Source organism: Oreochromis aureus, linkage group 5 (genome assembly GCF_013358895.1).
Source record: "Oreochromis aureus strain Israel breed Guangdong linkage group 5, ZZ_aureus, whole genome shotgun sequence".
Lineage (NCBI taxonomy): Eukaryota > Metazoa > Chordata > Actinopteri > Cichliformes > Cichlidae > Oreochromis > Oreochromis aureus.
Window position 1 is genome coordinate 41,192,387 of NC_052946.1, and position 72,089 is coordinate 41,264,475.

General features: G+C 44.3%; 1 protein-coding gene and 1 pseudogene across 1 annotated transcript; both read left to right on the forward strand.

Annotated features, from left to right (window-relative positions):
- The first annotated feature begins 9,552 nt into the window (after positions 1 to 9,552).
- Positions 9,553 to 11,934, forward strand: LOC120440354 (annotated as a pseudogene).
- Positions 11,935 to 25,933: 13,999 nt separating this feature from the next.
- Positions 25,934 to 54,130, forward strand: LOC120440318 (uncharacterized protein PB18E9.04c-like). The gene is made up of 15 exons (XM_039612636.1): positions 25,934 to 26,042; positions 26,162 to 26,227; positions 26,374 to 26,442; positions 29,882 to 29,989; positions 31,780 to 31,887; positions 33,679 to 33,786; positions 36,017 to 36,124; positions 38,357 to 38,464; positions 40,692 to 40,799; positions 43,033 to 43,140; positions 45,377 to 45,484; positions 47,719 to 47,826; positions 50,059 to 50,166; positions 52,403 to 52,510; positions 53,436 to 54,130. Exons 1-15 carry the CDS (start codon positions 25,994 to 25,996, stop codon positions 53,777 to 53,779), a joined length of 1,716 nt encoding a protein of 571 aa, XP_039468570.1. The 5' UTR covers positions 25,934 to 25,993; the 3' UTR covers positions 53,780 to 54,130.
- Positions 54,131 to 72,089: the final 17,959 nt, after the last annotated feature.

A 72,089-nucleotide genomic window follows, 5' to 3' on the forward strand; every position in this document is an offset into this window, starting at 1 on the left:
CATTGCTCAGCGCCTCCCTGAGTCAGCCCGCTGCAGGCGGCAAGCGGCGGTTTATCTTTCCTCTTCCTGAAACAGAGCACCCTGCAGACACTCATTAGCACACCCAGACAAAATGTTCCTCTAAAGTTACTTTTTGGGGTAAAAGTCAGTCTTGTTTCTGTTCGCTGAGTGCCACCAGACCTCACTGACTGATTTAGCTTCTCCCAGAGTGGAGCCTCTGTGTCCTCTTTATCTTCAGTGGTCAGCAGGGATTTGCTTTGCTGACTGGGAAACATTAGCGAGATAAGTGCGTCCCTCCGCCATCGCCTCAGGTTTCCTTTAGGGAGGCGATCATTCACTTGATTGACTCTGTGTTTTCCTTTCTTCCCGTCGGGATTGGCAGCAAATAGAGTTCATAATTGACTAGCTTGTTCTTGGAAAATGAGCTCAGTTACTGTCTAAGTGGCTGTGGTGTCTGAGTGGTGCCGGCGGGGCGGATGCAGCGGTTAGCTGGGGCTGTGAGTCCCGGAGGTGTCCCTGCCCTTTGACAGAGACGTGGTCGGAGTCACGATTCTACACTCGCTGCACAGATGCTGGAGGAGGTGTTCGTTCTTTTTGTGACGGTCTTTCTTGATTTTCTTCGTGGCATCGTGGCAGAAACTCGGACGCTGCATCTAAAGGTTCGGAGAAATGTTGTGGAGTGTTTGGATGTATATCCGGCTATAAGAAGCAAAAAAAGATGAAGATGAGCAGACACAGCGGGAATTACTGTTTATAAACTGGAGTGTTTGTGTGGAAGAGAGAGTCTGAAATTATTAGCTTTAACAACAGAAGAACTGCTTTCTGTCACTTAAAAATATATCAAAGGTTAGAAAAAGCTTCTCTCAAACTGACTCTGAGAAATTGGTCCATGCTTTCATATCAAGATTATTGAAACGCTCTTCAGCTAAGTTTGACCACGTTCTCCCAGGAGTGAAGGCTCTACGTTGGCCCCCAGTGCAATTTAGAATTACCTTTAAAATACAATAAGAATAAAAATCTAATAAGAATACAAGGTTCTCAATGGTGTGGCCCCCAGCACACTTGCTCACTGCTTCCAGTCCAGTCAGACCTCTCAGGTCATCAGCTGCAGGTCTTTGAACGGTTCCCAGAATCAGATGTCAGTCTGCTGAAGTTACTGTGGTCCTGGCTGCTGACCTGAGATCAGTTACATCTGTACCTACGTTCAAAAACAGACTCAAACTCTTCAGACTCAAACTATAGCCCCTTTTCCATTAGTGCCTACTCTGATCGACTTGCCACGACTCGACTTGGTTCGACCGGTTTTCCATGACAATCGAGTACCACCTAATATGTGTGGCGTTGTCATAGCAATGCTGTCAAGCATCCCATGACATAATTAGTATTCGACACCAACGCTACAACAAAGGTGGATCTGTTGTTTTTCGTAGCCATTTTCCTCGTTGCTGGGTTTTAAAAAATGGTGGTTTTAATTTTCGTGAATAAGACACTTTGATGACTCATCGAATGACGCCACTGAACATTTTACTACCTGCTTGGATCGCTTTGAACCTGAAAATCAAAACCACCGTTTCTGAAAGCCGGAAACAAAGGAAATAGCTTCAAAAACACGCTGTGTTCCCCGAGTCTGACGAAAAGCCACAGACGGAGTAGCAGTTGGCTATAACAAAGGTGGACATCCACTTTTGTTATAGTGCTTGTGTCGCATACTAATTACGTCACAGGATGCTTGGCAGCATTGCCGTGACGACAGCCATGCACATTAGATGGTACTCGATTGTAATGGAAAACCAGTCGATCCAAGACGAGGCGGGTGGCTACTGATGGAAGAGGGGCTTATAAAACAATTCACTCAGGCCTGCAGTTAATGTGTGTTTTTATTTGTTTGTTTGTTTTGGTTGTTTGTGTTTGGGGTTCATAAGCCTACCCAGGTTTTCATGTCTGTATCTTCTGTGTTAAACGCTTTGAGCACACTGAGTAGACTAAATGGGGGCTGAACTCTGAGATTCTCGTGGTTTGTTTCTTAAACCTGCTCGTAGCTGCGACTCAGCTGCTGTTCTGTCTGATTAGCATCGTTTCAGTGGAATCACAGGCGCCTCTTCTTTAGCCACACTGTTCTAACATGTGTGAGCCGAGACTCACTCATGCTGTGTCGCTTCATGACATTTTTTCCCAAAACTGACACAAGACAAAAAGCAGAATCCTCTCCACCAGTGTCCTGCAGTTACTGATACAGAGGCAGAAACAAGAGTAAGGATAATAAAGATGATAAAGACGAGTGCTGACTCTGCTGTTCCACTAAATGTAGAGAGTCTGCGTTTCCCTTCGGCCTCGTGCTCAGGTTAGTGCCACTCCTCATTAAGTTACCTGAGTTTATTTGTATTTGCTGCTCAGCAGAGTTGGAGTTACTTTGACTCAGATGTAATCCAGCTGAACTCTGTGCACTCACTCAGCAGCATCAGAGCTGAGCTGTGACTCACAGCAGCTTACGTCCTTGTTAAAAGCACATAAATGGATCAGTAAAGTCACGGAAGGCATCATAAGGCGATAACTCTCCCATACATGAGAGCGCTGCAGAGGCTGCTTTTGTCCTGAATCGTGAATCAGAGCTGAACGATTAAAGTAAATTGCAGCGTCCTTTACTAACGGCGAACAAAGCGACTGAAATCATAGCGATTTTCCACCTGTAATGTGAACACGAGACTCTCACTTCAAAAACACACTCATCACGCTCGGTGTGGGGGGGCTCCTGATTACATCTGTGGGCCTCCACTTTATCTCGGTCCTGTATATAACAATGAATCAAAGCTGCCCTCCGACGAGTTTCAAGCACAGTCCATTGATTTAAGCCTGTCGACCTTATTGAGGCGCCGCAGGACACGCCCGAGGAATACAGAGGCGATTCATCTTTCAGCGAGCTGTGGCGAGACAGCGTGGACTCAGCAAAGCAGCGCGGTGATGCAGGAAAGATGTTGGGGAAAGGCAACAAAGAGGCAGAGAGCGCACAGCATGCTGCAGTCACAGAGCGAGCATCAGAAACAGACGTTTCAGAGGTTTCAGCTCTGAAACATGAAGCCAATGAAATGAAAGCTAAGGAGGATCTGAGCTCAGTAAACACCGTCCTGATGAGTTTCTGCTCTCAGTCACTGGTTTGACTGAATAAGACATGATGTCATGTTAGAGACACAGAGGAGCAGGAAGCAGCGCAGCGTGAAAGCAAAGCTGTTGATTTACCAGCTGTCATATTTGTAATAGATTTAAAAATATTATTAAATATTTTTTAGATACTTTATAAACATATATTTGGAATTTTAACACAAATATTATAACCTGTTTTTCTGGTTTTATATTCTTTTTTTGGTATATTTCATTAAAATTGTTGCAGCATTTCTAAGTTTGAATATTTTTACATGATTATTCTGTGTTTCTGACATTTCCCCAAATCTGCAGTGATTATCAGTGAGTGCCAAACATTTCTAAGTGCAGTGGACACAGCTGTTTCTTTAAACCTCCTGCCTTCTGTGACACTCTGTGTAGTGATTAATAAAATGAAGTCCCTTTGTGCGCTCTCCACATCCTGCCTGTGACATTTCTAACAGTATAACTAACTGTCAGTCCAAATATCCTCTCTGTAATTAAGATGTCACCCGTTTCTGTCTCTGCTTATTTTAAGAATGCGATTACTGAACTGCTTCTGAGAAAACCTCCTCAGACGCTGGATCATTTCACACCAACTTCCTTGCTGACAATTCTTCCTGAGGTTGCTGAGCATTTGATTGCTTATTTAAAAGTGGAAACAAGCTTTTTCAGACTGAATCTGTGGTTTGGTTTTAAAATATTCATTTATATTGTATTTTTTAATATATTTATGTATTTGTTTCTGTTCAGCGCAGCCAATGAAAACTCCCTCTGAACCCTGTGTTTGTTAGTATGCAGACGACACTCTGTTGTACTTCTCCTTCAATCCTGGTGATTTTTATCCAGTGAAGGTGGTTAGCAACAGCATCCTTGTCCCAAATGCTAAATGTTGGTGGACGACCTCCTGCAGTTAAATATTGATGAGACAGAGGAATCAACAATCAGTCATTTGTATCTCAGAGTGTCACCAAAATGCGCTCTATTATTTCATGTTGAAACATGTGAGTTTATAATAGTATCAATAAATAGTTTATTATTTACTAACAGCTGTGTCTGCCTGTATCCTGCTATCGAGTTTTTGTGTAAAATATCAATAAAAATGAGCTTTGTGACGAGGATTATTTTCCTGCTGGAAGCAAGAAGATGATACACTGTAGTCATAAAGGAATGGGCGGGGTCAACAGCAGCTGTAGGCTGTGGGGGTTACGTGATGCTCAGAGCTCGCCAAGAGAATCTCCCCCACATCATCACACCAGCAGCAGCCTGAACGCTGAGACTCGATAGATCCATGCTTTCATGATCCTGACTGATCAGACCAGAGCTCCAGTTTCCAGTGTGTGTGTGTGTTTTTAAACAGGTACAACATGTGTTAACGGGGAACCGTCCATCACAAGTATAAGATGTAAACATGCCAGGTTATAGTAAAGCTGCTAAATGACGTTTGCAGGCCCAGGACGGGTCACATAAAACTGTACAGTAAACAGAGACAGACAGGTGAACAACAAAAACACACCTGGTTCCACTGACAGCCTCCACCTGATGATCTGAGTTTCTGTTGCCTTCCTATCATCTCAAAGCAGTTGGTTTGAGCCTTCTCTGACATCAGCAAGGCATTGTACCTAATAAAGTGGCCACTAAATACTGAATGGGAATGAGAAGCTTAAGAATGTTAACAATTCTTAGTGTTATCTTGTGTTTTTATTTAAATCATTCAGTCTTGGCAGGAGCTACATTAATAAAGTTTTTATGATTTTTATTTGCCTGAGCCGCAGATCTCTGAATGCTCACGACCACAGACTATTTCCTGGAACCATTCAGTGAAACCTTTCCTCAGCTCATCTGCAGGACCTCTCCGTGCTCGGGCAGAATTACTCTGTCTCAGAGGCGACGAATGGATAATAAAAGACCTGATTTGAGGAAGCAGAATGGACGGCGGGATTTCTTCCTGTGGAAACTCCTTCCTCGCCGTCTTCCTCGGCAGCCACTTGTAGAGATGGCGGCCAATTTAAATGCATATCACTGCCGGTTAGACAGTCACAAGTGATGTGGTGCAGTTCAGCATGTGGCAAAACTGGTTCAGCAGCTTTCTTGGGAGGACTGGAGAGGCGATGCATAATCAATCGCCCCGGCGCTTTGTAATTCTGATGCACGAGCTGGGCGCCTCAAATCTCCGCCCTATTAAAATGTAGCAACATAAGAAGGAGCAGCATGGGGCGCTGCTGTGAGGGGCTGCAAACTGATCGAAGCCTTCTGCAGACCAGATCTAATCAGACACCCCTGCAGTGAGTGTGTGTGTGTGTGTGTGTGTGTGTGTGTGTGTGTGTGTGTGTGTGTGTGTGTGTAAAATAGCTGGAGATTCATATGTGCTGCTGCTCCTCAGAATCAGCACAATCAGCTCTCCTCTGCCGTCACAGGCCTGCTGTCAGATCACACAGATCTTAATGAGGGAGCGTCTCTGCTGTGAATGTTAAACCCCACACTTACAGCGAGCCGAGGAGTTCGACCCGGCACCCTGCTGGGAGGTACACAGTCATTTTCCCCACTCGGCTGAGGAAGGGAACAGAAAGACACAGAGTGTGCTCATGTGTGTGAAACGGGTGAAATTATGTTGTCCAGTCTCCGTGCAGCCCACCATTACTGCTGTTTGCGTGTTTCTTTTAGTCCGTGTCATGAACACAGAAGTCACTGCAGGAATTCTGGGAATAGTCACCAGAGTTGAGCGTGGGAATGAAGGACTGACCCACTCACAGCGAGCACAGAAGATAACGGTCCAATCACGGTAGAGTTAAAAAACAAGCCCCTCTGGTTCTCGATAACTTCCAGGACAGTAAATGGAGAGCGCCTACAGGTTTGTACTGGAAGGTAAAGACCTAACAATCACACGGGTAAGATTAGCTCGTCTTTGGGGACCTGACCCTTAGTCTTCGTTCGTCTAACAATCAGACATAAAAGAGGGAGGTGCCATACGCATCACACGAAGGACAGAGTGGGACGCTGTTTGGATACTTAAACATTTACACACATGATTACAGATGTGAGAGCTGAAGCACATCAGTGGAGTGTGTGTGAAACAGAAACGTAGGTTGGAGTTACAGAGAGTAGTTCAGCTCTCTGATGTGAACCTCGTTAAGCATCAGACCTGCTCGTTTACCAGCACCGAGTGGAAAAGGACACAGACTAACAGCTGGGCAATGCTGGATCAAATCCGGATTTTGGATCACGTCACAAGTGGAAACTGACAAAAACACACAACACACACTTTTAAAAACCGCACTGGGAATCAAAACTAAACATCTGAAAAATGCAAAACAAACAGAAGCAGTGAATAAAACTAAAATTAAAAAACTTGAACATAAACAACAAAACATAAATATGCTTCAAACAACTAAATGCAAAACACAATTAAAGATTCAGAAACTGAAAAAACAAAAAAGATATTTGGAAAAACAACAGAAAGAGGGAAAGAGGTGTGGAACAAAAACTAACCACACTGAAAAGAAACTGACACATAAAAAAATCAAATCCTGAAGGGGCGTCTGAACTTATCTGAACTTATCTTTAATTCATTTAATTTTGTGCAGAAACAAACACACTGACCTAAGGCCGCCTCAGAGCTCCGCCCTGCACTCTGAAACAAGCTCGACTTATCCAGGACATCTTTGCCTGGTCTGGCTCATCTTATCCTAACATCAGCAGTCACATGAAGCTGGTTATCCCAGAGTTTACCCACCTGGCTGCTAGCTAGTTCACACGAAAGGGGCGGTGCTGGCAGCATTTGACCAATCAGAAAGAAGGACAGGACTGGTGTTAGCAGTGCAGCTTTTACAAAGGAAACTATGATTTTAGGAAAAGATGAACACAAATATAAATGAATCTAAGATTGGCACATTTAATATAATTATTGAAACGTATCACATTTCATTTCTTTAAAATAGGATGTAGATGTGACGTTATCGAATTCCTGTCCACAATTTCCATTTCATACCTTATTCAAGTGTTGATTATTATAGAGGTTCAAGGTTCAAGGTTCTTTATTTGTCACATGCATAGTTATACAAGTATAACACACAGTGAAATGTATCCTGACACGATCCTCCACATGTGCAAAAACATGGAGGGGGGTAGAGGGATAACATTATAAATATATATATAGTATATACATTGGGTGAATGTGCAGTAGAAGCAGCAGCAGGTGAATTCTGTACATTAATATGAATAGACATCTGACTATTTTACAGAATGGACAATATAAACATATTTAAAGTTAAAGGAAGTTAAAGGAATTGAGTGTCTGGAGGAGAGTCTCAGTCAATTATAGATGATGTGAGATGGCGTGTGTGTGTGTGTGTGTGGGGGGGGTGGTTTAGGCCCGGATGGCTTGAGGATAAAAGCTCTTCTTGAGTCTCTGTCCTTGCCGGATGATGCGGAACCTTCTACCAGATTGTAGAAGTTGGAACAGTTTGTTGCCAGGATGGGACGGGTCCTTCAGTATCTGCGTTGCTCTAGTCCAGCATCTCCTGGTGTAGGTGTCCTGAAGTGGGGGGAGAGCAATCCTGCAGCAGCGTTCTGCTAGATTTATCCTAATTGTTCCCACATGGTGGTTCAGTGTCCTTTCAAAGTGTCCTTGGGCTTAGACGCAGCCAGAATCAAACCCTAAACGCTGCAGTTAGTGGAGAACCTGCTTGTTGTAGTTTCATACAAACCCTGTGTCATGGTCCTGGCTCAGTGACAGTGTTTTTGGTTGTTGTACTTTTACTTTTGATAGTTTCATGTATTATGACTGTGTTTTGGTTTACCAGGGTTTAGTTGTGTTCCCTCTGTTTAGTGTCACCCCTGCTTGTGTATCCCCTTTAGTGTACTAGGGTCTCTGTGTTAGTCCGCGTCTCTGAGTCTGTGTCATTACGTGTGTTATGTATGGACCAAGAGTTATTGTGTGCTATGCAAGCCATCGCCAGTAGGGGGCGCCACGCCAGTCATGTGCGTGTGTTACGTCTGTGTTAAGCAATAAAGAAGAAGTCAACTTGTAAACAAACTATGGTGTGTGTAGTCTGACTCGGCATAAGCTCTAATAGTGTACTGACACTACAGTGGAAATATAATATAAATTGGCGACGAGTTGTGACGTCTAGAAGACTTGGCCGTCTACTGAGCATGTACTGACTGCGTGGCCGAGTTTGGACGGAAAACGGACGATCGCGTGGCGAATTAGCATCGGAGCTAGCTGCTAGCTGCTTTTTCTCCGACGAGTCAGAAACGACAGTGTTGGCTGTGGACAGCGGATACATCATTGCTGGAATGATTGGGCAGATGGACCCCTTTGATGATGCTGGTGAGCAATGGGCAACGTATATTGAACGTTTTGAGCATTACATCCTTGCTAATGACATTCAGCCTGAGAAACGAGTTCCGGTACTGCTGAGTGTGATGGGTCCCAAGACGTACGGTCTTCTGCGTAATCTGGTGGCTCCAAGCAAGCCTGGGACAATGCAGTATGACAATATTGTGGGTGTTTTGCAAGCTCATTTTGCTCCCAAACCGCTGGTAATAGCTGAGAGGTTCCGGTTCCACAAGAGGAATCAGGGGGAAGAAGAAACGGTGGCACAGTATGTGGCGGTGCTGAAAAGACAGAACATTGCGAGTTTGGTGTGTATCTGGAAGATGCTCTACGCGACAGATTTGTGTGTGGATTAAAGTGTGAAACTGTGCAGAAGCGTCTTTTGACTGAAAAGGATCTCACGTTTCGCAAAGCAGTTGATTATGCCGTGTCGGCAGAGACAGCAACACGTGAAGTGCAGCAGTTAAGTGGTTCCCTTAAAGTGAATGCGGTGCTGTCACAAAAAGGTGATAAGTGCCGCCGCTGTGGGAAAATGAATCATACTGATGATGACTGCTGGTACAAGGACCTTGACTGTCACCAGTGTGGGAGGAAGGGCCACACGAAACGCATGTGTAAAGGTAGAACCAGAAGCAGCCAAGATTGGAACAGGAAAGCGAAAGAGGGAAAACCTGACCTGAAAGGCAAAGCAGTTACAAACAGAGCAAAGGACAAAAAGAGGAGAATTCATCATGTTGCTGCAGAGGAAAGTGGAAGTGAAGGAACCAGACCTGACACTGATAGTGAGTTGGAGCTGTATTCTTTGTCTCGAAAAGAGAAATATTCACGTATCTCCCTGATGCCTGTAGTTAATGGGAAGAAAATGGAGATGGAGCTGGATACAGGGGCAGCTGTGTCTTTGATCCCATGGGAACAGTACAAAAGTATGCTGAGTCAGTTGCCGCTGCAACCCACTGACATTATGCTGAAAACATACACTGGGGAGCCGCTGGCACCAGAAGGGGTCATAAAGGTGCAAGTTGAGCTGAATAAGCAGCGTGCTACACTACCCTTGTACGTGGTAAAGGTGGAGGCTCCACCACTGTTTGGTAGGGAGTGGCTGAGAGTTATCAAGCTGAACTGGAAAGACTTAAAGATGATTCATGCCAGAGAGCAGAGCGGGAATGACAACCTGGAGGCTGTGTTAAAGAAACACTCAGCCGTTTTCTCTAAGGAGCTGGGCACAATGAAGGGAATTAAAGCCAGATTGACTCTTAGGCCTGATTGTGTCCCCAAATTCTGTCCACCACGTAACGTGCCTTATGCTCTCCGCCCTCGGGTGGAGGCGGAACTGAAACGCCTGACTGATCACACCAGTGGAGCATAGTGATTGGGCTACGCCCGTGGTCCCGGTCAACAAGAAGGATGGCTCAGTGAGACTGTGTGGCAATTTCAAGGCCACTCTCAATTCGCTCTGTGTGGATAAGTACCCACTTCCACGCATTGAGGACCTGTTTGCTTCTCTAGCAGGAGGACAGCATTTCAGTAAGCTAGACTTAGCAAATGCCTACCTACAGATGGAGGTAGAAGAGGAGTCTAAGAAGCTGCTGACTATTTCAACTCAAAAAGGGTTGTTCCGTTTCAATCGCTTACCTTTTGGAGTGGCGTCGTCACCTGCATTGTTTCAGAAGGCTATGGATCAAGTGCTTCTCGGCCTGCCATACACCCATTGTTATCTGGATGACATCCTCGTCAGTGGTCCTGACAAACAGACACACCTGAGAACCCTTGAGGCAGTGTTGAGCAGGCTGGAGGACTATGGCCTGCATCTCAAACAGGAGAAGTGCCTGTTTTTCCAGGAATCAGTGGAATACCTGGGCCACATAATTGATGCGGCATGGTTACACAAATCACCAGAAAAGGTGCGTGCCGTTATGGAAGCTCCAGCACCAGCTGATGTCAGCCAATTGCGTTCCTTTCTGGGAATGCTTAACTATTATGGACGTTTCATACCTGATTTAGCTACGGTCCTGAAGCCGCTGAATGAGCTACTCAGTAAAGAGAAGAAATGGCAGTGGACACCAACCTGTGAGTCAGCTTTCCAGAAAGCTAAAGAACGTCTGGCCTCACCAGAAATACTCACCCACTACAATCCTGAACTGCCTCTCCGTTTGGCATGTGATGCTTCACCATATGGAGTTGGAGCCGTGCTCTCACATGTCATGCCTGATGGCCAAGAACGGCCAATTGCTTATGCTTCACGAACTCTCAGTAAAGCAGAACGAAACTATGCTCAGATTGCGAGGGAGGTGTTGGCAATTGTTTTTGGGGTGCGCAAGTTTCACCAGTATCTCCATGGTAACAAGTTCACCTTGCTCACTGATCATCGGCCACTGACCTCCATTCTGAGTCCAGTGAAAGGTACACCATCAATGGCAGCTGCACGAATGCAGCGTTGGGCGCTCCTTCTGTCAGCACATAATTACACCTTGCAGTATCGGAAGGGGGCACATCACGCCAATGCGGACGGACTGTCACGTTTACCGCTGCCCCTTGCACAGAAAGAGAAACAGGGAGCGGTGGAGGTATTCTACGCATCTCAACTGGACACATTACCAGTCAGTGTTGCTGAGATCAGACGTGACACCTTGTCTGATGTCACATTGTCTCGTGTCCTGGAAATGGTAACAACTGGACGCTTTCCAGCAGCAAAGGACACAGATCGAGAGCTGTCACCCTATCTGATGCGCAGACATGAACTCACAATACAGCAGGGATGCCTCATGTGGGGCGTGAGGGTGGTTGTGCCACCTAAACTGCGCTCTCATGTCCTGAAAGAGCTCCACACTGCACATCCAGGGATGGTGAGGATGAAGAGCTTAGCTCGCAGCTATGTTTGGTGGCCTGGGATTGATTCTCAAATTGAGCTTCAAGCTAAAGCCTGCCACTCTTGTTAGCGTGTGCAAAAAGAGCCTGGGTTAGCACCTTTGCACCCTTGGCTGTGGCCTTCCTGTCCGTGGGAACGGATCCATGTGGATTTTGCAGGTCCATTTGAAGGTCACATGTACCTGGTGGTGGTAGATGCACATTCCAAGTGGCCTGAAGTGCATATTATGGATAGCACCACAGCTGGTAAAACCATACAAGTGCTGCGGGGTCTTTTTGGTCGCCATGGCATTCCTCACGTCCTGGTGAGTGATAACGGACCGCAGTTCTGTTCTGAGGAATTCAGGGTGTTCCTGAAAGCTAATGGAGTTAAACACATCCGCTCCGCGCCGTACCATCCTGCCACTAATGGTTTGGCTGAGCGTTTTGTGCAGACATTCAAGCATGCACTGAAAGCTTCCAGGGGTACAGCACCTGTGCAACAACGCCTTGACACGTTCCTTGTGACATATCGCAACACTCCCCATGCAACAACTAGAGAAACGCCAGCCATATTGTTCATTGGACGCAAGCTGCGCCTCGACTGGATTTTCTGAAGCCCAGTGTGGCCGGAGCAGTGCGTCGGGCACAAGATGCTCAACAACAATGCCGACAGCAACACTCCAGGGACAGACGGTTCACTCTGGGCGAACCTGTCCTGGTGCGTGATTATAGGAAGGGAGAGGACAAGTGGACGACGGTGTCGTACTGAGAAGACTGGGCCAGTGTCATACAAGGTGAATGTGGGAGCCCAGGAGTGTGGAAACGTCATGTAGATCAGATGCTGACGCGACCCGAGTCAGTATCTCAGCAGGTCACAGTGGATCCTCCGACAAGCTCTCAGATGTCACCAGCCCAGAGTGGTAGTGACACCATGCTTCACCCTTGTACATCTCTGCAGGAAGAGACTGTTGAACAGGTTCTGGGGACCACCTCACCTCCAGAAACACTCCAGTCTCTTAAACCATCATCGACTGACTGTACGCAGGTTACAGAGTCTGTAAGACGTTACCCAGTGAGAGTCACTAAGCCACCCGTTCGTTATCGTGATGGGTGAGCGTATTAAGTAGTTCAGTGAGAATGTTGGTGTTCAGAGATATTGTTCTCAAATACAAAGAAATTCATACAGAAAGAAACATTAGTTCCAGTTTTCATGAATGTTGTAATAAAAAAAAAGGTACTACTTTGGTTATGGGAAATGTTTCTGTGGGTGGTGCCACGGTCGCATAGCTTAGTGGGGAGGAGATGTTATGTATGGACCAAGAGTTATTGTGTGCTATGCAAGCCATCGCCAGTCGGGGGCGCCACGCCCAGTCATGTGTGTGTGTTACGTCTGTGTTAAGCAATAAAGAAGAAGTCAACTTGTAAACAAACTATCGTGTGTGTAGTCTGACTCGACATAAGCTCTAATAGTGTACTGACACTACAGTGGAAATATAATAACGTGCATGTGTAAGTTCCTGTTTTATTGTGAAGGTCTGCGTCTTATGTGAGTGCTTTCAGTTTGCCTCCCTTGTCTCGTCACGTTAATCACTCCCACCTGTGTGTAATCTCCCTGTGTTTCTCCGAGTGTATTTAAGTCATGTCTTCTGTCTTAGTAGTTGCTGGTTCGTCTGCGTCTCTCCGTCCGTCATCCCGTGTATTTCCCTGTGCCTCCCTGCATTGCTGTTTACGGTTAGTTTGGTTAGTTTTGCCCAGTTTAGGTTTTCTGAGTTTCATGTTCACCCTCGTCATTTCTGTTTGTATCTACTTTTGTTTATTAAACTCACTTGCACCAGAGCTGCCGCTGCCGCTTCCTAAATCATTCTCACACGGCTTGCCCTGGCAACCCATGACACCCTGGTAACACTTTATAACACGACATGCAAATAAGCTGCAAGTATCCTGTATAATTCCCCATCTTACATCTTATGTACCCTTTGCCTTCCTGCAAATTGCATGTAAGTACAGGGTCTTTGAACCTTATTCAGTATATAACACATACAGGGTACGTTGTTCATTGTTTTCTGTAAAAACCCGACGTGTTGCTCACGAATTGCAAATGAGTACAGGATACTTATACCTTAGTTCAGGGGTCGGCAACCCGCGGCTCCGGAGCCGCATGCGGCTCTTTAGTCCTTATTTTGCGGCTCTGGGTGGTTTGGGAAAATAGAAGTATTTAGCTGAAGTGTATTTTATTTGTGTTTAGTTCTTTCTTCTTTTTTTTTAACTTGTGGTTCTAAATTGGAAGATTATTGTGATTTTGAAATATAAAAATAAAATTATATCTTATTATTTTTTTCATCGCTCAAAATAAGAGTCACACTCGCAGAAGCCGGTGTACCCGCCGAAACACCGTGCATTTATCGAGACTTTCAACCCCAAGTAGGCCAATTATGGATCTTCGGATCCACATTATGTCAGCAGCTGTTCTCCACCGTGAACTATGTTAAAAACAAACACCGCTCCCGCCTCACAGATGACAGCTTACAGTCCTGCGTAAAGATGAAAGCCCCGATTTGCAGACGCTGTGCGCAGAGGTTCGGGACCAGAAGTCTCATTGTAAACATATCACGGCAGACCCGACGATGTTTGCATGAACACGCTTTTCAGCATCTCTTTATTGACCACTTTTCACACACGGTTGCTGTACGCATACAGCCGGCTGTAGCATCTCAGCTCACAGCCCGACAACACAACAGCAGAGAGAGCACAGGCTTTAAGGCGGCGAGGCGCGATTGCGGGTGCCGCTCAGGTGCGTCCGACTCCCCTGCAGCGACACTGCAGACCACGCCCCGCCACACACATTAACAGGGTAAAATAGATATTTAGGCAGAATTTTGCAAATATCTATTTTTTTTTTAACGGCATAGTGCTTTTTTTCCAGTTACTTTTTAAAAGTCAGGTCAAGGCTCCAACAGCCCAAAGGTGATATAAGGGTCGCGGCTCATAACAGTCTTTGTTTGCTACATGGATCATTTTAGTTCAGCTGGGTGTCTTTCCTTTTGTTATATTTCTTTAAGAGTTCAAAATGTGTTAATTACATAAATAAAATGTAATTTTCTCTGTAGCACTTCATGGATTTCATAAGCAACTCACCTTAGTTTCTCTGTGGATTCTTTTAAAAAGCAGTTAAAAACCTTTCTGTTCAAACAAGCCTTTTGTTGATCTACGCATTTTATATTCTTTACATTATTTACATTTGATCTTTTACATTGTGTATAATGTCTATTGATTGTATTGTTTATTTTAATATTTGTGTACAGCACTTTGTGACTGCCTGTCTGTGAAAAGCGCTTAATAAATAAACTTTACTTACTTTAGTTGTTCACACAAAGCACAAAAAACAATATATACAGTGTTATCTTCATTTTAGATTTCAAAAAGTATTTGCGGCTCCCAGTGTTTTCTTTTGTGTGGAAACTGGGTCCAAGTGGCTCTTTGGGTGTTAAAGGTTGCAGACCCCTGGCCTAGAGTTTATGAACTAACCTCAGCTAACGCCAGCTAACATTGTTAGCTGGCGTTAGCAAAGTTATTACTATTACTGAAGGCGAGCAACCTTAAGTAATAGTAATAAATCACACAGCAATAGTACATTCATGTAGTTATAAAAAGCATGATAATATATTATGTAATCCAAAGTATTCAGAATACATAGGAATAAATTACAAAATACATTTTGGGGCATGTAATCTGTAATCTGTAGTGGAATACATTTTAAAAGTAACCTTCCCAACACTGACTACAGGGTACTTCTTTCATTGTTTACTGCAAAAACCTGACTTGATACACAAAATTACAGGTACAGGCTACTTGTGCCTTATTCACGGGTCGTATAAAGTGTTACCCAAACACTGATCTTTTTCCTCGTCAGGTAGCAGCTTCAAAAGAGAAAACAATAAAAAGAACTGCCGAAGTGTAAGATCAAATAACAAAATTTCAGCCATGAGAATTCAGCTAACAAAATCTTAGGTTTCCTCATTTCTGCTTTTACTGTAATCCACTGTAAACCCCTTTTCCATGTAGACGAGCTTTGCTGCAAACTTACCTGAGAGCAGCAGCCGGCTCACAGTTTCTGAGCAGTGGCTCAAAACCTTCTCATATAAATGAGCCACAAAGCATCCCAGGAGAAATAAATCCTGAACACGACTTAATCTGTTAGAATTGATGTTACATCTGAGTCTCCGAGCTGTGCATCCACGTCTGAGAGAGAGCGAAAACCTAGAAGGCCATTTTCAAACACACCGTGCTGTTCTTCAAAAATAATCTGAATTATAAAACAGTTCTCTGCAGGATAAAATATTTCTGTACTTTGCTTTCAGAGTTGCAGCTGTGATTCAAACGAGGACAGGAGATGGTGGGAATCCAGGGAAGAGTAGATTTTAGTTTAATTGTTTATGTTTTTCACTTCAGATGATTAGAAATGAGCCCTCATTTTAGTCCAACCCAACTAAACCCGATCACTCAGGGTCGGGTCCGAGTGCTTCTTGACTAGCTCATAAATCTGAAGGGATGAAGCCGCTCGAGTGGACTTTTAGAAAGTCATCGTGACTTGTGGATTTGATCGCTGTGGCAGAGAAAGGCGTCGACTGTGCTGCAGGTTTCTGCTTTCTTTTCTCAGCAGGCAGCTCGGCCGACATGTCAGAGCAGCCGGCTGACAGCGCCTCTATCCCTGACACTCTGACTCTTCCTCAGACTGTGTGCCTGCCTCTGCCCACGACGCTTTGAACACCAACCTGCCAGCAGTGTGAAAAACAGAGTACGGGTGTGCTGAGGAGAGAGAGGACTCTCATGTTGATCTGGTTTGTTTTTCTCTGTCTTTACAAAATTAATGTGTTTAAAAAAGACAAAAATCTTTGTAGCATTTGTATTTTAGCTGCTGACACTTTGACATACACAGTGTAAAGTGAAACTTCATTAAAGGATCATTTCAGCTTATCTCATTGTGGCTCTGCAGGCTGAAATAAATGCAGCAGCTTTAGTTTGCACAAGCACAACATTTCCTCCAGTCTGCTTCAGTCCAAAGTGCTGATGCTCATCTGAAGATGCTGCTGTGTCTCAGGTGTGAACCATGTTGTCTGCAGCACATGAAGCTCTTTGGTCAGTGTTGTGATGGGTGTATTTGAACCTACCAAACACTTTTTACTGCCCAAGTCTGACCCCAGAGTTAGAGTGAAAGTAACAAGCAGCATCTCCTCAGCCCTGAGACACCAAAGACAACAACCTGTGAACAGCACCATCAATATATTTTTATTTGTTAATAACGCCCAGATACAGTTCTCACTGCTTCCACCTGTAGCATGTTTGCCTTGGTTTGAATATGTTTCCACAAACTTACGAAGTAATGTGTGGAACTAAGAGATAGTAAAGGAGCTCTAATTCAAATCATCTGTAGTTTTAAATCACTCCTAATAGCTGAGAGTGCATTCAATTCAGTTCAGTTTCATTTACACAGCGCCAGATCACAACAGCAGTCACCTCAAGGCGCTTTATATTGTACAGTAGATACAGAGAAAAACCCAACAATCATATGACCCCCTATGAGCAAGCACTTTGGTGACAGTGGGGAGGAAAAACTCCCTTTTAACAGGAAGAAACCTCCAGCAGAACCAGGCTCAGGGAGGGGCGGGGCCATCTGCTGTGATTGGTTGGGGTGAGAGAAGGAAGACAGGATAAAGACATGAAGACTAGATTTATCAGCAATATCCAGCCATGTGTGTGTGTTTCTCCTTTGATTTTAATTTTATTAATAGTAATATTTAACATTCGGATTCAAAAGCATCTCAGAGTAGAGCTGCTACTCCCCCAGTCGTAGTGGTTCAGGAGGCCTCCTGGACGCATCAGTGTTTCGGGTATATCCTGTGGGAAGGAGGCTGCAGTAAAACCTGAATGTGAACTTCGATCAGCCTGCAGGAGACTGCAGCTGATCACCTGCTCTATGCTGAAGCTCGGCTCGCTCCTGTGATGTAGAGGGCGCAGTGCAGTGGTTACAGGTGAGGTAAGGATGGACTGAATAGCAGCTGTGAGGAAGTGAAACTGAACTTTTCCATCTAAAACAGAAAAAATGTAGAAATAAATCTAAAGCATAGGAGGAAGCTGAGCAGTGCAGTGACTTTGAAAGGTGTGAACAGAGAGTGAGGAGTTCCTGTTTTCAGACAAAGCAGCAGGAGCTTCTGTGTGAATGATAGCAGCTACAAAACTGCCAACATGTTACATAAATGCATGTTTGTCGTGTTGCTTGGACTCTCACCCTCTGTTGGTTCTTTCCAGCCAGCGGGTCGACCCAGTAGCTTTCTTTGATATGTCAAACTGTCGCTGAGCGGCTTGCAGATGACGATGTTTTATAAATCAGAAGCAGGCAAGCTTTTTTTCTGCTGCTTGTTTCAAAGTCTTTTCTCTTGCTTACGTGCAGTCGCCCGCATGTTTCTCTCTCATCGCTCCAGTCTCTCTGAGGTCATGTGACACTTTCTCTCTGCAGAGACGATTCTGACTTTTACTGGACTGTCATTCTTGAGGTGAAGCTCACTGTGTTCTGTTGCTTTGTCTCAGGATTTCATAGCATTTCTAAAAGTCTTGAAGTTTACTAATGACTTTGACGATCACACAGCAGGCAACGAAGCTGAAGATTTGTGAATTGCTTTGGGCTGATTATGAGTTTTTTCTTATTTCTGTGCCTCCCAGTCAAGTGCAATCCATCCCTGCAGTCTCAGAAGGATCTCTGGGCAGTGGTCTGGATGCAGTTTTATAGATGGTGAGGTCAGGGGTCAAATGGACACAAGTAGGTGTCCGTGAGCACTTAAAAATTAAAGCTGTAAGCAATGATGATGAGACCCCTGCACATCTGCACACTTTAAATCTACAGTTGTGTTTTACGCTGTCTGTTTGTTGGTCGACTCTTGCTGAGCATCTGACCTTTGGAATGGATTTGACGTTGATGTTACAGCAATTTTGTGCTTCATGGCAACACATCAAAATTGGCCACCAAAGTCCTGCCCTTTGGTGAAAACGCTCTTCTGGAATACAGTAACTGCTCAAGTCTTTTAAAGAAACGAAGGACTCCATGAAGAAAGGCCCCTGACGATGATATACTGGTCTGTATCCATCTTTTGGTTCACCTGACACATTAGCTCACACATTTGTTGCCTGTGATTGGTCCGTGGATAGAGGTATGTACAGCAGCAGCGTATGGAACATAATGATAACAATTAGAAGTTCAACTGTGGAATAATGGGGATGGAAATACTGGAGGAGCGCAAACATATGTCACATGACCTCAGCTGACTAACAGGTACAAGCCCAGAACCTCTTAATGTGAAGCGTCGGTGCTCTGCACCTCTGCAGTTTTCAATAACACCCTAAGGGGCACTTTGGTGATTTACAACACTGCTTAAAGTAGTCCTACCAATACTCAGTGGTTCAATCTTAAGTACGATCAATCTGTCTCTATTAATGGGATACGTACCACAGGCCTTTAAGGTGGCAGCAATAAGTTATTAATTTGCATCTCCAGTCTAACTACAAAACGCTAAAATCCCTTCATTCATGGAAAGATATATTTTCATGTTTTCTTTCCTTGTTCCTGTTGCATTATGCAAATTGTGTCAGTTAGTTGCACAAAGTTTCCACAGAGTTGTATTTAATGTTCCATCAGAGACAGATATCGCTTTAATTTTAATATTCAAATCCTGGCTGGTGCAAATTAAATATCTGTGTTCATTTTCACGGCAGTCTTTCTGAACACATCGAGGGGACGCATTGACGAGAAAAGACGTGAGTGTGAGCTCTGTTATGAGATTTCATGTTGGTGGAGCTGCAGAGGTGGAGTTTCTCACTATTTTTGTTTCACTGCATGTTTTAATATCTGAACTATTCTCAACTCAGATACAGCTAACCCTGTGTAGGACTGTCAGCAGATGATCAAGAACAAAATAATTCATTTGACTGATATTACTGTCATATGTACAAATGTTTGTTTGTTGTTTTCTGGGGTTAGCTGGCGTCAGTATCACACTTTATCAGTCAATATGTTGCTGATCAAATATACAGAACCAAATATTTGAGCTGAACTCTCATGTAAATGTATCCACTGTGTTGATCTGGGATAAATGTTATCCAGAAAACAGGTTAAAATTTGTGACTGCCTGCGGCTAAAGGTTTCACACACAAACAGACCTAAAAGAGTCAGACTGAGCCCAAACTTTCAAAGGAATATCTTTATAGTCCTGAGAGCTCTGTCACTTCTCTGATGGCATAAAAACACTGTAATAACTGCTGTAACATCATTGCTCGTGTTGACTTCTTTCACATCACGTTAAGTCTTTCCTGTTTCGTCTATATGGTAAATGGCCTGTATTTATATAGCGCTTTTCTAGTCCCTAAGGACCCCAAAGCACTTTACATATCCAGTCATTCACACACTGGTGATGGCAAGCTACATTGTAGCCACAGCCACCCTGGGACGCACTGACAGAGGCGAGGCTGCCGGACACTGGCGCCACCGGGCCCTCTGACCACCACCAGTAGGCAACGGGTGAAGTGTCTTGCCCAAGGACACAACGACCGAGACTGTCCAAGCCGGGGCTCGAACCGGCAACCTTCCGATTACAAGGCGACCTCCCAACTCTTGAGCCACGAAAGCCTATATCATCTTTACAATAAATTTCTGAGGGAAGAAATGAGCGTTGTTTGACGATGGTTTGCATATTTCACTGATCCTATGTCCGTCTTCCTTTGACGTGTGCAGCAAAGAAGAGCTGCTAATAATCTTTCATCTGACACGAGATGCAGTGGAGTCTGTTTCTGCTCATTCTGGTTGGTAAGTGGATCATTTCACCACGGCTACTGCAGTTCTTCTCTTTATCTTTAGTTGATCAGCTCTATCTAAGATCCACCCACTTCACCTGGATAGTGTCTGCATACAACAGACACTGTGTGTAAAATCACTTGTGGCTCAATCAGCCGCTGTAGATGAACCTGAGTGTAGGATTTGGCCCTTTCTTGCCTTTCTTGCCTTTCTTGCCTCTGTCAGCACAATTTCTCACATTTCTAATGTTTAAGGTCAGAGTCACTTCTTCACATGTCAGCTGTGTGAGTACCACTTTATCAATGTAAATAAGAGCTGGTATGATGTGAATGTTAGGAAGCAATTAAAGGCATAGAAAAAAAGTGCTTGCTTGGGTGAATGTGGCATGTTGTATAGAGTGCTCCAGGAGAGTAGAAAAGCGATATATAAGAATCAGTCAATAACTGTGTGGTCATAAGGAACAAATGGGCAGATTACCCATGTTCTCACAGCTCGTGACTGGCGGAAAGCTAACTGAACTTTGTGCTATATTCATGTAATAATAAAAAATATTAGTATATGAGAACACACCTTTCTGTTAGTCTGTATTCTAATTCTAATAAATGTACTCAGCTTGAATCAGCTAAGTAGAACATCAGCAGAGAAAAAGAAGGAAAACTGTAGAGAGTGATTTTGCCTCTAAACAGGAAAGTGTGTACAGGCTGTGATCAGCTGATCTGAGCTGCTGCTGCTGCTGAAGTTTACTGCTCTTTGTGGATTTACACACCTGAATTTAACAGATGTTTCATAACTTGTCCGGCCTGATTTCTATCCTCTACACTGACAGTACACTGTTTATGCTGTCTGTATACAGGACAGTATGCAGCTGATATGAAGGTGAATCTCAGCATCACCAGCTAAACTTCAGATTAATCTCTGCTACACGTGATGTAACCTAACTCTGACCATCTAACCACAGCCACTGTGCACCAGTCACACACTGTTCTTTACTTTAAATCCATCACAGTGCAGCAAACTAACCTGTGTATCCTGCACTATCCTGCAGAGGATTCTCATGCAGCCTTTAAACATCACAGTTAGTCTACCTCAGTTTGTTTTACAGCACATTTCGCAATATAACAAAACATAATAAGCTTTAGCGGTGGAAATGGGCTTCCTCCAATGGGTGGCTGGCCTCTCCCTTAGAGATAGGGTGAGAAGTTTGGCCATTCGGCAGGGGCTCAGAGTAGAGCCGCTGCTCCTCCACATCAAAAGGAGCCAGTTGAGGTGGTTCGAGCATCTGACAAGGATGCCTCCTGGGCGCCTCCTGGGTGAGGTGTTCTGGGCATGTCCCACCTGGAGGAGGCCTTGGTGTTCCCCCGAACAAGCTGGAGGGGGTGGCTGGAGAGAGGGAAGTCTGGGCTTCTCTGCTTTGGCTGCTCCCCCCGTGACCCGGCCCTGGATAAGCAGAAGAAAATGGATGGATGGATAATAAGCTTTACATTTGCAGTTTATCAAATCCCACTGAACTGTCCTTACGTCTATATATAACCTTTTTCTCTTCCTGAAGTACAGGTACCATGAAATTCTACTTCCCTCCTCTGGGCTTTATGGATAATCGGGTAACCTTCTGGGGGAAACCTGGTCTTGTTAGGAGAGATGTCATTAATCCCATGTTGGATGGAGGAGCTCGCATTTCTAGAATTCTGACCAAATGTATTAAATGCCCCAAAATCTTACTATCCAGAGTTGGGACAAAAAAGAAGAGTTGCAGTCCTCCCTGCTTCTTCTCCCCTTTTATCCCCCTAAAACCCATCCCCTTAGAGACTCTATCTAAAACAAAAAAACATACTAAAAAAACCCAAAAAACAACTTAAACACAAAAAAATTATTTGTTATAATTTATCGTCCACCTGGGCCTTTCACAGTTTTTTTTCGGAATTCTCAGACTTTCTGATGTAGTGCTCATCTCAAATAAAATAATTGTTGTGGGTAATCTTAACACTCATGTAGATGCTAAAAGTGACAGCCTCAACACGGCATTTAATCTATTATTACTATTACTAACAGGGACTTAGAAGACAGAGGCCTTGCCTCCATCTATCCATCCATCCATTTTTCTTCCACTTATCCAGGGCCAGGTTGTGGGGGCAGCAGCCTAAGCAGAGAAGTCCACCTCAACCGGTTCCTTTCAAAGTGAACAAGTAGTGGCTCTACTTTGAGCCCCTTCTGGATGACTAAACTTCTCACCCCATCTCTAAGGGAGAGACCAGTCACCTTTTTGTTATTCTTTTTTTTCCCAAGATAATACTAAGATAAGATAAGATAAGATAAGATGGCCTTTATTAGTCCCACAGGTGGGAAATTTGTTTTGTTACAGCAAAAGTGCAAAGTTATGTAGCAGAAATTAGAAAACACTGGAATGCAATAAAATAAAATAAAATAAAATAAAATAAAATACTATGTACAATAGAATAAAATAGAATAGAATAATATATACAATAGAATAAAATAGAAATACAAATACTATATACAACTGAGTAGGAAAATACAAAAACACAACTTCGTCAGAAGAAAAATTGCACATATAGCAGTCTTATTGCACATGTGTGGGTTTGTGTGTTTGATCAGCTGCAAAAGTCTTTATTGTAGAGTCTGACAGCAGTGGGGAGGAAAGACCTGTGAAATCTCTCCGTCCCACACCGTGGGTGCCGCAGTCTCCCACTGAAGGAGCTGCTCAGTGCTGTCACAGTCTCATGCATGGGGTGGGAGATGTTGTCCAACAGGGATGACAGCTTAGCCACCATTCTCCTGTCACTCACCACCTCCACTGGGTCCAGAGGGCATCCTAGAACAGAGCTGGCCCTTCGGATCAGCCTGTTCAGTCTCTTCCTGTCCCCAGCAGAGATGCTGCCTCCCCAGCAGACCACACCATAAAAGATGGCTGAGGCCACCACAGAGTCATAGAAGGTCTTCAGGAGTGGGCCCTCCACTCCAAACGACCTGAGTCTCTGCAGCAGGTACAGCCTGCTCTGCCCTTTCCTGTAGAGGGCGTCTGAATTATGAGTCCAGTCCAGTTTGTTGTTCAGATGAACACCAAGGTACCTGTAGCTGTCCACAGCCTTGATGTCCATACCTTGGATGTTCAGTGGTTGCAGTGGAGGATGCTTGTGCCTGTGGAAGTCTACCACCAGCTCCTTGGTTTTACTGGCATTGATCTGGAGGTAGTTCAGCTGGCACCAGTCCACAAAGTCTTGAGTCAGTCCTCTGTACTCCTTGTCGTCCCCATCAGTGATGGGGCCGACTATAGCAGAGTCATCAGAGAACTTCTGCAGGAAGCACTGGGTGGAGTTGTGGGAGAAGTCTGCAGTGTAGATGGTGAAGAGGAACGGAGCCAGAACCGTTCCCTGTGGGGCCCCGTGCACTGCTGCAGGCGACCCTGTCCGACACACAGCCCTGAGTCCTCACATACTGTGGTCGGTCGGTGAGGTAGTCCAAAATCCAGGTAGTGAGGTGATGGTCCACTCCAGAGTTCTCCAGCTTGTCCTTCAGAACCGAGGGAAGAATGGTGTTGAAGGCACTGGAGAAATCAAAGAACGTGATTCTCACAGTGCTCCCAGCGGTCTCCAGGTGAGCGAGGGAACGATGTAGGAGATGAATGACGGCATCATCCGCTCCAATGCCAGGCTGGTAGGCAAACTGAACTGGGTCCAGTGATGAGCTCACAAGGCGCGAAGCTGAGCCAGGACCAGCCGCCCAGGGTCTTCATCAGGTGGGATGTCAGAGCCACCGGCCTGTAGCTGTTGAGGTCCTTGGGGCGTGAAGTCTTTGGCACTGGAACAACAGAGGAAGTTTTCCAGAGCTGTGGGACTCTTCCCAGCCTCAGGCTCAGGTTGAAGAGGTGCTCCATCACACCACACAGTTGGTCCGCGCAGGACCTGACGACCCTCGAGCTGATGCCATCTGGGCCCGCTGCCTTCATGACTTTAATCCTCCTCAGTTCCCTCCGAACCTGGGTGGTTGAGAGAGACAGGCTGCAGCCTTGTGTTGAGTGTGTATTGAATGCTGTTGTTGGGGGTGGGGAGGGGTGAGCAGGGTGAATAGAGGAGGTGTGAAGTGTCTGAGGTGTCAGAGGTGGAACAGCAGCAGTGGGGGTGGGTAAGTCTGCAGCCGATGTTGGAGACTGCCTCATGGCTGAATCAAATCTGTTGAAGAAATGATTCAGTTCATTTGCCCACCTCACATCCCTCCCAGGCAGAGAGTTCTGATGTTTGTGGCCTGAGATGGTTCTGAGGCCTCTCCAGACTTCACCAACGTTATTTTGCTGAAGCTGGTTCTCCATCTTCTGCCTGTAGCTGTCCTTCCCATTTCTTATCAGTCCCCTCAGCTCTCTCTGCACCCTTTTCAACTCCTCTTTGTCTCTGGATGTGAAGGCCCTCCTCTTCTGCTTGAGGACGGCTTTAATTTCTGGGGTAATCCAAGGTTTGTTGTTGGAGAAACACCGTACAGTCCTGGTAGGTACGGTGTTATCCACACAGAAATTAATATAGTCAGTAATGCATGTAGTAAGGCTGTCGATGTCCTCTCCGTGGTCGTCACAGATCACCTCCCACACAGTCGACTCAAAACAATCCTTAAGAGCCTCCTCGCTCTCCTCCGACCATCTCTGCACTGTGCGGGTGGCTGGTGGCTCCCTGCGCACTAAGGGCTCATACACAGGGACAAGGTGCACCAGGTTATGATCAGATCTGCCCAGGGGAGGGAGAGGTGATGAACTGTATGCCTCTTCAGCATTGGCATACAGTAAGTCCAGTGTTTTATTGTCTCTGGTTGGGCAGGTCACATACTGGGTGAAGGTGGGCAGTGTGGAGTCCAGTGAGGCATGATTAAAGTCCCCTGATATTATGAAGAGGGCTCTCGGAGATTGTGTTTGCAGTCTGCTGACCACAGAGTGGAGAGAGTCACAGGCTGCATCCGCATTGGCCGAGGGGGAGACATACGCTGTTATCGCGATAACATGCGAGAATTCCCGGGGCAGGTAGTACGGACGCATGCTAACGGCTAACAGCTCAATGTCTCTGCTGCAGAGTTGTTCTTTCACAGTGATGTGCCCAGGGTTACACCATCTGTCATTCACAAACACTGCCAGTCCCCTCCTTTCCTCTTACCGCCTCTCTCTCGTCCTGTCCGCCGCAGCAGCTGGAATCCCGGTAGTGTCACGCCGTGTCCGGAGTTAGCGGTGTTAGCCACGACTCCGTTAGCATCATGATGCTACATTGCCGGTACTCCCTCTGTGACCAGGTTAGCGACGTTAGCTCATCCATCTTATTGAGCAGAGATCGTACGTTTCCAATAATTACAGAAGGAAGAGATGGTCAATAACGTCTCCTTCTCGGGCGACGGCGCTCCTTCCCAGCACGACACCCCCGTCTTTTCTTCCTCAGTTCACTGGGAATGTCGAGTCTGTCCGCCGGCAGTACCGCTGCTGGACGCAGCGCTAACAGCTGATCTCTACTGTAAACAAAGGATCCCTGCTCTGGGTCACCAGACACGGGTGAAAAAAGTAGAAAAAAACTAAGAAAAACAACCAGAACTAGCACAAAACGGTAGAACATGGTTGCAGAGTCTAATTACTAATACGTTAGTTATAAAAATTACGAGAAGAAAAAAGATAAGAAAGAAAGAAACTCAGAATGAGCAGAGCTGCTGTAACAGGCTGCCGCACACGGGGGGCGCCGGAAGTTGACCAGCCAAATAAAATAATACTTGATTTACTTTTTCCTGCATCTGCTGACCTCCTGCCAGGTCACACAAATCAAACCTCAGCTTCAGATTCAGCTGTCACATCTCCTAATATGTGCACTTCTGACCCTGAACCATCCCACATGACATCTAAAGAAGCAGGTGAGTTCTTCATGTCAAAAAAATCTATCTAATTGCATGAATTCAGTTGAGAAATTTACTTTTGGTCTACAAACTATGACTTAACGATGATACATTATAATTGTAACCCACATAAACAGAAGACTGGAATACATGTGTATCAATCTGCGCGCAGAAGTGGAAGAAAAGTGAGGAAAACTCTCAGGGTACGTGTCTAAAATGAGCAGTGTTGATTTTAATTCTTGTGTTATGTTTTTTACAACAATTATGGTCCATTCCCATAAAATAATGTTTGATTCACTTTTTCCTACATCTGCTGACCTGCTGTCATGCAAAACAATTCAAACCTCAGCCTCAGATTCAACTGTCACACTTTCAACACCTGATACTGAAACATCCCAAATAAAATCTAAACAAACAGGTGAGTTCTTTGCAATTCAGTTCAATTCAATATTACTTATAAAGCAACACATCACAACGACTGTATGTAAGATTATTGTATTGTAATGAATTTAATTGTAAGATAGACACAACAGTGAAAACCCCAACAATCATATGGCCCCCCTATGAACAAACGATTTGGCGACAGTGGGAAGGATAAACTCCGTCTTAACCAGAAGAACCTCAAGCAGAATCATGCTGAGATGAATAATAACTAATGGGTGACTGCAGAGAGTTGTGCAAACACATAGTGCAGGGGTCAGCAACCTTTAACACCCAAAGAGCCACTTGGACCCAGTTTCCACACAAAAGAAAACACTGGAAGCCGCAAATACTTTATGAAATCCAAAATGAAGATAACACTGTATATACTGTTTTTGTGCTTTGTGCGGACAACTAAAGTAAGTAAGTAAAGTTTATTTATTAAGCGCTTTTCACAGACAGGCAGTCACAAAGCGCTGTACACAAATATTAAAATAAACAATACAATCAATAGACATTATACACAATGTAAAAGATCAAATGTAAATAATGTAAAGAATATAAAATGCGTAGATCAACAAAAGGCTTGTTTGAACAGAAAGGTTTTTAACTGCTTTTTAAAAGAATCCACAGAGCAACTAAGGTGTGCTGCTTATGTAATCCATGAAGTGCTACAGAGAAAATTACATTTTATTTATGTAATTAACACATTTTGAACTCTTAAGGAAATATAACAAAAGGAAAGACACCCAGCTGAACTAAAATGATCCATGTAGCAAACAAAAACTGTTATGAGCCGCCACCCTTATATCACCTTTGGGCTTTTGGAGCCTTGACCTGACTTTTAAAAAGTAATTGGAAAAAAAGCACTATGCCGTTAAAAAAAAAAAAAAAAAAAAAAGGATATTTGCAAAATTCTGCCTAAATATCTATTTTACCTTGTTAATGTGTGTGGCGGGGCGTGGTCTGCAGTGCCGCTGCAGGGGAGTCGGACGCACCTGAGCGGCACCCGCAATCGCGCCTCGCCGCCTTAAAGCCTGTGCTCTCTCTGCTGTTGTGTTGTCGGGCTGTGAGCTGAGACGCTACAGCCGGCTGTATGCGTACAGCAACCGTGTGTGAAAAGTGGTCAATAAAGAGATGCTGAAAAGCGTGTTCATGCAAACATCGTCGGGTCTGCCGTGATATGTTTACAATGAGACTTCTGGTCCCGAACCTCTGCGCACAGCGTCTGCAAATTGGGGCTTTCTTCTTTACGCAGGACTGTAAGCTGTCATCTGTGAGGCGGGAGCGGTGTTTGTTTTTAACATAGTTCACGGTGGAGAACAGCTGCTGACATAATGTGGATCCGAAGATCCATAATTGGCCTACCTGGGGTTGAAAGTCTCGATAAATGTACGGGCGTTGGTGGTACACAAGCTTCCGCGAGTGTGACGCTTATTTTGAGCGATGAAAAAAATAATAAGATATCATTTTATTTTTATATTTCAAAATCACAATAATCTTCCAATTTAGAACTACAAGTTAAAAAAAAAAAAAAAAAGAACTAAACACAAATAAAATACACTTCAGCGTTACATTCTTTGTCTAGGCGTGTATTGAACGCAACAAGAAATTGGCCCACTCCCGCTCCACCAAAGCAAGAACTCAAACAATAGTATCTTCTAAATTGCTAAGCAGCCATTTATTTGCTTCAGCAGTGAGCAGTGCCAAAAATAACAAACAAAACTCCCTAATGGTCCCTACGCTTTGTTTGAAAACCAAACAAAAGACAATTCACTTACCTAACTTTCTACATGAAAAACAGGAGAAAACTTAATCAACAAAAATGGCTTCTCACGCCTACTAGGCTGCTGCAGTGAACAATATACACAAGGTGAACAAAATACACAATTGCTACTTTACAAATCTATTTACAGCTATTTACAAAATTAAGATACTAACACCAGACACACACACAGGGTTATACTTGCAAATCACTGGGCACAGACACTCTATGAAACAACGACTCAAACACACATGCTCTTTTTTGGATGGTGGAGGCTAGTAGAGTGGGGGCCAGGTGGCTGTCATCTGGTAGTTAAATACTGGAGGTGATTAGCCAATTATCCAATCCAAGGACAGGAAGAGACTCCACCCAACTACTCAGCAGGCACGCCCAGGTGTCCAACTCCTCAAAGAGAAAGGGGAAAAAACCCACAGCCATCTTCTGGTGGGAGGAGTCACGCATAAAACAAAACACTGACAACATTGAATTGTAACATCAGCTAAATACTTCTTCTATTTTCCCAAACCACCCGGAGCCGCAAAATAAAGACTAAAGAGCCACATGCGGCTCCGGAGCCGCGGGTTGCCGACCCCTGACATGGTGGGTGGAAAATGTGACTGAAGACGATTTAATGCATCATGGGAATCCCCGGCAGCCTACACCTATTGCAGCATAACTAAGGGAGGATTCAGGGTCACCTGGTCCAGCCCTAACTATGTGGTTTAGCAAAAAGGAAAGTTTTAAGCCTAATCTTGAAAGTAGAGATAGTGTCTGTCTCCTGAATCCAAACTGGAAGCTGGTTCCACAGAAGAGGGGCCTGAAAACTGAAGGCTCTGCCTCCCATTCTACTTTTAAATACTCTAGGAACAACAAGTAGGCCTGCAGAGTGAGAGCGAAGTGCTCTAATAGGGTGATATGGTACTACAAGGTCATTAAGATAAGATGGGGCCTGATTATTTAAGACCTTGTATGTGAGGAGCAGGATTTTGAATTCTGGATTTAACAGGAAGCCAATAAAGGGAAGCCAAAACAGGAGAAATCTGCTCTCTCTTTCTAGTCCCTGTCAGGACTCTTGCTGCAGCATTTTGGATCAGCTGAAGGCTTTTCAGGGAGTTTTTAGGACATCCTGATAATAAAGAATTACAGTAGTCCAGCCTGGAAGTAATGAATGCATGAACTAGTTTTTCAGCGTCACTCTGAGACAGGATATTTCTAACTTTAAAGATATTGCTCAAATGGAAGAAAGCAGTCTTACATTTTGTTTAACATGTGCATTGAAAGATATCCTAGTCAAAAAATGACTCCTATATTCCTCGTAGTGTTACTTGAGTCCACGGTAATTCCATCCAGAGTAAGTATGTGGTTAGATACCATATTTCTAAGACTTTTAGGTCCAAGTACAATAACTTCAGTTTTATCTGAATTTACAGGCAAAAAGTTAGAGGTCATCCAGGTCTTTATATCTTTAAGACATTCCTGCAGTTTAACTAATTGGTGTGTGTTTTCTGACTTCATGGATAAATAAAGTTGGGTGTCAACTGCTTAGCACATTGAAAAGTGTAGAAAGCAGTTTTGATTTATTTCGTTTGATGTTTTTTATAACAATTATGGTCCATTCCCATAAAATAATGTTGGATTCATTTTTTCCATCCATCTGCTGACCTGCTGACAGGCCAAACAAATGAAACCTCAGCCTCGGAGTCAACAACTGTCACACTTTCAACTCCTCATACCTCCACTCCTGACACTAAATCATCCCAAATGACGTCTAAACAAGCAGGTGAGTTCTTTTCAATTCATTTCAATTCAATTTTACATATACAGCGACAAATCACAATGACAGTTGATGTAGGTATCTTAGTATCCCCTCGGCTTGCTACCTGTATCTTGGGTTTCTACCAGTGGACGAGAGGATTTGTTCCTGTGCCTTTGAGTCAGGAACGGGTCCTGATTGTCGCTCTGCGCTTATGCACCCAGTGGCGGTTCAGAGTACCCAGGCTTCTTAGAGTCTCTGGGTGGGGTGCTGGAAGATGCTCTGTCTGGGGACTCTGTTGTCCTACTGGGAGACTTCAATGCTCATGTGGGCAACGACAGTGACACCTGGAGGGGTGTGATTGGGAGGAACGGCTCCCGGATCTGAACCCGAGCAGTGTTTTGTTGTTGGACTTCTGTGCAAACCACACTTTGGCCATAACGAACACCATGTTTGAACATAAAAATGTCCATAAGTGCACGGGGATGAGGGGGATGACCCACCAATCTCCGGAGGCAAGATCACTGAGGTCTTTCAACAACTCCTTGGTTGCAGAGGCCCTGGGCTGGATGATGTCCGCCCTGAGTTCCTGAAGGCTCTGAACGTTTTAGGGCTGTTCTGGTTGACATGCCTCTACAACGTTGCGTGGTGATCAGGGGCGGTGCGTCTGGATTGGCAGACCGGGGTGCTGGTTCCCATCTTTAAGAAAGGGGATCGAAGGGTGTGTTCCAACTATAGCTGGATCACACTCCTCAGCCTCCCTGGGAAAGTCTATGCCGAGATACTGGAAAGGAGATTCCATCTGTTAGTCAAACCTCGGATACAAGAGCAACAATGCGGTTTTCATCATGGTAGTGAAACACTGAACCAGCTCTTTACCCTCTCAAGGATACTGGAGGGTGCATAGGAGTTTGCCCAACCAGTCTACATGTGCTTCGTGGACTTGAGAAGGCATTGGACCACGTCCCTCAGAGTGTCCTGTGGGAGGTGTTCCGCACGATGGGGTTTTTGGGCCATTGCTGTGGGCCATTTGATCCTTATACAACCCTTGCAAGAGCTTGGTCCGCAGAGCCGGCAATAAGTCGGACTCGTTCCCAGTGGGTGATGGGCTCCGCCAGGGCTACCCTTTGTCACCAATTCTGTTCATAATTTTATGGACGGAATTTCTAGGCATAGCCAAGTGGTGGAAGGCTTTCACCTGGGTGGTCTCAGAATCTCATCTCTGCTTTTCGCGGATGATGCAGTTCTGTTGGCTTCATGGGGTGATGGCCTCCAGCTTGCACTGGAACAGTTCGCAGCCGAGTGTGAAGCAGTGGGAATGAGAATCAGAGCTTCCAAATTTGAGGCCATGGTCGTCAGCTGGAAAAGGGTGGAGTGCCCACTCCGGGTCAGGGATGAGTTTCTGCCCCAAGTGGAGGAGTTTGAAGGACATATCCTAGTCAAAAATGACTCCTACATTCCTCATAGTGTTACTTGAGTCCACGGTAATTCCATCCAGAGTAAGTATGTGGTTGGATACCATATTTCTAAGACTTTTAGGTCCAAGTACAATAACTTCAGTTTTATCTGAATTTACAGGCAAAAGTTAGAGGTCATCCAGGTCTTTATATCTTTAAGACATTCCTGCAGTTTAACTAATTGGTGTGTGTTTTCTGACTTCATGGATAAATAAAGTTGGGTGTCAACTGCTTAGCACATTGAAAAGTGTAGAAAGCAGTTTTGATTTATTTCGTTTGATGTTTTTATAACAATTATGGTCCATTCCCATAAAATAATGTTGGATTCATTTTTCCATCCATCTGCTGACCTGCTGACAGGCCAAACAAATGAAACCTCAGCCTCGGAGTCAACAACTGTCACACTTTCAACTCCTCATACCTCCACTCCTGACACTAAATCATCCCAAATGACGTCTAAACAAGCAGGTGAGTTCTTTTCAATTCATTTCAATTCAATTTTACATATACAGCGACAAATCACAATGACAGTTGATGTAGGTATCTTAGTATCCCCTCGGCTTGCTACCTGTATCTTGGGTTTCTACCAGTGGACGAGAGGATTTGTTCCCTGTGCCTTTGAGTCAGGGAACGGGTCCTGATTGTCGTCTGCGCTTATGCACCCAGTGGCGGTTCAGAGTACCCAGGCTTCTTAGAGTCTCTGGGTGGGGTGCTGGAAGATGCTCTGTCTGGGGACTCTGTTGTCCTACTGGGAGACTTCAATGCTCATGTGGGCAACGACAGTGACACCTGGAGGGGTGTGATTGGGAGGAACGGCTCCCGGATCTGAACCCGAGCAGTGTTTTGTTGTTGGACTTCTGTGCAAACCACACTTTGGCCATAACGAACACCATGTTTGAACATAAAAATGTCCATAAGTGCACGGGGATGAGGGGGATGACCCATCAATCTCCGGAGGCAAGATCACTGAGGTCTTTCAACAACTCCTTGGTTGCAGAGGCCCTGGGCTGGATGATGTCCGCCCTGAGTTCCTGAAGGCTCTGAACGTTTTAGGGCTGTTCTGGTTGACATGCCTCTACAACGCTGCGTGGTGATCAGGGGCGGTGCGCCTGGATTGGCAGACCGGGGTGCTGGTTCCCATCTTTAAGAAAGGGGATCAAGGGTGTGTTCCAACTATAGCTGGATCACACTCCTCAGCCTCCTGGGAAAGTCTATGCCGAGATACTGGAAAGGAGATTCCATCTGTTAGTCAAACCTCGGATACAAGAGCAACAATGCGGTTTTCATCATGGTAGTGAAACACTGAACCAGCTCTTTACCCTCTCAAGGATACTGGAGGGTGCATAGGAGTTTGCCCAACCAGTCTACATGTGCTTCGTGGACTTGAGAAGGCATTGGACCACGTCCCTCAGAGTGTCCTGTGGGAGGTGTTCCGGCACGATGGGGTTTTTGGGCCATTGCTGTGGGCCATTTGATCCTTATACAACCCTTGCAAGAGCTTGGTCCGCAGAGCCGGCAATAAGTCGGACTCGTTCCCAGTGGGTGATGGGCTCCGCCAGGGCTACCCTTTGTCACCAATTCTGTTCATAATTTTATGGACGGAATTTCTAGGCATAGCCAAGTGGTGGAAGGCTTTCACCTGGGTGGTCTCAGAATCTCATCTCTGCTTTTCGCGGATGATGCAGTTCTGTTGGCTTCATGGGTGATGGCCTCCAGCTTGCACTGGAACAGTTCGCAGCCGAGTGTGAAGCAGTGGGAATGAGAATCAGAGCTTCCAAATTTGAGGCCATGGTCGTCAGCTGGAAAAGGGTGGAGTGCCCACTCCGGGTCAGGGATGAGTTTCTGCCCCAAGTGGAGGAGTTTGAAGGACATATCCTAGTCAAAAATGACTCCTACATTCCTCATAGTGTTACTTGAGTCCACGGTAATTCCATCCAGAGTAAGTATGTGGTTGGATACCATATTTCTAAGACTTTTAGGTCCAAGTACAATAACTTCAGTTTTATCTGAATTTACAGGCAAAAGTTAGAGGTCATCCAGGTCTTTATATCTTTAAGACATTCCTGCAGTTTAACTAATTGGTGTGTGTTTTCTGACTTCATGGATAAATAAAGTTGGGTGTCAACTGCTTAGCACATTGAAAAGTGTAGAAAGCAGTTTTGATTTATTTCGTTTGATGTTTTTATAACAATTATGGTCCATTCCCATAAAATAATGTTGGATTCATGTTTTTCCATCCATCTGCTGACCTGCTGACAGGCCAAACAAATGAAACCTCAGCCTCAGAGTCAACAACTGTCACACTTTCAACTCCTCATACCTCCACTCCTGACACTAAATCATCCCAAATGACGTCTAAACAAGCAGGTGAGTTCTTTTCAATTCATTTCAATTCAATTTTACATATACAGCGACAAATCACAATGACAGTTGATGTAGGTATCTTAGTATCCCCTCGGCTTGCTACCTGTATCTTGGGTTTCTACCAGTGGACGAGAGGATTTGTTCCCTGCGCCTTTGAGTCAGGGAACGGGTCCTGACTGTCGTCTGCGCTTATGCACCCAGTGGCGGTTCAGAGTACCCAGGCTTCTTAGAGTCTCTGGGTGGGGTGCTGGAAGATGCTCCGTCTGGGGACTCTGTTGTCCTACTGGGAGACTTCAATGCTCATGTGGGCAACGACAGTGACACCTGGAGGGGTGTGATTGGGAGGAACGGCTCCCGGATCTGAACCCGAGCAGTGTTTTGTTGTTGGACTTCTGTGCAAACCACACTTTGGCCATAACGAACACCATGTTTGAACATAAAATGTCCATAAGTGCACGTGGCACCAGGAGACTGTAGGCCGCAGGTAGATGATCGGTTTTGTAATCAATTCAATTTTATTTATACAGCACCAAATCACAACAACAATCACCTCGATGAGCTATATATTGTAAGGTAGAGCCTACAATAATACATACAGAGAAAAACCCAACAATCATATGACCCGCCACGAGTAATCACTTTGGCGACAGTGGGAAGGAAAAACTCCCTTATAACAGGAAGGAGAGACCGTGGAAAAAGACTTTCGGACTGCCTTGAAGAGATTCTGGCAAACCATCAGGCGACTCAGGAGGGGAAAGTGGTGCTCTACCTGCACTGCGTATAGCGCAGGTGGAGCGATGCTGACTTCGACTGAGTAAATTGTCGGACGGGTTAAAGAAACACTTCAAGGACCTTCTTAATTCTACTGGCAGGTCTTCCGTGGAGGAAGCAGAGTCTGGGGATGTGGGGATGACCCACCAATCTCCGGAGGCAAGATCACTGAGGTCTTTCAACAACTCCTTGGTTGCAGAGGCCCTGGGCTGGATGATGTCCGCCCTGAGTTCCTGAAGGCTCTGAACGTTTTAGGGCTGTTCTGGTTGACATGCCTCTACAACGTTGCGTGGTGATCAGGGGCGGTGCGTCTGGATTGGCAGACCGGGTGCTGGTTCCCATCTTTAAGAAAGGGGATCGAAGGTGTGTTCCAACTATAGCTGGATCACACTCCTCAGCCTCCTGGGAATGTCTATGCCGAGATACTGGAAAGGAGATTCCATCTGTTAGTCAAACCTCGGATACAAGAGCAACAATGCGGTTTTCATCATGGTAGTGAAACACTGAACCAGCTCTTTACCCTCTCAAGGATACTGGAGGGTGCATAGGAGTTTGCCCAACCAGTCTACATGTGCTTCGTGGACTTGAGAAGGCATTGGACCACGTCCCTCAGAGTGTCCTGTGGGAGGTGTTCCGGCACGATGGGGTTTTTGGGCCATTGCTGTGGGCCATTTGATCCTTATACAACCCTTGCAAGAGCTTGGTCCGCAGAGCCGGCAATAAGTCGGACTCGTTCCCAGTGGGTGATGGGCTCCGCCAGGGCTACCCTTTGTCACCAATTCTGTTCATAATTTTTATGGACGGAATTTCTAGGCATAGCCAAGTGGTGGAAGGCTTTCACCTGGGTGGTCTCAGAATCTCATCTCTGCTTTTCGCGGATGATGCAGTTCTGTTGGCTTCATGGGGTGATGGCCTCCAGCTTGCACTGGAACAGTTCGCAGCCGAGTGTGAAGCAGTGGGAATGAGAATCAGAGCTTCCAAATTTGAGGCCATGGTCGTCAGCTGGAAAAGGGTGGAGTGCCCACTCCGGGTCAGGGATGAGTTTCTGCCCCAAGTGGAGGAGTTTGAAGGACATATCCTAGACAAAAATGACTCCTACATTCCTCATAGTGTTACTTGAGTCCACGGTAATTCCATCCAGAGTAAGTATGTGGTTGGATACCATATTTCTAAGACTTTTAGGTCCAAGTACAATAACTTCAGTTTTATCTGAATTTACAGGCAAAAAGTTAGAGGTCATCCAGGTCTTTATATCTTTAAGACATTCCTGCAGTTTAACTAATTGGTGTGTGTTTTCTGACTTCATGGATAAATAAAGTTGGGTGTCAACTGCTTAGCACATTGAAAAGTGTAGAAAGCAGTTTTGATTTATTTCGTTTGATGTTTTTATAACAATTATGGTCCATTCCCATAAAATAATGTTGGATTCATGTTTTCCATCCATCTGCTGACCTGCTGACAGGCCAAACAAATGAAACCTCAGCCTCAGAGTCAACAACTGTCACACTTTCAACTCCTCATACCTCCACTCCTGACACTAAATCATCCCAAATGACGTCTAAACAAGCAGGTGAGTTCTTTTCAATTCATTTCAATTCAATTTTACATATACAGCGACAAATCACAATGACAGTTGATGTAGGTATCTTAGTATCCCCTCGGCTTGCTACCTGTATCTTGGGTTTCTACCAGTGGACGAGAGGATTTGTTCCCCGCGCCTTTGAGTCAGGGAGCGGGTCCTGACTGTCGTCTGCGCTTATGCACCCAGTGGCGGTTCAGAGTACCCAGGCTTCTTAGAGTCTCTGGGTGGGGTGCTGGAAGATGCTCCGTCTGGGGACTCTGTTGTCCTACTGGGAGACTTCAATGCTCATGTGGGCAACGACAGTGACACCTGGAGGGGTGTGATTGGGAGGAACGGCTCCCGGATCTGAACCCGAGCAGTGTTTTGTTGTTGGACTTCTGTGCAAACCACACTTTGGCCATAACGAACACCATGTTTGAACATAAAATGTCCATAAGTGCACGTGGCACCAGGAGACTGTAGGCCGCAGGTAGATGATCGGTTTTGTAATCAATTCAATTTTATTTATACAGCACCAAATCACAACAACAATCACCTCGATGAGCTATATATTGTAAGGTAGAGCCTACAATAATACATACAGAGAAAAACCCAACAATCATATGACCCGCTACGAGTAATCACTTTGGCGACAGTGGGAAGGAAAAACTCCCTTATAACAGGAAGGAGAGACCGTGGAAAAGACTTTCGGACTGCCTTGAAGAGATTCTGGCAAACCATCAGGCGACTCAGGAGGGGAAAGTGGTGCTCTACCTGCACTGCGTATAGCGCAGGTGGAGCGATGCTGACTTCGACTGAGTAAATTGTCGGACGGGTTAAAGAAACACTTCAAGGACCTTCTTAATTCTACTGGCAGGTCTTCCGTGGAGGAAGCAGAGTCTGGGGATGTGGGGATGACCCACCAGTCTCCGGAGGCAAGATCACTGAGGTCTTTCAACAACTCCTTGGTTGCAGAGGCCCTGGGCTGGATGATGTCCGCCCTGAGTTCCTGAAGGCTCTGAACGTTTTAGGGCTGTTCTGGTTGACATGCCTCTACAACGTTGCGTGGTGATCAGGGGCGGTGCGTCTGGATTGGCAGACCGGGTGCTGGTTCCCATCTTTAAGAAAGGGGATCGAAGGTGTGTTCCAACTATAGGTGGATCACACTCCTCAGCCTCCCTGGGAAAGTCTATGCCGAGATACTGGAAAGGAGATTCCATCTGTTAGTCAAACCTCGGATACAAGAGCAACAATGCGGTTTTCATCATGGTAGTGAAACACTGAACCAGCTCTTTACCCTCTCAAGGATACTGGAGGGTGCATAGGAGTTTGCCCAACCAGTCTACATGTGCTTCGTGGACTTGGAGAAGGCATTGGACCACGTCCCTCAGAGTGTCCTGTGGGAGGTGTTCCGCACGATGGGGTTTTTGGGCCATTGCTGTGGGCCATTTGATCCTTATACAACCCTTGCAAGAGCTTGGTCCGCAGAGCCGGCAATAAGTCGGACTCGTTCCCAGTGGGTGATGGGCTCCGCCAGGGCTACCCTTTGTCACCAATTCTGTTCATAATTTTTATGGACGGAATTTCTAGGCATAAGCCAAGTGGTGGAAGGCTTTCACCTGGGTGGTCTCAGAATCTCATCTCTGCTTTTCGCGGATGATGCAGTTCTGTTGGCTTCATGGGTGATGGCCTCCAGCTTGCACTGGAACAGTTCGCAGCCGAGTGTGAAGCAGTGGGAATGAGAATCAGAGCTTCCAAATTTGAGGCCATGGTCGTCAGCTGGAAAAGGGTGGAGTGCCCACTCCGGGTCAGGGATGAGTTTCTGCCCCAAGTGGAGGAGTTTGAAGGACATATCCTAGTCAAAAAATGACTCCTACATTCCTCATAGTGTTACTTGAGTCCACGGTAATTCCATCCAGAGTAAGTATGTGGTTGGATACCATATTTCTAAGACTTTTAGGTCCAAGTACAATAACTTCAGTTTTATCTGAATTTACAGGCAAAAGTTAGAGGTCATCCAGGTCTTTATATCTTTAAGACATTCCTGCAGTTTAACTAATTGGTGTGTGTTTTCTGACTTCATGGATAAATAAAGTTGGGTGTCAACTGCTTAGCACATTGAAAAGTGTAGAAAGCAGTTTTGATTTATTTCGTTTGATGTTTTTTATAACAATTATGGTCCATTCCCATAAAATAATGTTGGATTCATGTTTTTCCATCCATCTGCTGACCTGCTGACAGGCCAAACAAATGAAACCTCAGCCTCAGAGTCAACAACTGTCACACTTTCAACTCCTCATACCTCCACTCCTGACACTAAATCATCCCAAATGACGTCTAAACAAGCAGGTGAGTTCTTTTCAATTCATTTCAATTCAATTTTACATATACAGCGACAAATCACAATGACAGTTGATGTAGGTATCTTAGTATCCCCTCGGCTTGCTACCTGTATCTTGGGTTTCTACCAGTGGACGAGAGGATTTGTTCCCGCGCCTTTGAGTCAGGGAACGGGTCCTGACTGTCGTCTGCGCTTATGCACCCAGTGGCGGTTCAGAGTACCCAGGCTTCTTAGAGTCTCTGGGTGGGGTGCTGGAAGATGCTCCGTCTGGGGACTCTGTTGTCCTACTGGGAGACTTCAATGCTCATGTGGGCAACGACAGTGACACCTGGAGGGGTGTGATTGGGAGGAACGGCTCCCGGATCTGAACCCGAGCAGTGTTTTGTTGTTGGACTTCTGTGCAAACCACACTTTGGCCATAACGAACACCATGTTTGAACATAAAATGTCCATAAGTGCACGTGGCACCAGGAGACTGTAGGCCGCAGGTAGATGATCGGTTTTGTAATCAATTCAATTTTATTTATACAGCACCAAATCACAACAACAATCACCTCGATGAGCTATATATTGTAAGGTAGAGCCTACAATAATACATACAGAGAAAACCCAACAATCATATGACCCGCTACGAGTAATCACTTTGGCGACAGTGGGAAGGAAAAACTCCCTTATAACAGGAAGGAGAGACCGTGGAAAAGACTTTCGGACTGCCTTGAAGAGATTCTGGCAAACCATCAGGCGACTCAGGAGGGGAAAGTGGTGCTCTACCTGCACTGCGTATAGCGCAGGTGGAGCGATGCTGACTTCGACTGAGTAAATTGTCGGACGGGTTAAAGAAACACTTCAAGGACCTTCTTAATTCTACTGGCAGGTCTTCCGTGGAGGAAGCAGAGTCTGGGGATGTGGGGATGACCCACCAATCTCCGGAGGCAAGATCACTGAGGTCTTTCAACAACTCCTTGGTTGCAGAGGCCCTGGGCTGGATGATGTCCGCCCTGAGTTCCTGAAGGCTCTGAACGTTTTAGGGCTGTTCTGGTTGACATGCCTCTACAACGTTGCGTGGTGATCAGGGGCGGTGCGTCTGGATTGGCAGACCGGGTGCTGGTTCCCATCTTTAAGAAAGGGATCGAAGGGTGTGTTCCAACTATAGCTGGATCACACTCCTCAGCCTCCCTGGGAAAGTCTATGCCGAGATACTGGAAAGGAGATTCCATCTGTTAGTCAAACCTCGGATACAAGAGCAACAATGCGGTTTTCATCATGGTAGTGAAACACTGAACCAGCTCTTTACCCTCTCAAGGATACTGGAGGGTGCATAGGAGTTTGCCCAACCAGTCTACATGTGCTTCGTGGACTTGAGAAGGCATTGGACCACGTCCCTCAGAGTGTCCTGTGGGAGGTGTTCCGGCACGATGGGGTTTTTGGGCCATTGCTGTGGGCCATTTGATCCTTATACAACCCTTGCAAGAGCTTGGTCCGCAGAGCCGGCAATAAGTCGGACTCGTTCCCAGTGGGTGATGGGCTCCGCCAGGGCTACCCTTGTCACCAATTCTGTTCATAATTTTTATGGACGGAATTTCTAGGCATAGCCAAGTGGTGGAAGGCTTTCACCTGGGTGGTCTCAGAATCTCATCTCTGCTTTTCGCGGATGATGCAGTTCTGTTGGCTTCATGGGGTGATGGCCTCCAGCTTGCACTGGAACAGTTCGCAGCCGAGTGTGAAGCAGTGGGAATGAGAATCAGAGCTTCCAAATTTGAGGCCATGGTCGTCAGCTGGAAAGGGTGGAGTGCCCACTCCGGGTCAGGGATGAGTTTCTGCCCCAAGTGGAGGAGTTTGAAGGACATATCCTAGTCAAAAAATGACTCCTACATTCCTCATAGTGTTACTTGAGTCCACGGTAATTCCATCCAGAGTAAGTATGTGGTTGGATACCATATTTCTAAGACTTTTAGGTCCAAGTACAATAACTTCAGTTTTATCTGAATTTACAGGCAAAAGTTAGAGGTCATCCAGGTCTTTATATCTTTAAGACATTCCTGCAGTTTAACTAATTGGTGTGTGTTTTCTGACTTCATGGATAAATAAAGTTGGGTGTCAACTGCTTAGCACATTGAAAAGTGTAGAAAGCAGTTTTGATTTATTTCGTTTGATGTTTTTATAACAATTATGGTCCATTCCCATAAAATAATGTTGGATTCATGTTTTTCCATCCATCTGCTGACCTGCTGACAGGCCAAACAAATGAAACCTCAGCCTCAGAGTCAACAACTGTCACACTTTCAACTCCTCATACCTCCACTCCTGACACTAAATCATCCCAAATGACGTCTAAACAAGCAGGTGAGTTCTTTTCAATTCATTTCAATTCAATTTTACATATACAGCGACAAATCACAATGACAGTTGATGTAGGTATCTTAGTATCCCCTCGGCTTGCTACCTGTATCTTGGGTTTCTACCAGTGGGACGAGAGGATTTGTTCCCTGCGCCTTTGAGTCAGGGAACGGGTCCTGACTGTCGTCTGCGCTTATGCACCCAGTGGCGGTTCAGAGTACCCAGGCTTCTTAGAGTCTCTGGGTGGGGTGCTGGAAGATGCTCCGTCTGGGGACTCTGTTGTCCTACTGGGAGACTTCAATGCTCATGTGGGCAACGACAGTGACACCTGGAGGGTGTGATTGGGAGGAACGGCTCCCGGATCTGAACCCGAGCAGTGTTTTGTTGTTGGACTTCTGTGCAAACCACACTTTGGCCATAACGAACACCATGTTTGAACATAAAATGTCCATAAGTGCACGTGGCACCAGGAGACTGTAGGCCGCAGGTAGATGATCGGTTTTGTAGTCAATTCAATTTTATTTATACAGCACCAAATCACAACAACAATCACCTCGATGAGCTATATATTGTAAGGTAGAGCCTACAATAATACATACAGAGAAAAACCCAACAATCATATGACCCGCTACGAGTAATCACTTTGGCGACAGTGGGAAGGAAAACTCCCTTATAACAGGAAGGAGAGACCGTGGAAAAAGACTTTCGGACTGCCTTGAAGAGATTCTGGCAAACCATCAGGCGACTCAGGAGGGGAAAGTGGTGCTCTACCTGCACTGCGTATAGCGCAGGTGGAGCGATGCTGACTTCGACTGAGTAAATTGTCGGACGGGTTAAAGAAACACTTCAAGGACCTTCTTAATTCTACTGGCAGGTCTTCCGTGGAGGAAGCAGAGTCTGGGGATGTGGGGATGACCCACCAATCTCCGGAGGCAAGATCACTGAGGTCTTTCAACAACTCCTTGGTTGCAGAGGCCCTGGGCTGGATGATGTCCGCCCTGAGTTCCTGAAGGCTCTGAACGTTTTAGGGCTGTTCTGGTTGACATGCCTCTACAACGTTGCGTGGTGATCAGGGGCGGTGCGCCTGGATTGGCAGACCGGGTGCTGGTTCCCATCTTTAAGAAAGGGGATCAAGGGTGTGTTCCAACTATAGCTGGATCACACTCCTCAGCCTCCCTGGGAAAGTCTATGCCGAGATACTGGAAAGGAGATTCCATCTGTTAGTCAAACCTCGGATACAAGAGCAACAATGCGGTTTTCATCATGGTAGTGGAAACACTGAACCAGCTCTTTACCCTCTCAAGGATACTGGAGGGTGCATAGGAGTTTGCCCAACCAGTCTACATGTGCTTCGTGGACTTGAGAAGGCATTGGACCACGTCCCTCAGAGTGTCCTGTGGGAGGTGTTCCGCACGATGGGGTTTTTGGGCCATTGCTGTGGGCCATTTGATCCTTATACAACCCTTGCAAGAGCTTGGTCCGCAGAGCCGGCAATAAGTCGGACTCGTTCCCAGTGGGTGATGGGCTCCGCCAGGGCTACCCTTTGTCACCAATTCTGTTCATAATTTTTATGGACGGAATTTCTAGGCATAGCCAAGTGGTGGAAGGCTTTCACCTGGGTGGTCTCAGAATCTCATCTCTGCTTTTTTCGCGGATGATGCAGTTCTGTTGGCTTCATGGGGTGATGGCCTCCAGCTTGCACTGGAACAGTTCGCAGCCGAGTGTGAAGCAGTGGGAATGAGAATCAGAGCTTCCAAATTTGAGGCCATGGTCGTCAGCTGGAAAAGGGTGGAGTGCCCACTCCGGGTCAGGGATGAGTTTCTGCCCCAAGTGGAGGAGTTTGAAGGACATATCCTAGTCAAAAATGACTCCTACATTCCTCATAGTGTTACTTGAGTCCACGGTAATTCCATCCAGAGTAAGTATGTGGTTGGATACCATATTTCTAAGACTTTTAGGTCCAAGTACAATAACTTCAGTTTTATCTGAATTTACAGGCAAAAGTTAGAGGTCATCCAGGTCTTTATATCTTTAAGACATTCCTGCAGTTTAACTAATTGGTGTGTGTTTTCTGACTTCATGGATAAATAAAGTTGGGTGTCAACTGCTTAGCACATTGAAAAGTGTAGAAAGCAGTTTTGATTTATTTCGTTTGATGTTTTTTATAACAATTATGGTCCATTCCCATAAAATAATGTTGGATTCATGTTTTTCCATCCATCTGCTGACCTGCTGACAGGCCAAACAAATGAAACCTCAGCCTCAGAGTCAACAACTGTCACACTTTCAACTCCTCATACCTCCACTCCTGACACTAAATCATCCCAAATGACGTCTAAACAAGCAGGTGAGTTCTTTTCAATTCATTTCAATTCAATTTTACATATACAGCGACAAATCACAATGACAGTTGATGTAGGTATCTTAGTATCCCCTCGGCTTGCTACCTGTATCTTGGGTTTCTACCAGTGGACGAGAGGATTTGTTCCCTGCGCCTTTGAGTCAGGGAACGGGTCCTGACTGTCGTCTGCGCTTATGCACCCAGTGGCGGTTCAGAGTACCCAGGCTTCTTAGAGTCTCTGGGTGGGGTGCTGGAAGATGCTCCGTCTGGGGACTCTGTTGTCCTACTGGGAGACTTCAATGCTCATGTGGGCAACGACAGTGACACCTGGAGGGGTGTGATTGGGAGGAACGGCTCCCGGATCTGAACCCGAGCAGTGTTTTGTTGTTGGACTTCTGTGCAAACCACACTTTGGCCATAACGAACACCATGTTTGAACATAAAATGTCCATAAGTGCACGTGGCACCAGGAGACTGTAGGCCGCAGGTAGATGATCGGTTTTGTAATCAATTCAATTTTATTTATACAGCACCAAATCACAACAACAATCACCTCGATGAGCTATATATTGTAAGGTAGAGCCTACAATAATACATACAGAGAAAAACCCAACAATCATATGACCCGCTACGAGTAATCACTTTGGCGACAGTGGGAAGGAAAAGCACCCTTATAACAGGAAGGAGAGACCGTGGAAAAAGACTTTCGGACTGCCTTGAAGAGATTCTGGCAAACCATCAGGCGACTCAGGAGGGGAAAGTGGTGCTCTACCTGCACTGCGTATAAGCGCAGGTGGAGCGATGCTGACTTCGACTGAGTAAATTGTCGGACGGGTTAAAGAAACACTTCAAGGACCTTCTTAATTCTACTGGCAGGTCTTCCGTGGAGGAAGCAGAGTCTGGGGATGTGGGGATGACCCACCAATCTCCGGAGGCAAGATCACTGAGGTCTTTCAACAACTCCTTGGTTGCAGAGGCCCTGGGCTGGATGATGTCCGCCCTGAGTTCCCTGAAGGCTCTGAACGTTTTAGGGCTGTTCTGGTTGACATGCCTCTACAACGTTGCGTGGTGATCAGGGGCGGTGCGTCTGGATTGGCAGACCGGGTGCTGGTTCCCATCTTTAAGAAAGGGGATCGAAGGGTGTGTTCCAACTATAGCTGGATCACACTCCTCAGCCTCCCTGGGAAAGTCTATGCCGAGATACTGGAAAGGAGATTCCATCTGTTAGTCAAACCTCGGATACAAGAGCAACAATGCGGTTTTCATCATGGTAGTGAAACACTGAACCAGCTCTTTACCCTCTCAAGGATACTGGAGGGTGCATAGGAGTTTGCCCAACCAGTCTACATGTGCTTCGTGGACTTGAGAAGGCATTGGACCACGTCCCTCAGAGTGTCCTGTGGGAGGTGTTCCGGCACGATGGGGTTTTTTGGGCCATTGCTGTGGGCCATTTGATCCTTATACAACCCTTGCAAGAGCTTGGTCCGCAGAGCCGGCAATAAGTCGGACTCGTTCCCAGTGGGTGATGGGCTCCGCCAGGGCTACCCTTTGTCACCAATTCTGTTCATAATTTTTATGGACGGAATTTCTAGGCATAGCCAAGTGGTGGAAGGCTTTCACCTGGGTGGTCTCAGAATCTCATCTCTGCTTTTCATGGATGATGCAGTTCTGTTGGCTTCATGGGGTGATGGCCTCCAGCTTGCACTGGAACAGTTCGCAGCCGAGTGTGAAGCAGTGGGAATGAGAATCAGAGCTTCCAAATTTGAGGCCATGGTCGTCAGCTGGAAAAGGGTGGAGTGCCCACTCCGGGTCAGGGATGAGTTTCTGCCCCAAGTGGAGGAGTTTGAAGGACATATCCTAGTCAAAAAATGACTCCTACATTCCTCATAGTGTTACTTGAGTCCACGGTAATTCCATCCAGAGTAAGTATGTGGTTGGATACCATATTTCTAAGACTTTTAGGTCCAAGTACAATAACTTCAGTTTTATCTGAATTTACAGGCAAAAGTTAGAGGTCATCCAGGTCTTTATATCTTTAAGACATTCCTGCAGTTTAACTAATTGGTGTGTGTTTTCTGACTTCATGGATAAATAAAGTTGGGTGTCAACTGCTTAGCACATTGAAAAGTGTAGAAAGCAGTTTTGATTTATTTCGTTTGATGTTTTTATAACAATTATGGTCCATTCCCATAAAATAATGTTGGATTCATGTTTTTCCATCCATCTGCTGACCTGCTGGCAGGCCAAACAAATGAAACCTCAGCCTCAGAGTCAACAACTGTCACACTTTCAACTCCTCATACCTCCACTCCTGACACTAAATCATCCCAAATGACGTCTAAACAAGCAGGTGAGTTCTTTTCAATTCATTTCAATTCAATTTTACATATACAGCGACAAATCACAATGACAGTTGATGTAGGTATCTTAGTATCCCCTCGGCTTGCTACCTGTATCTTGGGTTTCTACCAGTGGACGAGAGGATTTGTTCCCTGCGCCTTTGAGTCAGGAACGGGTCCTGACTGTCGTCTGCGCTTATGCACCCAGTGGCGGTTCAGAGTACCCAGGCTTCTTAGAGTCTCTGGGTGGGGTGCTGGAAGATGCTCCGTCTGGGGACTCTGTTGTCCTACTGGGAGACTTCAATGCTCATGTGGGCAACGACAGTGACACCTGGAGGGGTGTGATTGGGAGGAACGGCTCCCGGATCTGAACCCGAGCAGTGTTTTGTTGTTGGACTTCTGTGCAAACCACACTTTGGCCATAACGAACACCATGTTTGAACATAAAAATGTCCATAAGTGCACGTGGCACCAGGAGACTGTAGGCCGCAGGTAGATGATCGGTTTTGTAATCAATTCAATTTTATTTATACAGCACCAAATCACAACAACAATCACCTCGATGAGCTATATATTGTAAGGTAGAGCCTACAATAATACATACAGAGAAAACCCAACAATCATATGACCCGCTACGAGTAATCACTTTGGCGACAGTGGGAAGGAAAAACTCCCTTATAACAGGAAGGAGAGACCGTGGAAAAAGACTTTCGGACTGCCTTGAAGAGATTCTGGCAAACCATCAGGCGACTCAGGAGGGGAAAGTGGTGCTCTACCTGCACTGCGTATAGCGCAGGTGGAGCGATGCTGACTTCGACTGAGTAAATTGTCGGACGGGTTAAAGAAACACTTCAAGGACCTTCTTAATTCTACTGGCAGGTCTTCCGTGGAGGAAGCAGAGTCTGGGGATGTGGGGGATGACCCACCAATCTCCGGAGGCAAGATCACTGAGGTCTTTCAACAACTCCTTGGTTGCAGAGGCCCTGGGCTGGATGATGTCCGCCCTGAGTTCCTGAAGGCTCTGAACGTTTTAGGGCTGTTCTGGTTGACATGCCTCTACAACGTTGCGTGGTGATCAGGGGCGGTGCGTCTGGATTGGCAGACCGGGGTGCTGGTTCCCATCTTTAAGAAAGGGGATCGAAGGGTGTGTTCCAACTATAGCTGGATCACACTCCTCAGCCTCCCTGGGAAAGTCTATGCCGAGATACTGGAAAGGAGATTCCATCTGTTAGTCAAACCTCGGATACAAGAGCAACAATGCGGTTTTCATCATGGTAGTGAAACACTGAACCAGCTCTTTACCCTCTCAAGGATACTGGAGGGTGCATAGGAGTTTGCCCAACCAGTCTACATGTGCTTCGTGGACTTGGAGAAGGCATTGGACCACGTCCCTCAGAGTGTCCTGTGGGAGGTGTTCCGGCACGATGGGGTTTTTGGGCCATTGCTGTGGGCCATTTGATCCTTATACAACCCTTGCAAGAGCTTGGTCCGCAGAGCCGGCAATAAGTCGGACTCGTTCCCAGTGGGTGATGGGCTCCGCCAGGGCTACCCTTTGTCACCAATTCTGTTCATAATTTTATGGACGGAATTTCTAGGCATAGCCAAGTGGTGGAAGGCTTTCACCTGGGTGGTCTCAGAATCTCATCTCTGCTTTTCGCGGATGATGCAGTTCTGTTGGCTTCATGGGGTGATGGCCTCCAGCTTGCACTGGAACAGTTCGCAGCCGAGTGTGAAGCAGTGGGAATGAGAATCAGAGCTTCCAAATTTGAGGCCATGGTCGTCAGCTGGAAAAGGGTGGAGTGCCCACTCCGGGTCAGGGATGAGTTTCTGCCCCAAGTGGAGGAGTTTGAAGGACATATCCTAGTCAAAAATGACTCCTACATTCCTCATAGTGTTACTTGAGTCCACGGTAATTCCATCCAGAGTAAGTATGTGGTTGGATACCATATTTCTAAGACTTTTAGGTCCAAGTACAATAACTTCAGTTTTATCTGAATTTACAGGCAAAAAGTTAGAGGTCATCCAGGTCTTTATATCTTTAAGACATTCCTGCAGTTTAACTAATTGGTGTGTGTTTTCTGACTTCATGGATAAATAAAGTTGGGTGTCAACTGCTTAGCACATTGAAAAGTGTAGAAAGCAGTTTTGATTTATTTCGTTTGATGTTTTTATAACAATTATGGTCCATTCCCATAAAATAATGTTGGATTCATGTTTTTCCATCCATCTGCTGACCTGCTGACAGGCCAAACAAATGAAACCTCAGCCTCAGAGTCAACAACTGTCACACTTTCAACTCCTCATACCTCCACTCCTGACACTAAATCATCCCAAATGACGTCTAAACAAGCAGGTGAGTTCTTTTCAATTCATTTCAATTCAATTTTACATATACAGCGACAAATCACAATGACAGTTGATGTAGGTATCTTAGTATCCCTAAACTTGCTACCTGTATCTTGGGTTTCTACCAGTGGACGAGAGGATTTGTTCCCTGCGCCTTTGAGTCAGGGAGCGGGTCCTGACTGTCGTCTGCGCTTATGCACCCAGTGGCGGTTCAGAGTACCCAGGCTTCTTAGAGTCTCTGGGTGGGGTGCTGGAAGATGCTCCGTCTGGGGACTCTGTTGTCCTACTGGGAGACTTCAATGCTCATGTGGGCAACGACAGTGACACCTGGAGGGGTGTGATTGGGAGGAACGGCTCCCGGATCTGAACCCGAGCAGTGTTTTGTTGTTGGACTTCTGTGCAAACCACACTTTGGCCATAACGAACACCATGTTTGAACATAAAATGTCCATAAGTGCACGTGGCACCAGGAGACTGTAGGCCGCAGGTAGATGATCGGTTTTGTAATCAATTCAATTTTATTTATACAGCACCAAATCACAACAACAATCACCTCGATGAGCTATATATTGTAAGGTAGAGCCTACAATAATACATACAGAGAAAAACCCAACAATCATATGACCCGCTACGAGTAATCACTTTGGCGACAGTGGGAAGGAAAAGCACCCTTATAACAGGAAGGAGAGACCGTGGAAAAAGACTTTCGGACTGCCTTGAAGAGATTCTGGCAAACCATCAGGCGACTCAGGAGGGGAAAGTGGTGCTCTACCTGCACTGCGTATAGCGCAGGTGGAGCGATGCTGACTTCGACTGAGTAAATTGTCGGACGGGTTAAAGAAACACTTCAAGGACCTTCTTAATTCTACTGGCAGGTCTTCCGTGGAGGAAGCAGAGTCTGGGGATGTGGGGATGACCCACCAATCTCCGGAGGCAAGATCACTGAGGTCTTTCAACAACTCCTTGGTTGCAGAGGCCCTGGGCTGGATGATGTCCGCCCTGAGTTCCTGAAGGCTCTGAACGTTTTAGGGCTGTTCTGGTTGACATGCCTCTACAACGTTGCGTGGTGATCAGGGGCGGTGCGTCTGGATTGGCAGACCGGGTGCTGGTTCCCATCTTTAAGAAAGGGGATCGAAGGGTGTGTTCCAACTATAGCTGGATCACACTCCTCAGCCTCCCTGGGAAAGTCTATGCCGAGATACTGGAAAGGAGATTCCATCTGTTAGTCAAACCTCGGATACAAGAGCAACAATGCGGTTTTCATCATGGTAGTGAAACACTGAACCAGCTCTTTACCCTCTCAAGGATACTGGAGGGTGCATGGGAGTTTGCCCAACCAGTCTACATGTGCTTCGTGGACTTGGAGAAGGCATTGGACCACGTCCCTCAGAGTGTCCTGTGGGAGGTGTTCCGCACGATGGGGTTTTTGGGCCATTGCTGTGGGCCATTTGATCCTTATACAACCCTTGCAAGAGCTTGGTCCGCAGAGCCGGCAATAAGTCGGACTCGTTCCCAGTGGGTGATGGGCTCCGCCAGGGCTACCCTTTGTCACCAATTCTGTTCATAATTTTTATGGACGGAATTTCTAGGCATAGCCAAGTGGTGGAAGGCTTTCACCTGGGTGGTCTCAGAATCTCATCTCTGCTTTTCGCGGATGATGCAGTTCTGTTGGCTTCATGGGGTGATGGCCTCCAGCTTGCACTGGAACAGTTCGCAGCCGAGTGTGAAGCAGTGGGAATGAGAATCAGAGCTTCCAAATTTGAGGCCATGGTCGTCAGCTGGAAAAGGGTGGAGTGCCCACTCCGGGTCAGGGATGAGTTTCTGCCCCAAGTGGAGGAGTTTGAAGGACATATCCTAGTCAAAAAATGACTCCTACATTCCTCATAGTGTTACTTGAGTCCACGGTAATTCCATCCAGAGTAAGTATGTGGTTGGATACCATATTTCTAAGACTTTTAGGTCCAAGTACAATAACTTCAGTTTTATCTGAATTTACAGGCAAAAGTTAGAGGTCATCCAGGTCTTTATATCTTTAAGACATTCCTGCAGTTTAACTAATTGGTGTGTGTTTTCTGACTTCATGGATAAATAAAGTTGGGTGTCAACTGCTTAGCACATTGAAAAGTGTAGAAAGCAGTTTTGATTTATTTCGTTTGATGTTTTTATAACAATTATGGTCCATTCCCATAAAATAATGTTGGATTCATGTTTTTCCATCCATCTGCTGACCTGCTGGCAGGCCAAACAAATGAAACCTCAGCCTCAGAGTCAACAACTGTCACACTTTCAACTCCTCATACCTCCACTCCTGACACTAAATCATCCCAAATGACGTCTAAACAAGCAGGTGAGTTCTTTTCAATTCATTTCAATTCAATTTTACATATACAGCGACAAATCACAATGACAGTTGATGTAGGTATCTTAGTATCCCCTCGGCTTGCTACCTGTATCTTGGGTTTCTACCAGTGGACGAGAGGATTTGTTCCCTGCGCCTTTGAGTCAGGAGCGGGTCCTGACTGTCGTCTGCGCTTATGCACCCAGTGGCGGTTCAGAGTACCCAGGCTTCTTAGAGTCTCTGGGTGGGGTGCTGGAAGATGCTCCGTCTGGGGACTCTGTTGTCCTACTGGGAGACTTCAATGCTCATGTGGGCAACGACAGTGACACCTGGAGGGGTGTGATTGGGAGGAACGGCTCCCGGATCTGAACCCGAGCAGTGTTTTGTTGTTGGACTTCTGTGCAAAACCACACTTTGGCCATAACGAACACCATGTTTGAACATAAAAATGTCCATAAGTGCACGTGGCACCAGGAGACTGTAGGCCGCAGGTAGATGATCGGTTTTGTAATCAATTCAATTTTATTTATACAGCACCAAATCACAACAACAATCACCTCGATGAGCTATATATTGTAAGGTAGAGCCTACAATAATACATACAGAGAAAAACCCAACAATCATATGACCCGCTACGAGTAATCACTTTGGCGACAGTGGGAAGGAAAAACTCCCTTATAACAGGAAGGAGAGACCGTGGAAAAAGACTTTCGGACTGCCTTGAAGAGATTCTGGCAAACCATCAGGCGACTCAGGAGGGGAAAGTGGTGCTCTACCTGCACTGCGTATAGCGCAGGTGGAGCGATGCTGACTTCGACTGAGTAAATTGTCGGACGGGTTAAAGAAACACTTCAAGGACCTTCTTAATTCTACTGGCAGGTCTTCCGTGGAGGAAGCAGAGTCTGGGGATGTGGGGGATGACCCACCAATCTCCGGAGGCAAGATCACTGAGGTCTTTCAACAACTCCTTGGTTGCAGAGGCCCTGGGCTGGATGATGTCCGCCCTGAGTTCCTGAAGGCTCTGAACGTTTTAGGGCTGTTCTGGTTGACATGCCTCTACAACGTTTGCGTGGTGATCAGGGGCGGTGCGTCTGGATTGGCAGACCGGGTGCTGGTTCCCATCTTTAAGAAAGGGGATCGAAGGGTGTGTTCCAACTATAGCTGGATCACACTCCTCAGCCTCCTGGGAAAGTCTATGCCGAGATACTGGAAAGGAGATTCCATCTGTTAGTCAAACCTCGGATACAAGAGCAACAATGCGGTTTTCATCATGGTAGTGAAACACTGAACCAGCTCTTTACCCTCTCAAGGATACTGGAGGGTGCATAGGAGAGTTGCCCAACCAGTCTACATGTGCTTCGTGGACTTGGAGAAGGCATTGGACCACGTCCCTCAGAGTGTCCTGTGGGAGGTGTTCCGGCACGATGGGGTTTTGGGCCATTGCTGTGGGCCATTTGATCCTTATACAACCCTTGCAAGAGCTTGGTCCGCAGAGCCGGCAATAAGTCGGACTCGTTCCCAGTGGGTGATGGGCTCCGCCAGGGCTACCCTTTGTCACCAATTCTGTTCATAATTTTTATGGACGGAATTTCTAGGCATAGCCAAGTGGTGGAAGGCTTTCACCTGGGTGGTCTCAGAATCTCATCTCTGCTTTTCGCGGATGATGCAGTTCTGTTGGCTTCATGGGGTGATGGCCTCCAGCTTGCACTGGAACAGTTAAGCTGCCGAGTGTGAAGCAGTGGGAATGAGAATCAGAGCTTCCAAATTTGAGGCCATGGTCGTCAGCTGGAAAAGGGTGGAGTGCCCACTCCGGGTCAGGGATGAGTTTCTGCCCCAAGTGGAGGAGTTTGAAGGACATATCCTAGTCAAAAATGACTCCTACATTCCTCATAGTGTTACTTGAGTCCACGGTAATTCCATCCAGAGTAAGTATGTGGTTGGATACCATATTTCTAAGACTTTTAGGTCCAAGTACAATAACTTCAGTTTTATCTGAATTTACAGGCAAAAGTTAGAGGTCATCCAGGTCTTTATATCTTTAAGACATTCCTGCAGTTTAACTAATTGGTGTGTGTTTTCTGACTTCATGGATAAATAAAGTTGGGTGTCAACTGCTTAGCACATTGAAAAGTGTAGAAAGCAGTTTTGATTTATTTCGTTTGATGTTTTTATAACAATTATGGTCCATTCCCATAAAATAATGTTGGATTCATGTTTTTCCATCCATCTGCTGACCTGCTGACAGGCCAAACAAATGAAACCTCAGCCTCAGAGTCAACAACTGTCACACTTTCAACTCCTCATACCTCCACTCCTGACACTAAATCATCCCAAATGACGTCTAAACAAGCAGGTGAGTTCTTTTCAATTCATTTCAATTCAATTTTACATATACAGCGACAAATCACAATGACAGTTGATGTAGGTATCTTAGTATCCCCTCGGCTTGCTACCTGTATCTTGGGTTTCTACCAGTGGACGAGAGGATTTGTTCCCTGCGCCTTTGAGTCAGGGAGCGGGTCCTGACTGTAATCTGCGCTTATGCACCCAGTGGCGGTTCAGAGTACCCAGGCTTCTTAGAGTCTCTGGGTGGGGTGCTGGAAGATGCTCCGTCTGGGGACTCTGTTGTCCTACTGGGAGACTTCAATGCTCATGTGGGCAACGACAGTGACACCTGGAGGGGTGTGATTGGGAGGAACGACTCCCGGATCTGAACCCGAGCAGTGTTTTGTTGTTGGACTTCTGTGCAAACCACACTTTGGCCATAACGAACACCATGTTTGAACATAAAAATGTCCATAAGTGCACGTGGCACCAGGAGACTCTAGGCCGCAGGTAGATGATCGGTTTTGTAATCAATTCAGTTTTATTTATACAGCACCAAATCACAACAACAATCACCTCGATGTGCTATATATTGTAAGGTAGAGCCTACAATAATACATACAGAGAAAAACCCAACAATCATATGACCCGCTACGAGTAATCACTTTGGCTGCTCACTTCAACTGAGTAAATCATCGGACAATGGAAGGAACACTTCAAGGACATCCTTAATCCCACTGGCAGGTCTTCCACGGAGGAAACAGAGTCTCTGGACGAGGGGGATGACCCTCCAATCTCCGGAGGCGAGAACAATGAGGCCTTTAAACAACTCCTTGGTGACATATTTGCCTCAGTCATGAAAAGTATTGCTGAACATAGATTACTCTCTGTGTAATTAGTACTGCTATTTAAAACATTTACTGGACGTTAACTGTAGTGTCTGTTAATGGCAGGTATGATCCTGATCAAAGAGAACAAGACCTGGGAGGACGCCTTAAATTACTGCAGAGTGAATCACACTGACCTGGTTTCCATCACCAGCGCTGAAGTAAAGACCAGCGTCAACTCCTTAGCAGTGAATGCTTCGACGCCTTACGTTTGGCTGGGTCTGCGCTACTCCTGCACCCTGGGTTTGTGGTTCTGGGTCAATGATCAGATTATGTGCTTTAACTGGGCCTCCACAGGAACGACTATGAACTCTGACATGTTTGGAGCCATGGACACGAGCAGAGAGCACAATTATAAGGGCTTTAATCACAGCAAGACTAAGAGGTTTAATTTTATTTGTTCTACATAGTAGGTTTTAAACCTAACGAGAGAAAGTGGTGCTCTCTAAAGACATCTCGGCTCTGTCTCCTTTTCCAGAGTCACAGGAACATATTCATTAGTTTCTTCCTTATTGCTGGATTATTATTATTTTCACAATGATGATTTTTGGGGGGATAAGGTTAGGTTACTCTTTCCTGTTTATAAAATTTGTGTGTTCTTTTCTGTATTCATGCAAGAATTTTAAAAATATGTTTGTTATCAAAGTGTTTTCATTTTTATTCATTTTGAATGTTTTAAAGATTAATTTTAGCATTTATTCGATAAGAGCAGGGGAAGACAGGCAGCATAGGGCCAAGGGTCAGATTCAAACCCGGATTAACTGCAGAGCACTGTTTGTCTTTATATCAATATTTCTTCCACATACAAACCAATATATACCCAAACACATGCATGTAATACAAAACACTGTAAAGCTCTTTTCCCCACAAATGGAAATCAGACTGATTATGTTGCGTCACGCTTCACATGTTTCCATGTGTGTTTCTTTTGTAAACAGAGGTTTGTACTGGTGTTAGCATTGAGTTCATTTTAGGCACATGTTAAATTGACAAATTGTCAGAAACTAGAAGATGTTACCTTTCCAAATAAGTCATACATACATTATTTTTTAACTTAAAAGCTACAAAAACTAAATTACACCCTAACAATAAACCCAGATATGGCTTAATGGTTATACCTCCCTGAGCCTGGTTCTGCTGCAGGTTTCTTCCTGTTAAAACGGAATTTTTCCTTCCCAGCAGTGGTGCAACGGATCACGGTTGATCTGTAATCCGAACCGATCCCACTCCACGGTTCGGGACGCACATGATCCGAAGATTCGAAAAAGAAGGAAAAAAAGTATGTGTATGGTGCGCGTGGTCAGTCTGTCAAGCGATAGTTATGGCCAGCGCTAGCGGTCCAAGGGGATGAGCAGAGGAGTTTGCGGCATTTAAGCAGCCCTTTGGTGCCCAATCCGATCGGGCTAAAGCTATTACAAAAGCTACTGGGGTGTTTAGCTGCAGATGGGAGGCCGTATTCCGTTGTGCAAAACAAGGGGTTTAAACTATGATGAACGTGCTTGAGCCCCGCTATGATATCCTGCTGCGCGTCCACTTCAGTGACAAGATCGTACCCAGGCATGTATGAGCAGGAAAAGTTTTAAGTTATGGCTGAACTGTCCCAGGCATCTTCTGTTGCCCAACTACAAATGGGTGGAGCTCCAGGTCAACGGAAAGCTACGTGACCGTGACCGCTCGTTATATCACAGCGGTGGTAGATACAAAGCCCTATACTGCACCTTAATTTGTTTTTATATAATAATAATAATATATATATATATATATATATATATATATATATATATATATATATATATATATATATATATATATATATATATATATATATATATATATATATATATATATATATAATGAGTCTTGAGTTGAATGTTTTAATAGGCAAAAATACTTGAATAAGTTAATAAGTAAATGTTAAAATTTTTTCTTTTTTTTCTTTTTTGCTGATCCGAAAATTGATGTGATCTGTGATGTGTGACTCCGATCCGAACCGTGAGATTTTTGATCCGTTGCACCACTACTTCCCACTGTCGCCAAAGTGCTTGTTCATAGGGGGTCATATGATTGCTGGGTTTTTCTCTGTATGTATTATTGTAGCGTCTACCTTATAATATAAAGCTCCTTGAGGCGACTGTTGTGATTTGGTGCTGTATAAATAAAACTGAATTGAATTGAACCTTTACAGTCTGATGAATGAGTCTCTCCTCCTCAGTCTCTCAGTCCTTCAGTTCACACAAACACACAAACCTGGGGACTCTCAGTTTAGCCTGGAAAATGGTTAGCCACACAGGACACAATTACTGGGGTTCTTAATGTGCCGTTTTAATTTTCAGTGATGACTGAATAAACAAAAATGTCCTTTGACCTTTACTTTTGCCAAACAGCAGCCATATAGACTTGTACTGAACGTTGACAGCATGAAAGGTAACGTGGCAAAGTAACAGAATAAATGATAAATAAAAAGATGTACAGTACGAGGAATAAAGGAAATGAAATAAAATACAAAACCCAAAAATACGGCAGTGGCCTCTGTCTGTGCAGAACAAAATACAAAGAGCTAAATTATACAAGGCTCCTTTAAAAAATGTGGAAGTGTTACATACATTTTCTATAAACACTTAAATTCCACAGCAATCTTAGCTCACTTGGGATACTGGAGCACGCAGACAATCTCGCAACTTATCCCTTACATGCAGAAAATGGCCGCCCCGCGCCACACATACAGGTCCTTTGCATCACCCATTTCAGAAATACATCATCTTGTTAAAATACTGACTATTTACCACTGCATTACAATTATACCAATATGTTTCAATGAGTTATGTGCATATTTAACAATTCCTTACCAACAATTTAACTTCTTCACAACAATCCCGTTCCACATCCACACATAAAAGTAAACAGGAAGACCCAAGAGGCATTTCTTGCTAAGTTTAGTGGGAAAACTGCAGTTAACCCTTAAGCACCTCCACCCCCGGTGACTACAATATGCAACAAAATGAACCAATCAAATTAACAACTTGAAGTGCACCCAACATGCAGATAACAAAAGAAATAGCACAAGCAATAACATTAAATTACTCAATAACATTGTTGTCTTAACATACATGGAAACAAGGAAACGAACATTTTAGGACCCCTTTTTGAACCTTAAATGGATAGTTGGTTAACTGAATTGGAAAATATTATTATTAGTTTTCCACTCGGCTACATTACTGACAGCTCTTTATGGAGTTTAAATAAAATCATGAGTAACGTGACAGCTTTCTGTCCACATATCTACATATGCACACTGCATTAAGCATTTCCTGTTCCTTTCTATATTACCTTTATAATAAATGTCTGATGGGTACAAAAAGCTGTTATGTGATGATGAGTTGAACCCGGAGGTGGACAGAGTTTTTTTTTTCACAGTTTTTCACTGATACATACAAACAAGGAAATAGATTTCCCTGTCTTCTTTTCTTCTTCCTGTTGCATTATGTAAATGATATCCGTCAAAATTCCCCCAGTTACTCTTTCAGTGAGAAATATTTGAATCCTCTGTCTTTCAATATTCACATCCTGATCTGTGCAAAGTAAGATCTTTGAGTTCATCTGAAAGGCAGTCACGAACACATCGAGGAGAGACATCAAGGAGAAATTACGTGATTTTGAACTCCATTATGTGATTTCATGTTGGTGGAGTTCCTCCAAATCTTTATTTGAATCATGTTTTAATAGCTTAAATAATCTAAACTGGGTTACAGCTAACTGTGTGTGCTGTGTAGGGCTGTCAGCAGATCAGAGTCTGACTTTATGAGGATTGACGTAAATTTTCCTTGTAATTTGTTACATAAGTAGAATGTGAAATTGAAAATAATCTCAAATTAAACATACTTGATTGCCATGGTTTCATCTTATACCACACAGGATATAACAGATATTAATTATTAATTATATGAATACATAAACTCCGGATTTTCTATTTTTCAGCTGCATTTTAATTAAAGTTATCGCTTATACAGACAACAGAGGCTGAATTTTGGGAGCGACTGTGGCTAAAAGTTTCATCTGAAACACTTTCAGTCATAGCGCGCCATCTGCTGCGACTGGTTGGGGTGAGAGAAGGAAGACATGATAAAGACATGCTGTGGAAGAGAGACAGAATTTAATAACAAGTACGATTCAGTGCAGAGAGGTCTATTAACACATAGTGAGTGAAGAAGAAACACCCAGTGCATCATGGTATTTGGGGGTTGTTCTTGATAAGGCTCTGTCCTTTGAGTCACATCTTGCTGCTACAGTGAAAAAGGTTCAACAAAGACTGTACTTTTTAAGGAGGTTGAGAGGTTTTAATGTTTCATCTGAAATGATGACTCTTTTTTATAAAAGTTTTATTGAATCTGTTTTAATCTTCTGTATCTGCCTGGTACGGTAATATGTCCTTGAATAATAAGACCAGACTTAGCAACCTGGTTAAAGTGGCTGGTCAGATTTCAGGGAGGTCTCGGGTCCAGCTTGTGGACTTTTATAACAGGCAGGTGCTGAGGAAGGCGACCTCTGTCTTGTTGTGTTCACATCATCCTCTCTTTAATGATTTTCAACTGTTTCCATCAGGTCGTCGTTATAAAGTGCCTGCAGTGAAGACAAAGAGACATAGATTGTCTTTTGTACCTACTGCTATTATCATGGTTAATAACACTAAACCATAGGTGTTGTTGCACACTGCACTTTTTGATGATGAAATTTAGGTTGTTTTCTCAGGGCTTATATTATTTTTTTGTGTGTATGTGATGTGTTTGTTTGTTTGATTGATTGTTTTTTATATTTCTGTATGGACATACTGCAAATCAATTTCCTGTTAGGGACAATAAAGTTACCATTGATTGACCATTGATGGGAATCCCCCAGCAGCCTACACCTATTGCAGCATAACTAAGGGAGGATTCAGGGTCACCTGGTCCAGCCCTAACTATATGCTTTAGCAAAAAGGAAAGTTTGAAGCCTAATCTTGAAAGTAGAGATAGTGTCTGTCTCCTGAATCCAAACTGGAAGCTGGTTCCACAGAAGAGGGGCCTGAAAACTGAAGGCTCTGCCTCCCATTCTACTTTTAAATACTCTAGGAACAACAAGTAAGCCTGCAGAGCGAGAGCGAAGTGCTCTAATAGGGTGATATGGTACTACAAGGTCATTAAGATAAGATGGGGCCTGATTATTTAAGACCTTGTATGTGAGGAGCAGGATTTTGAATTCTGGATTTAACAGGAAGCCAATGAAGGGAAGCCAAAACAGGAGAAATCTGCTCTCTCTTTCTAGTCCCTGTCAGGACTCTTGCTGCAGCATTTTGGATTAACTGAAGGCTTTTCAGGGAGTTTTTAGGACATCCTGATAATAAAGAATTACAGTAGTCCAGCCTGGAAGTAATAAATGCATGAACTAGTTCTTTATTGACACCAAACCAGCTTAAACTGATTAACAACCCCCTCTGCCCAACTGACCTGATCAATATCCCACATGTTTAACTGACTTAAAGCTGGATTCTGATTAATAAGCATTCATTTTATTTTTCTTATTCAATTTATGAACAGAATATTTAAGAAGATCAGATCAAGCAGATCTGCACCCAAAACACACGTGTATGTTTTACTTTGTGTTTTTGGTCACGTGGCACTAATTTAGCATTCATTCTCTGCCTCCCTCTTCTGACTTTCTTTGTGACTGTCCACAATCCCAGTGGACTGGTATAAATGTTATTTGTGGTGCCACAAAGCAATGACAGTAATAGAGCCATGCTTAGGGTGGCTGTAGCTCATCAGGTCAAGCAGGTCACCCACTAATCAGAAGGGTGTTGGTTCAGTCCCTGGCTGCTCCAGTCTGCACGCCATAGGCAAGTCTAGACTTTTTGGGGGGCTCTCAAGAACCCCTACATTTCATATCTTTTCATGCATGCTCAGTCATCCAAAAAAGTTGGTTCTGTTTACCTGGACGTTGAGTTTTCAGTTCCCACTGAAACGTGCAGGTAAAGAGAATCTGCAGCAGTTCACCTCTGCTGCTGATGGCCAGGTGATCAGATCAGGTCAGAGTCTGTAGAAAACACATAAACCTACACTCTTACCAACAGCTCTGTATGGAGTTAAAGTAAAATCATGAGTAACGAGGCAGCTCTCTGATGTCCACATCTATACAGTTAAGCCCAAAATTATTCATACCCTATGCAAAAATTGCTAATTCCATATTTTTGTCTATGAAAAGAAGGACTGAGAAAACTTTGGTTTCAATCCATTTTAGTTATGGCAGATTACAAACCAATACACCAAATCTGGTTTCTTTGCTGTTGACTTAAAGGTTACATAATCAACATTTTAGGTTTTTACATAGGGTATGAATAATTTGGGGCTTAACTGTACATATACACTTAAATATTTCCTGTTTCTTCTATATCACCTGTATAATATATTTCTGATGGGAACAAATGAGCGTTGTTTGATGATGGTTTGCATATTTCACTGATCCTATGTCCGTCTTCCTTTGACGTGTGCAGCAAAGAAGAGCTGCTAATAATCTTTCATCTGACACGAGATGCAGTGGAGTCTGTTTCTGCTCATTCTGGTTGGTAAGTGGATCATTTCACCACGGCTACTGCAGTTCTTCTCTTTTTAGTTGATCAGCTCTATCCAAGATCTCTCCACTTCACCTGGATAGTGTCTGCATACAACAGACACTGTGTGTAAAATCACTTGTGGCTCAATCAGCAGCTGTAGATGAACCTGAGTGTAGGATTTGGCCCTTTCTTGCCTCTGTCAGCACAATTTCTCACATTTCTAATGTTTTAGGTCAGAGTCACTTCTTCACATGTCAGCTGTGTGAGTACCACTTTATCAAAGTAAATAAGAGCTGGTATGAAGCACAGAAATACTGCAGAGAGAAATATACAGACCTGGCCGTAGTGTTTGACATGGCAAACAAGAGAAGACTCCAACAATCCTCACAGAATCAAAGTGAAGCCTGGATTTGACTGTACAATGACACAGGAGGAAACATGACGTGGCACTGGGCTCTGCCAGGGGTGGAATACATCCACAATCAAAGCAGCTGGAATCACAATGAACCAAATGATGCAAACAAACCTGAGAACTGTGTGCTCATAACAGATAAGTGGGCAGATTACCCATGTTCTCACAGCTCATGGTTCGTCTGCTATGATGGTGAGAATGTGTGGATAGGAATCCAGATTTTCATAGAATGACACAATGTGATTTGTGTGAGACAGAAAAGGTGTGTGTTTGTGTGTTTATTCATGTGATGATGGAAGTTTTTCTCCTGGCTCCACAGAGACAAACAAAGACAATAAAACATTATATTTGGTTAATGAGACAATGAACTGGACTCAGGCTCAGAACTACTGCAGACACCATCACACCAACCTGGCCAGTGGCAACCATCAGGTAGAAGGTGAAGAAATGATGAAGCTGAAGATTTCTGAAAACATTACAAAAGACAACCATTTGTGGATCGGCCTGTTCAGAGACAGCTGGAGGTGGTGGATGGAAGCGGTTTCTCGTTCAGAGTCTGGGATATGGAGTTATTTACTGACAAACAAAGCACCAACACATGTGCAGTGACTCTGTTCGACAGATCAGGAAGATGGAGCTCTGATGATTGTAACCAAACCAAACCCTTCTTTTGTTATGAAGGTGAGTTTTTACAGGGTGTCGGGAGCAGCACCACAGTCACTGTGGAAAATGGAAAATAACTGTCTATAATGTATTTTATATGTGGAGGGTACACTCCACAGTGGCTAAGGGGTGTAGTGGTTAACACATTGTGACGTATGTTTGAAGTTGGTGTGTTATGTGTGTGTTTACGTCAGCCAAGAAAAGAGATTAGATTAGGACATTTGGTCAGGGAATTTTATTCCCACATTGATTATAGGGTGCGGCCCGGGCATCAGATAACAAACTGGCGGTTAGAGTCCACAGTGATGCTTTTAAATGTATTTAAATTAATCTAGGACCGGAGTTGGACTCCGAGGAGCACAGGTGCTCAGCGTGTGGCAGCGACTGGTGATTGTGGATGCATGGTCATCCCTGGCAGCGTCCAGTTAGCCCGGGTAGTTCCCGCGGGACTTCGGGCACCCGTTAAAAACTACGTGGTCAAGGACCACTTCTTTACTGCGCTGTTTGATTGACAGGGCGGGGTCCCGGCCGTGACCATTCAACGTGACTGACAGGTAAGCTTTGAGTAAAGCTGTAAGGCGTAAGTGGGATACTTAGACGCTGGAGGTGGAGCTTCCTGTTGAGCTGCGGGAAGCGGTTATAAATTAATTAGGGCCTAGAAATTTGACCGCTATCGGAGAGGGCGTTCCCAAAGCGGGTTGATTGACCAGGAAGGTGGGCAAACCTGGGCCTTAGAGGCTTTTAAAGTGGTCGAAAAGTTAGGAGTACCAGTACTAAGGTTTTGAAGATGAAGTGAAGATGTGAATATGGTAATGGAAATAATTTATCTTGGCAGTTACTGGCAGTCTTTTGTTAAATATAAATGTGTGAATGTATAAGTGAAGTGTAAAATCGTCATTTGGATGAATGATTAAAGGTGCACATTGTTTTGAGAGAAAAGTGTGTGAGACAACGAAGTTCAGGGAAGTGTGTAAATCTCTGATGAAAGTATTGCGTGAATGATGCTACAAAACTGAGCTGAAAGAATGGTGATATGTGTGGAAAATTGTTAATTGTGATGATGTCTGAAAGAGCTCTGCTGAAGACGCTGAAGACTGTGATGTGAATGCTTGCAAAACCAAAGAATTTAGTATATTTAAAAGTGTGTGTGTGAAATAAGGGTGCATTGTTTTTAGATCAAGACTTAGCAGAATTACAGAGGGTTTATAGACTGTAAATACAAAAAAAAACAAAAAACAAGAGTTTGATGAGCCTGTGTCTGAGTCTGTGTGGCTGTGTGTGTGACAGGAAGTAGTGTGTGTGACAAGAACTTTGCATGCCCATAAAAGGAAACTGGCTGATGTGTGTAGTGTGAGATCAGAGAGCGAGAGATTTAGGAAGGAATGTCTTAAGAAAAATGTTAAAATTATATTAATTGAATGTTTTAGTGTCTTAATACAGGTGGACTTCTCTCAACGTGAAAAATGAGTACAGCGGCAAAAGCATAGATTAGCAGAATTGGGAGGAAAACAGGCCAGGCTTTGGCTTAAAATTTGACAGCTTCACCTCTCATTGTCTCCTTATTCTGAGAAGAAGCTTAAAGGACAGTCGATCTCCTGATAAAGACAGAAGACAGACAGAACACCATGTACTTGAAGAATTAACAGCAGGCAAAAAGACAGTGCAACTGAACTATAACACTGACGACTCCAGCAGCAGCATGTAGGAAAGCACGTGATGGAACATGCACAGTGAATTACAGGCTGGGCAGTTGAACAGTGGGATAAATGATTGTGTGGAAGCACTGGACAGTACTGGACACTGAGTTTCATATTTGCCATGCTTGGAGTAATCTTGAGAGAAAAGAACTGAAAAGATCAAGAGAGAAGCAATGGAGAGAAGAAACGGCTGATTTGGGCCTGTGTTGATCTGCGAGGCCCCACAGGAAACTGTGAGAACAGTGAGAGCTGAACCTGGACATCATATAGCATATGGGAAAATTGGATTGAAGGCTGAACTTATGGAGCTTTAGGGATGTCCACCACATCACAACAAAGAGGTAAACAAAAAAGAAGGTAAAAATAATGAGAGAAACTAACTAACAATTACATTAATGAATAGAAAACACATACACAAATGGTTACATGTGAAATTATTTTTGGAAAGAATCAGAAGTGAGATAGTTTGAATCCAAAGCTCAGTGCAAAGATGCATGAATTAAACCTGATTATAAAATACATATGCAATGAAGAAGCAGCTTACACTGAAATTGACATGACCACATAACACGAACGCAAAGAAGAACACGCGAACACTTATCTGGGTGAATACATGAAATACATTGGCATCTCTGGCCGGAGAAAGAGAAGTGGGTCGTTTAAGCACTGATGATAATAATGAAAATGTCTCAGTTTTGTTATTTTTAGGTGCAAAGACCTGGATCAATTTTCCACATGCAGCGGTTGGAAGAAAGTTATAGGTTAACATCACTGGCGTCACTGATTCTGACATGAGAGCTCTAACTCCTGGCTGAAGACAAGGAATGCTGTTATTTAAGGTGGGAAATCAAAATTTGGGTTAGCAAACATGGGAAAGAGAAAACTGACTGCTTAAGTGGGAAAACTGTGAAGGAGTCTGGAACACTGCAAAAAGAAACATATACAACATCACACACACAAACAGAAAATGCATTAACTTTACAAATAAAAGAAAGCTCATGAAGATTAATAATTTAATAATGTGGTAAGATTTAAATATGCTTTTCTCTTGTCACGGTAACTTGTTGAGATGTGACTCAGTATGCAAATTAGCTGAAATGAGTGGCGACAAAGAAGCTTCCTGTGTGTCTGTGTCAGAGGTGTAAAATGGAGGAAAAAAGGTCTGTTCAGAAGTGCAGAGTTGGACAAGAAATGTATAATTTAGTGATGACACATTGTTATAACGGGTTTATATCTTATGCTAAATCTAAGTATGTTAAAGTGCTTAAAGGGGAACATGAGTGTGTGCAAACTGTGTGGCTTTTAACAAGATTTTCTGTGTATTTAGCAGGTGAAATTATGTCTGTTGACCTCGGACTCTCAGGACGCTGTGGAATCTGAGGCCAACCACTACATATGATGTGGGGAAAATGAACAGAGGGAGTGATTTAAGTCTGATTTCAGACTATGTAAGTATTAATTAAACCAAGAGCAGGGCAAAACTTTAGTGGCCCTGAAGTTCTAATCTCCATAGCATATAGATTAATAAGTAAAATTTTTCTGTGTTTAAGATCGTTGGGGTTGTTGTTTGAGTGATGGGTGGATTCTGTCAGTTAGGTTTGGGTTGTTTTTCTATTTTAAAAGAGGGAGTTTTATTAAACATGGACATGTCTAGAATTGGGCCCTTTAAAATTGTAACAGTGCACTTAGAGAAAACCTGTCAGGTGATGATGTTTTGTGTTTTGATGAGCTAATAATCAGCTCTCTTTTTTCTCTTTTTTTGTAAGCAGGCCTGCAACATTGAATTAACAGTGCTGAAAATTTTTTAAAATCCTAAATCCTAATCCTAAAAGGATTGCCGCGTGTCAATCCAGACCAAAACTGATAGAAAATTGTTTTTTCTTTTGAGTGAATGCGTGTGAGTGAGTGGGTGACTGGACCAACGTTAGCATGAATAAAGGGGGACAAACAATTGACTAAGTTGGGGAGAGAAAGGGGATGCTCTGCTTTGTTTTGTTTTGCTTTTGGCACGAGGGGGAGAGAGACCATAGGGGAAGGGTGTAGTTCCACATGAGTGTGGAGCTGCAGACTTAATTTTAATCTTTTGGCTGCTGATTTTGGGTTGCTGGTGTTTGCTTTAAGTAAATTCTGTGTTATTGACGGGGTTTACATTATGGTAGTAAATTATATAGTGGGGAAATGGCCAAATGCTAAAGGGGAGAAACTTTTTGATATAATTCATGTTACCACTAACAAAATAGGCCACGGTACAAGTCAATTAAATTTTATATTGGAAAATAATTACAACCAAAGTAATATTTATGAGTCACATAGGAGATCACTAGACTCTTCATATAAAATGCAGTTATAGAATAAGAAACACTTTTCTAAGTGACCAAGGTTTCTTCCTTTAAAGCAGGAGCAAAGTAAGGAAAGCATATATATTTTGGTGAAGTCTGATAAAGTATAATTAGAATGTACTGTTACATTAAGAGGAGCAAAATGAAATGAAAATATGCTGTATCAAGAACGTGTTATAACACAGGAAATGCGAGTTTTAAAATGAAGTTAGTGTTAACACGCAGGTGTTGTTTCTAGGCAGCTTTTTAGCTATGATAAAACTTACACATAAGTAATTGCTTGTATGCTTAAACTTAATTGATTGAAAATGCTTGTTTTGTTTTCCCTTTGATTTTTTAGTAATGTAAAAATGTAAAAACAAAATGCTGCTAGACATAGATAACATGAAGGTTCACTTGTAGGTGAGAGTTAAGACACATTTTGCTTGGAACCTTTTGCACTTGCAACAGTTTTTTAATGCACGCTTACGGACACAAATATTACGTAGATTGAGTTGTGGGGTAGCGGTGAAAAACATTTAGCTTTGTTTTTGCTTAGCAAGCAGTGATGGTGTGATAGATAAGCAGGCCCTGAATAGGTCGACAGGAAACATCTGGAGACTGAGAGAACCATATGGGCCAAATGTGGTAGAGCTTGTAAATGTATGTCTGACTGAAAAGAGGAAGTAAGTTGGGTACAGGACGTGCTTGAGATGATCACATAAGAGAAGAAGAGAGTTTCTTAAAAGGGTGTCAAAGGTTGTTAAAAGTGTAGCTTACCCAAATGAATAAAATTGAAGATGATATATGTATAAATGATAGACCCTAGAACATGATAGCTTGAACCAAGTTTGAATAATTAAGAGAACAATTGATGAACATAATAAGTTAGGGAGGTGTAGTAGGGAAAGGTGTTTTGTTTCCTTTGCAGGAGGTTTTGGGACCACAGCAACTGCAGAGGTGGCGAGACTCCAGGGAGCACCGGACCGAACGGAACCACCAGAGAGGGGCACCCAAAAGAAGCACAGAGCATCGCAGTTGAATAAGATTTGTTGTTTAGGAGATTAAAAGCTTGTTAAGGTTAAATGTGAGCATAAAAGTAATAAAGAGTAATGAGAGGGATTTTAGGAATAGTTTGCAGGATTGATATGTTCTGTAAATTGCCCAAGAAATAGTGTTAAGACTGGATTTATGTTACCCGTAGAGGGGGTGAAAATTAGAGGCTGTTTCCAAAGAGTGATAAACATAAGTAAGTCCTTTTACCAGGAAAAGATAATTATATATGTTTTTAGTAAACAGTAGTTATTGAGGGAGTCAGTTAATTAGTTTAACTAATAGAATTAGTTAAAGAGGGGGTCTGTTAGGTAATAAATATATAATCTTAAATGCTTATATGCTGATTATATTGCTTTATAAGAAAGGCCCAACTCTGAGTACAGTCTGTGCCAAAGGTCCTGACAGGAAACGACATGCTTACATGCTTTCGCAGGCGGAAAGTGAAACTAACCAGAGTGTTTGATCGAAACTTAAAGTGTGATGTGACGTTGAGAAGTACATAAATATAACTAGGCTTCCTGTTTGTGCTTCAGACCTTGGGTGGTGTGTGTTGTGTCAGGTCTCCATATCCAGATATGTAAAATAAAGATCATTTTTAAAGTTAAAAGACCACTTTGAGCCCTGTGTCCTTTTTTGGTCGTAAAGAATCAAAAGAACTGGATTTAATAGTCTTTAAACAGAGGTCATCCATTCGTAGGTGGGTCTTGTTAAGGTTCAATGTTGAGAGAAGGAATCCATAAATAACCACAGATCCAGGCGGGTGCAATTTAGACGGCATTTTTAATGAACACATGTGTGAGTTCAACAACCCAATCAGTGTTGAACTGTCTTTACCATATTCAGACAACTATTTTATAGGGTTAAGATAGTACAGCCCCCTTTTCTGTCGCTAGGCAGATTTAAACAAAGCATTCGTCACTCCAAAACCACAATGACTTTTAACATAGAACATCATCTTCGTGTCGACGGCTGATGCTTCCTGTCTCCATCCTGCCCAGGCTTATCTTCCTGGACATCAGGTGCACTTCCTGTACAAAATGTCACTCATACAGGCACAACTTTGCAGTTAGACTCATTTAGGTAAGAGTTTATATCTGTGTGTGTGTGCACGTGCGAGGGCGCGTGCATGCTGTGTACTGCGTACGTGTCGTGACCTCTCCTGTACCCCAGCTTCACCTCACACCTCTGTCATAGCCAGACATAAGGCCTGAGCTTATACACAGCTGAACTATGAGTGACTCTTGGCCTAAATGTCACACTCCAATAATGATAACATAACCATGAAGGAAACTTACTTAAACTGAACATAAGTGAACCTTAAACTTACTTAAAAGGATATAAATGATAAATGACACAAACTTAACTCTTAGCTCTCAAGGATATAAGGATATAAGGATATAACTCCAGGCATCTGACATGTAAGCAGGTGTGTTGCAATTCCTTTCAGAGCTCCTGTTCCCCCTCAGCTTGTATTGGCTGCTCATTAACGCCCGCCAAGAGTTTCTGACCTTCACTTGACCAGGAGCCACAGCTCTTCAATAAGCTCAAATGCAATCATGTATAAAAGATTAAAATCATTTTCATAACACAGGTTTTTCCTTTTCAGATCTGCTAATATGTTTGCTCCTCCTAATATAGTCTAAAAGCCACCCCAAGCAAAACAATTTGAACTTTCCCCTATCAGTGATCCCTCTAACTAAGTGTGTGTTAATCAACGATACATGCATAATAACACCCTGCTCTTAACTTGCAGTTAAACTCTGGTTTCAGTTTCACTTCTGCAAAGCCTGCAACTTCAAACACATGTAACTTCCTGTCCCTGCAGTCTACACAGAAACCTTTAAGATTATTGAAGCATTAGAAAAGCATTTAAAATTATAGATTCAACTCAACAGTTCGAAGTGGTTATAACTGGACTTGTAATAAAGACTGATATAATACCAATATATTTGAACATCTGAATGCATCTGAATGCAACATCACTATTAATACTGAAATGTTAATGATGATTATAAAAATAGCAGCAAATAATAGCAGTAAAATATTTCTCCCCTTCACAGTCTCGTTATCTGCAGGTTCACATGTTGATATTTTTGATTAGTTTAAACTCCTCCCCTCCCCTTCAGCTCTGCCTTCACCTGATTTCACATCCTTCTCTTGGCTTATGTCTTTTGGCCACTGCAGCAATGCTGATGCAAGAGGATGCGGTGCGCATTAAGAACTGTTGCCTCCTGCATCTTTCAAAGAAGCCCTTGGATCCAAGAACACTTTGAAGTGCCCCTTATCGATCTGGCTCTGTGAAGTGAGGGCCACTTAAGGTCGAGACAATGGAGAGAGAAAGAGAGAGAGACATCATGAAAGACTGATAGAAAGCAAGCAGGACAGCTGACCTCATTGTGTTCTGCTGGGGAAAAACTGTTTTGTTCCAGCACTTAGATGGCTGTGGAAAATCTCACATAAAACTCCACACAGTCAGAGTGCTGAGTGTGTTTCCTGAGAAAAATGCTGCTCTCTGAGTTGGATTTGAACCCCGTCTCTGTACCAGGAGTCAGTGTGTTAGAAAAACGCCACCGGCAGCACTTTTCAAAAGTTTGAGTGTGAAACACTCAGTGAAGAGGGCTCGTGCTTCTGGTGTGACAGAAATGAATGCCTCATTGTGCAGCTTCATTTCTGTTGCATCAGATTTGGTGGAGTTACAGGTTTAAAAGCGGATTCAGTGCCTCCGGCGTCACTGACTCTAAAGCTGTTATTTACCCTCTAACGTTTGGATTGGATGGAAATAAAGACATCGGTTTGTGCTGAGTTTTAAAAATCTCAGCGTGGCCTGGTGACACAGATAAGGAAGCTTACTACATTTTAAAACTCAACTCCACGGAGCTCAAGACTGTGCAGTCTGGGTTAAATGCAGACTTCCTCTGCAGGTGACAAAAACACAATGCTAATACATTCATTTCATTCCTGTTTGGGGATCTCAGCATCAGTTGCTACCAAAGTAGCATCAAACTTCAAGGCTGAAATTGAGCCAAAAGCTGCAGTTTCTGCGACGTCCAGCAGAGGCAGCAGTGAGTCAGTCCCCACCAGTGTTGGGACTAACGCGTTATTAAGTAACGCGTTACAGTAACTACGTTATTATTGTGGTAACGAGCACGGTAACTAGTTATTATGCCAAAACCAGGAACGCGTTACTCGTTACTGGGATTTAGATAGGCTCGTTACTCGTTACTTCGTGTGGTGGATATCGCGGAGCTTCCACAGATTCAATAACATTAGCAAGTGGTGGAGGCCAGCAGGTGGATGAAGGAAAAGGGAGGCAAGAGGAGAGACCCGAAGCGGCCGCCGGTTCGCGTGTCAGGTGAACTGAACTTCAGGTAAGAAGTTATGACCTGCAGTCTATCTGGGTCAGATATAAACCAAGTTTAGGTGGAGTTTATTTTCGGTATGCTGACATTTTCGTACTGCGTGCTAGCTAGCATGACGGAGTTTCTATACAGCTGGGTGGGTGCTATGTTACTGATGTTGAACTTTATTTTGTTCATACGGTTAATTATTAGAGTTGCCAACCGTCCGTAAAAAACAGAATCGTCTGGTATTCAGAGAAAATATTACGCGTTTCGTACTGAGGTGAAAAGGAACACAGTTTGTCCCGGACTTCAGCTACAATGAAAAAGACACAAAGCTGAAGCTGCACAGCTGCCTCTTCTTCTCTCATTCTCTCCTCTCCTGTTTCTACTTCAATCATGAAACTGATCAATGATCAGCTGATCGGCTTTTTCTCTTGTTTATTTATCGCCCACTTTGCGCCAGAAAGAGGAAACCAGCGGATGTCGCGTTAAACAACAGCAGCACGTTTAAGCTTGATCAGCTGTTGTTAGAATTTATTTAATATTAATTTCTAGTATCAGCTGATGTTTGCTGGAGCCACAGCTGTAAAGCTGCTGGTCATGATATCGGTTTGGTTATCTGGTGAGAGGGAAACATGCAGATGAAACCAGGAGATGTCCTTACTGAATCATCAGAGCTGAACAGGTGATGGAGAAACAGGTTTACCTTTTAGGTGACACGGATGAGTTGAAGTTATGAACCGTTTCTGAGAGACAAATAACACCAGGATCCTTTTCTAAGTAGCTGACAGCTGGTAACTGTGCAGGGGCGGGTCTAGCAAAGTGTTGCCAGGGGCCAGGTAGGGCATTAACAGGGAAAGGGGTGACAAGGAAATACTTTTCTTTATTATTCTCATTTAAAATGTCTCGCTTTTAAAAAAATAATTATCTGAGTCTTACAACAAACGATTGATAGATTAATACATATATACCATCAGAACAGTGTACATTACTGTCACAACAGTGTTTGTTTTCATTCAAAGTCTTTATGATTTTTCCTATAATGGTGGGCCAGTCTCTAGTCAAAATGCCGGGACGATTTTTTTTGTCCCAGTCCAGCTCTGTATGCAGCTCATCTGCAGTCTGGTGTTAGCTACATCTTCCTATTCAGAAGGCAGAATTTCCAAGTTCTGAGTACAATCAAAAGCACCACGACTGCAGTTTTTGTGTTGGATGTAAAAAGCAGGCTAGAATCATGGCGGCGGTCAACGACGGTGCAGGCGTGGGATTTCTCTCGTGGAAATGTGCACATTATTTTTTCCTTTCTATTGGTAGGGTAGGTGGCACAATGCAATTGTGGCAAGTAAGCAAGCTAGAAGACTGGCAGTCTTGCTGGGTATCCAGTTACGGAAGCAACACATTAACAAGAGAATTCTGAGTAAAACCAAAGTTACTTTCCCTAGTAACTAGTTACTCTGAAAGTAACGAGTAACTTGAAGTAACTGAGTTACTTTTTTAGAGAAGTAACTAGTAATGTAGCTAAGTTACTAATTTAAAGTAACTTACCCAACACTGGTCCCCACAGACTCCCAGTGCTAAAACTTTACAGCAGAAATAAACATGTTTAAAGACTAATACTGTTACGTCCCAGTCCAGGGGTACAGCAGCGCAACATAAGGGTTAAAAAGGGTGTCCCTGCCCCAGTCCCCAAAGTCAGACCGTGTTAAACGTGATGTTAATTTCTGTCAAAACTGAAGCATAAAGGCTAAAATAACAAACAAAACAAGCTATTCTAAACCCAGCGTGAAACTAAACCAAACCGCCACTCCTTAATTTAATAAACAAGACGAAACATACAAAAAAGAAATAGGCAGTTCAAGCCTTCTGCTTCAGTTCTATTTACAAATGAACACACACCACAGTCCAGACATACTGACACACTGGGGCAGGTTTATCCTTTAAATAAAGTCACCAGCAGGTCCTTCTATCTGCTGAGGGGAACAACAAAGCTGTCCCTTTAATCCCTGACAGGCTCCTGTTGGTGTTGTGACTCTGCAGAAACCCAAATTAACCTCCTCCAAGTCTGTCCTGGCTTAAAGTGATGCAGAAAATCCAAGTTAAGCCCAAACAGAGCTTGATAAAACACTAATCTGGCCTCCAGGACCAGCCCTGCATGCCTGTTGTTGGAAAAAATCTGAAATGTTTTTGAGTGACTTTGCACTTCTTTAAGTCTGTATTTTGTGTCTAAATTTTCCTCAGTACATGAAGAGGATAAGACCTGAGGATGCACAGTAACCTCCGGGAGCTGGAGGTGGTCACAGTGATGCTCACTGGCCTTCCTCTTGGTGTGTAGCTCCTCTCTGACTCTCTGAGGCTGAGAGGAAAGCGGACAGAGAGATGGTGAGAACAGCCGTGGGCATATCCCACCCAAAGCTTTCCATCCAGCGCCACAGCACGAGGGCGACAAGCGGAAGAAAGGCAGTCCTCTTCTCTGCGTCTCACTTTCTCTACAGAAATCTTCCTCCGGCAGCGGAATGAGCCGGGGTCGGTGAAGGTGAGCTGACAGCACCGGAGCTCTGCCTCCAGTGTCAGTGTGCATTCACACGTTCACACACGGATAGTTCGCTGTGTGTATTTTTGTGTGTGCGACCGTTTATGCCCGGATGGGTCT

Coding starts and splice junctions, on each gene's coding strand:
- LOC120440318 (XM_039612636.1), top strand. CDS start 25,994: ATGTGCACTTCTGACCCTGAACCATCCCACATGACATCTAAAGAAGCA. Junction 29,990..31,779: donor AATGACGTCTAAACAAGCAG/GTGAGTTCTTTT, acceptor ACCTGCTGACAG/GCCAAACAAATGAAACCTCA. Junction 38,465..40,691: donor AATGACGTCTAAACAAGCAG/GTGAGTTCTTTT, acceptor ACCTGCTGACAG/GCCAAACAAATGAAACCTCA.